Consider the following 54,237-nt stretch of genomic DNA (forward strand, 5'->3'; position numbering starts at 1 on the left):
TCTTGAGGCCAATTCCTTCCTTGGAGATGGATGTTGAGGCGAACTTCTTCTCCTTCCTCCCTCCCTCCGATCCTTGAGTCTTAACCCTAGACGGAGAGATGGTGGGCGACGATGGAATGGCGGAGATCCTCCAACTCTTCTGTGCGCGAAGCAATTTCCATCCGGATCTTCTCCTATCGAGGTATTTGTAAAGATCCCCAAAATTACAAGCCCTTGGATTCTTAACTCTTTCGCTTGTGATTTCTTTTGCTTCCGTTGTCACGACATTCGTTTGCAAGAATGTTGGCAAGATGTTGTTCTGCAAGAAAAGAAAATGGGGATCTCGAAGAGTATCTACTCGAACCGTCTTAAGGGCACTTAATTAAACTTTATAATCTATACCGATCCTTGAGTCTGACCCCTGAATGAATAAGTGACATAATATGGTGGAGAGGCAGAAGATCCTCTAGATTTCCTGCGTCGGCTATGGAGGACCCCAAGCTGAAGGAGATCGGTCCAATTCTCACTTTGGAGTGTATCTGATTCAAGTATTCTCCCATCGATGTATTGGTAAACATCTCCCAAAAGTAATCGTTCTTGTATTCTTTATTTTTTTTTTAAAATCTTGAATTGATACGTTTGATTGTTGAATTGGTTCCTTTTGGTATTACATAACGTGTCCAGATTGTTTGTGATTTCTTTTTTTTTTTGTTATTAAGAATCCTAACAACTTCACATGTCCTTTGCAAAGAAGTTGTTAGAATGTCCTTCGGCAAGAAAATGAGGATTGGGATGTGATTCATCATCCTAAAGGTTGATGAATTAGATTATAACCTTTACCAACTCACTTGATTCCTCTTTGTTTGTTGTTTGGACTTCTCTTGCAAGAAGCTTAGGTATGAAAGGTTAGTAATCGTCTGTCCCAGAAATTGATCATCTGATTCTTGTGGTTTTTATTTGTCATAAATTACCTTTTGTCTGGCACTTCTTAGTGCTGGCCTAAATGAAATAGGTTATTTTGTTAACTAAATGACACCATCGTATTTTCTGACCTTGGGATCCATTGGATCTTTAATTTGCTTGTTCCTATTCCTACCTTGGTCTCATCTTGGGGTCTTAAGACATGATGGTTCTTTCATGATCTCCTGGTCATGTTGCATGTTATGTTCACATCTGAGGATATAGAAGAAGATACAGTGTTATTCTATGTCTTACATATGAAGCTAGCACTGCTTGTGCTTCTTAATCTGATCCTAGTGTGATTATCATACTTTTATGCTACTTTTCTTTAATTATTATTCTTCACATGATGATCAAGATCATAAATAATGTCAGCCCTTTGAATTTACTTTGCATTTTGACATAAACAAATCTCTTCGATAAGTATGTTTTTGTTTTCATATGTGAGATTAGCGATGTTGATTGGGTTACTATATCTTGATCAAGATGATATCGTATCTCTTATATTAGAATATGATCTGTGAATCAAGGTCATGTTGATATCTATCTTTGATTCCATTATGTAATAATTAGATTTGATTCTATTAATTGGTTTAAAATTAAGTAGCTAAGGAATGAATTATTTATATTAGCCTTCATTTATAAAAAGCACGAACTTACCTTAAAACTCTAGTTCAATTAACTGATTATATATGTTATAGATACGATTGTGGATATATAAATACATTAGGACATTCTCGTTTAAATTGTACAGATTGAATATCCAGTCCAATTATAACTTGATTAAGCTTTTGCCTGATTTGGTTTCAATTTTAATTGACATGATCATAATAATTTGTAGTTATGCAAGCTAACGATGACACCTGAGTAAGTTTCCATTATAATCCTAAATAAATCAGGATATCCTCGTTTGAATTGTACAAATGCTATGTTTGGTCCAATTACAACTTAAGTCGGTAAGTCTAATTTGTTATAAGTCAATTTGAATTTTGAATGACTTGTGATCATAATGGTATTTAATTTGTGAACAGCATTTTTATTCCCCATGATAACATTCCAATTCAAAGATTTTTTTTAATAAAATATTAACATCTAATTCTAGTCCTATGGCCTTCATAATGATAAATTTGGTCATGATTGATATCGATTTCATTTAATTAGTAATTTTTTATCATGTCACATTCAATTATATTATCAGTTTTAATTTGTTGTATTTATGTAGTCATTTCATCCCATGTTCTGGATCAAATTACGTCGACATAGTTAAGATCAAGTAGATCAAAATTGATCATCCAAAGGTTTATTTAGCATCATTTAGCATCCATGAAATTCACAAATTTGACAAGTTAATATTAATATGTAATTAAATATTTCAGTTTCACTTAATTAAATCAAGTGATGCTTTCATTTTAATCCAAATTTTAGTATTTTGACCAAGTTGATGTTTCCACATGAAGTTGACCCTCCAAGGCCACATTTTTAATTATTTGATTTCTTGCTTATTTATTTTTCAGATTTTGTTTATCCATTTTTATAGATGACTTGTTTGCTAAACTTTGTATTCTGAGTTGATATTTTAAGGACTAAGAAATATTCTAAAATGGAATGCTAGAGTTAGGCATGCTTCTTGATTTGATCCAACCATATTATTATACTTTTACGGTGCCTTTTCATTAGTTATTCTACATAAGATGATCAAGATTGTAAATAATAATATACCTTTGAATTTATAATTGATTTTAAGAGGCAATAAAATTCAAGGACAGGGTTCCCCCGAAAATGTTTGTACGATTTCCATTGTAAAATATGTACCTCCAATTTGTTCTTTTCATATGGTGGAACCATTGGTGAGGTCAATTATACGAGTTTCAAGATGAAAAGCTTAGACATTGCTGTTGGATAAGAGGTATGCCAACTGAAAGGAAGTTGCTTATAACTGCTTTGCCGAATTCTGATGCAATTCTGTAACTCTTAAGTCTAATTCTAGTGCAACTCCTGCAAGCATTTGAAAAGCAAGATCTCTACTATCATATGCTTTGCAATCTAGACTTGATGATCACTTGCACCACAATTGTCTTAACCGTTTTGGGTTGCTCTAATTGAAGCATTTCTAACTTCTAAAGATGTGGCAATAAGCTTAAGGGGGAGCATCGGGGAAGACATTGACTTTGTTTGTTTATACATTGATTTTATTGCACTGGAAACAAATGGTTCGAGGGGGTGACCATATGATGTGGTTAAGGATATCCGGTGGTAGGGCATCTTTTTGTTGAAATCAGGATCAAATTAGATTTGACCATATTATTTCGCTTGGAATTAAGTAGTTAAGGTTTGACATATTTTGCTTAGTTTTATTCTTAAAGATTTTTTATCACATGTATATTTTTTTATCACATTTTTAGATAAAGCCGTGTGTGGCAGACATGTCACACATTGTTTAATTGTTCAAAGATTTGGTGGTTCGACATTTTGATTATTTTTTGTGTTCCGTGTAAAAGTTATTATTGTAAAAAAATGTTCATGTGACGATGACGTGTATATATATATATATTATGTATATATATATAATTACTTTAATTGCATAATATTACTGATTCTGTGGATTTTGGTCGTCTCGTTGGTGTCATTTTCTTCCGAAGTCAGCAAGTTGTCTAAGCGAAAGAACACATATCTTCTTTTCACCCTTAAGTGGACAACAGCAAAATAAATTAGATGCGTTTTGAAATAAATGTGTACCCCAGGGTATCAAATTTTAATTTTGATACAGGCGGAGAGAGAGAGAGAGAGAGAGAGAGAGACAGAGGGAGGGTGGGTTGAGGGAGAAGTTGAAGGAGAAACTGAGGCGGAGGAGGAGAGTGGGGCATGGGGAGGTGAGGGACGTGGGGTCCGGGAAGGGAGATGCGGAAAGAGGACGAGAGGGTGGAGCCGGAGTGAGGCAGAGTGGAGTGGGAAAGAAGGGGGAGGTGATGGAAGAGGGGAAGTGGGGGAAGAGGGAGAGGGAGGCGAAGTCGAGGGGAAGTGGATCATGGAGACAAAGAGGGCGTGCGGGTGCAGCAGGAAGAGGGGGTTTCCTCCATCACCTCTCCCTCCCCAGTCCCCTCCACCCCCTCACGTCACTTCTCACGTCCGTCTCCTTTCCATCTCACCTCCACCCTCTTAACTCCACCGCACTCTCGCCCCCTCCCCTCCCCTCCCCGCCCTGAAACTAACTATAGCTGTCACCCCTAATGTAAAATTCCAATCAGACATGATGCAGTGTGAATTCACTCTATATTCAACTCAGATTCGAAGATATATTCCTATCACCAAATGGTCTGGTGCAGGCATGACAAATGGTAGAACGAAATCATCGAGTTTAAAATCTGTTTCCACCATCTGATTAAGAAAGCAATGTGTTTCCCCAAGCAGCAGGACTGAAATTGTGTGACCCAGATTGGAAACGTGTCTGAGCTATCTAATAAAAAAGCACCTCAATCACAGGCTCACAAATATGTAATACTGCAGAAATCATAAATCTTGAGCACGTTTATCTTTGACATACATACCTTGACATACATAAATATCAACTCATGATGTGGGAAAGATAAATATCAACTCACAAATATGCCAGCAGTTCTGTTTATCTTGAGCACAACTAGTTCTAGAACTCGATGGCCATTCTTTCATGATCGGAACAAGAGAGAACCACACAAGTAGAAGAACTAAAACTACAACAAGTGCAAAATCCAGCAGTAAGTCACATTTTTACCAGAGCTGGAAACAAAGCAAATAATTTCAACATATCAACAACTATTTGGCAGCAAATTGAGTTCCTTTAAGAAAATCACCATGAACATTGGCAGACATACTACTAGCAAGTCAGTGGCTGGCAGACAAATAGACAAAGAAAAACACAAGAGCTAAGGGTACATTACCGCTGGGTCATTACCAGAGCAAAAACCAGGATACTGACACGGCTTTTTCCCAGCTGCAGCTGAGAAAACAAAAAAAATTGCAAACTGACCCAAGTTCCAATTGAGGATGAACCTTTACAATACGGAAACACAAAATCTAGAGTCAGGCCACTTGTATTGCGACAAGAGGAGTTATATTGCTTGTCTGATCTCACCAAACACAAAATCAACCTTTAGTTTGTCAGGCCACTTGTATTGCGACAAGACCCACAGTGACTGGAGGAAACTACAAATTGTGCAGAAAATCCTTGTCAACATGACTGAAAGTACATGGATAACTACAACAAATTTGTTGCAGATGGGAACAGGAGTAAAAAACCTTGTCAACATGAATCTTGTCTCAGCATAAAACTTGCAAGGATCACCTTCAAATTCATTTGCTTTTGCCTGTGCAACAACATATACTTGCGAAGATAAGGCTGATCAACCAGCTATAATTTCAACTAGAGATTCATTTTTCAGCATGCATGCAAGTTGAAATTCAACACTACTGGAAACCATTTTCTCCAATACTAACTTTCCACACTGGTCAATTCAACCACTGCAACATCTCCAATAACATCTAAGAGCATGTGGTTGGTCAGCAATCATCAATAACACAGAACACATTTGCCATATTACTAACAAATGTATTTGCTCTCTGCTATTTTGCCTAAGCATAAGAAAGAAGGGTGTAAAACACAAATATGCTGATTCCGTTCTTGGTCACCGTATGTGATGATTGTATATTGTAATAAAATAAGAAAAATAAAACCATTAGTTTTGACAAAAAAGACCATACACAAGTTCAATAGCTTCTTGTTTGCTAACCCGATCATAATACTCCTAACCCCACAGGAGAAAGGTTCTTCTCTTTTGAGAAGGTTGTGGATGAAGAGGGATTCAAACCCTTGATACTATGATTCATGGCGACATTGCACCTCCTAAAAAGCAACCAGCTTTAAGTTGTTTGGTTCAAACTTAAATAAATTTATGTTTAAGCACCTTATCCAACTGTCTTGTTTTGTGCAGCATCTTTAATCAATTAAATTAAATGGCATTTTGATTTTAGTTCAAACTTAAATAAATTTTGTAAGCTCCACTTATCATGCTGGCTTTTAGGTCCATATCCACCAAATCTCCCCTCTAGTAATCCAATGTTGGCACTGGACCGTGTCATGTTCTTATAGGTCAAGTAGTAGCATAAACCATATTAACCGCACTGTTGATATCTAATGCATCAACATGTACAAGCAAAATATTTACGCTCAGAAGCATTTTAACAAGGAAATAACTATTAAAATTAAATTTCTGTTTTAACAGTACGATTATCATCAAGATGATACCGTATTGTCATGCACTTAGCTGGTTTTGTCTAAGTCGTGCGATACCCTTACATATTCGTTCGCAAAAATCAACCTCCCCGAAACCTCCTATGGTCTCTTAGGACCTACAAAAGAGAAAACGAGTTAGAGAAAACGTCTCACTCAGGATCCACAAGCAATCATTTCAGCAAACACTTCATTTCCAATGCAAATTACAAATAGACTTCACAAGCTCTGAATGATCGAACAACAAAGGGTCCAAAATGGTCTACTATAGACCGAAATCCTCATAAGTGCCTACATGACACAACCTTTGTTTGCAAGCTTAGGATGACCACCAAAACCAAAGAAAATGAGACTGTTAAACCTACTATCAACCCTTTACATGCTGTGCAAAGCATGAACAAAACCAAAAGACACGAATATATATGAGCATTACATCAAACACCCCGTTTACAGTTTTGTCCGTGACAATATGGTATCCTAATCTCACTTCTCTGGGTTGGGGTAAGGACTTATGATTTAAAAGTTCTGATAAGGCAGGAAAATGGCAACTACCACAAATATCACATCTAAATATTCAAAATGATTCAAACATGCATATGCATCCAGAATAGATTTAACAATAACCTTGTGATGGTTGACCCAAGATGACAATGGGTTTCTGCAAATTTTTATTCAAGGACTTGCATCAAGAAATCACTTTAGTTTTCATTTCATATGCCAACTCAAATGTTGTTTCCAATGGAAAAATAAGGATCGAATTAGTAGACATGTTAATATATATAGCATCTTTGAGTGCCAAAGAAATCCAAGATTGCTATGCAACAAAAGTGACAGCATTAAACTCCAGAACTTGTATAGACGTCAGTAAGCGACAGTCATTAGAGCTATCTGAGCTATGATATACTAATATATATATTTGTATTGGCTGATTCAGGGGATGACCCATAAGAGATAGGAGATAAGACTTGCACCTCAGAGCTCAGACATGCTCATCAATTTTCAGCATGAAGAGAGTCGGAAGGTATTTGATAGAATAATAATCATGTTTTAAAAATTTTTGTGGACATCAAGGAAATAAATTAAACTTAAAAAAAAGCTAGGAGCAGGAATATAGTAGTAGTATCATTTGATAACAAACATGATAAGCTGAAACAAGCAAACTAATAAGACCAGTCATGTTATATTATTATACTGCATCTTAACTAATTGTAAGCAAAACTTGCAAATTTTGTCATGCAACTCTTGCTACAGACAGCCTATTCCAATTAAAATGCACTATTTTTCAAACATTCCTCTAATAGCAGCTAGAGAAAGACTTTTCCTAAAGCTTTTGTGCGTGTGCGTGTGTATACACACACACACACACACAAGTTCCATGGCTCACAAGACCAACTAAACACATTTAACAAGGCATGCATAGGTCAGATTTTTTGACATCTAATGTAGCAAATAGGTTATAACTACAGAACATAAAGAAGTTGAATAGCTTGGAAATATATGAACTTTACAAATCAAGTACTCGTACAGTCATATGCCGAAATCCAGCAGTATATCTATACAGCAAACGATATCTGTTAGTCGACAAGGAAACAGATACAACTATATCGGACCACCATGTCATATAAGAGAATAATGAACCCCTCGGCAGTTCGCTTAGTCTCAATCAACTGAGACCCATCAAGAATGGAACGTGTCAGTGACGAAATTTCTAGAGAATAAGACAAGAGACAAAAAAACCTTACAAAGCACAGCTGACCTCACCTTAGTCTCTGGACTCGATGTTCCACCAAAGAACATCATCCACTATCTCAATCTAGGCAGCATAAAAATGAATACCAGAATTTCTAGATTCTTCCCAGTGTTAAAAAATTGGTTATAAATGAAAAGAAAAAAAAATGATGTGAAACTCGGCGAGCCTTTGGTTGAGAGGCGTATTAGACAGTTAGGTTTCCGCAAAAGCAACAATGCGACACATCTTATACACCCACACATGATCTGGGTTGTTGTTCCCGGAAGGAACTGAATACAAGAAAACGATGACGACGAAGAAGAAAGAACTCCAAGAATACTAGCATGCTCGGCCAAATTTTGATGGTGGCAGTCTCCTAATCATCACATAATTCAAGAACTCGTTTCAGTATGAAAGGAAAGCAAGGAACAAAGATGATCGAGAACAAATTCATCCGGAAGGATCAAACCCTATCTATAGGTGCCGCCGCTTTGCAGCTCCCTGAAGCGATTCAATATCTCGCGATCATGGCTACCATCCTTGACGATCGACCTCAAACGCAATCTTCTGAGGGCGTCATTGAGATGATCGCTCAACTTTGGGGTTCGGGTTTTCGGATCGGGGAATTATAGAAGAATAAACAAGTACAACTCCAAGAAAAGTAGCACGCTCGACTAAATCATAGCAGTGTCATCCCAGATCTCATCAAATAATTCAAGAACTCGTCACTTCCGTCATTCAAGGTATCAAAGGAAGAAAAGCGAACAAACAAGATCAAGAAAAATTCACCTGAAAGGATCAACCTCATTCGGGTTCCTCTCCACCACCTTAGTGGAATCTTGAAACCCCGTTGCCCCGCCCCAGTCGAGGTGGCTATCGGTGATCTGCGGAAAGCCTCTGACGGACGAGGGAGGAAGAAGCGCTATCTTGAGACGATCAATGCTCTTGGGACTGGAGATTTCGGACAGGGAGACTGGGGGAGCGAGCGTTGGTAGGGATCTCAGGGAGGAAATGGGAGGATGGGGTGGCTATCAGTGGTCTGGGGAAAGCCTCTGTGGGACGACGGAGGAAGAAGCGGAATATTGAGTCGATCAATGCTCTTTGGGGTTGGAGATATCTGCCGGGAACGGTAGAAAGTCGGTGATTGCGAATTTATACTAGAGATATGCACGTGTTTCGCACATGCTGGAAAAGTAGGGAAGGGGGGAGACGTTGTCATGCCGCTTACGCGACTCATCAACCCACCACCGCAGCCACCCATCCTATCCATTCATGACATCGGACACAGATTGATATGGATTCGATGGTTCCGATGAATTCTGAGGGATTGGTATGCTAACTTGGTTCCCCCGGAGTTCCCATTGGGAGCTTCCAGATTATTCAGACCTCCGCTCCCAGACACCAAAGATGCTGATCGCCCAATTATTACATGCCACGCGCCCCGACACGTATTACCAGGTGGCGAAGTTAGACGTCCTCGATATAACACCAGCCGATAAATCAACAAGGGAGAGAAGACACAACGGCATCGTCGGCCTTCGGTTCGCCCCCGTCCATCGAAATCCACAGGTGTGTCCTTCGTTTCGTAGATGGATTCGCTCTTTTCTCTACCCTGATACTTGGAAACCTATTGATTGGTTACTTTATTTTTTCTTTTGGACTCGTCGCCATCGAAATTGATTCTAACTTGTTGGAATTCGATAGAAAACCCGACCTGGTGCGGTAAAGATCACGGGCTTCGGCTTGTTCTTCGAAGCAATTGGTGCGTTTCTTTGTTGAAGTGTGAAAATATTGTTTCGCTCGTGATGTTTGTCGAATCCATCATCGGCAGAGGAATAGATCGACGACTAAACAGAAGCCCTCGATCCCCTCGTGTTGGTAGGGAAGCCCTCATCGGTAGGAAAGAAGAGCGATGGCTTCCTCGGCACTGAAGGCGGTGGCGGAGAAGGTCGGCCCTGCCTCCCGCAAGCAGGCTCTGACGCTAACCGATGCTGCGGCTGCGAGGATACGCCACCTGCTCAACCTCCGTCAGAGGCTTTATCTTCGTCTTGGCGTCAAGGCCCGGGGTTGCAATGGTTTATCCTACAACCTCAACTATGCTGGTTTGCTCTCCTTTCCCCTCCAATTAACGTCTGCTGGCTTTTCTCCAAAAACGATTAAAAGATTCGATTTTTGTTATTTTGATTAATAGAGACTGCAAAATCCACCTTTATTATTTGACGGTGCTCCAATTTGTATTCTTCTCTCTGTCTCTGTCTCTGTCTCTGTCTTTGCCCTTTTGTGGACCGGTTATTTGCTATCTGCTTTGAGCTTTCTAATGGTGTTATTAATTTTTGGTTTTAGTTTCCTTAGAAATTCCTTTATGTAGAATCTTTTATTGGATTGTTTCTGTTGGTTTAGATATTTGTTTCAGTTTGCTGTGTTGCTTTTACCTCGTGTGTTGGATGATACAGCTTCCTTTGTCTTAACTGTTGTTGAAGACGCTCCATACAGATGTAGAACATTTTGGGCTTTATAATTGTCACAGGTATCTTTATTCCAAAGTCACGCATGTAGAATTATCAAAAGTAAACTTTCATTTTTATAGAGAACCTGAAACAATCATGGAGAGACTGCATACCTAAGTGAAGAAAACACAAATATTTTGTTGGATTATTAAGTTAAAAAGCAGTTTGCAAACCAACCAAAATCTACCATTCTTGACATGTATGGTAGAATATCAAGTATGAAACCAGCATGTCCTGACAATTGCAACTTTCACTTGGACTTGTCTTTTCTTGTTGATTTTAGTTCTTCTAAGGCTATATAAAAACCATCAAGCATCTGCTAGTAGGCTTTTAGATTAGCCTGTTGGTGGTTCTGTTATCATAAGAGCCTTGACGTAGTCGTTAATTGACTCTTTAGTTAGTAAATTCTAGATGTTTTCCTCCTTCCATTTATTTCCTCATAATGTTTACTTGTCTAAAATTATTTATCATGGAGTTCGTATATTAGTCTCCTAATACTTGAGTTACAATTAGAGCCTTAGTGTAGTCTTCTGTACTATCACAGAAGTTAAATTCTGTGTTTTTTTTACCCTTGCTACTATTAACAAGGACAAGGCTGTATTTGGTGGGAGATATCTGAGCTCTCATTTTAGATTATTTTGGTCATATTGCAGTGGAATATCCAAATAACGGTATTATATAGGCTTCATCTTCATAGCATACTCTATTTTACTGATTGGAAGTGTCTTTATTTGAATTGTGCTTGCTCAATGGTTGATGTGATACGTTCTGATTTGCAGATGAGAAAGGTAGATTTGATGAGCTCGTGGAGGATAAGGGTGTCAAGATACTCGTTGATCCAAAAGCTCTTATGCATGTGATTGGAACAAAGATGGATTTTGTTGATGACGCACTCAAGTAGGTTTTACTTGACAAAATCAGGACGCTTTTCATTTATAATTTGCATCAATTTACATGGTGACATTTTGAGATCTTAAATACTTGATTACTGCTTGCAGGTCAGAGTTCATATTTATCAATCCCAACTCGAAGGGGCAATGTGGTTGTGGTGAATCCTTCATGACAAGAAGCAGCAGTCCAAACGTTAAACCAGCTGATCTATAGCATTACAATGGGACATCCGAAGGTGGAACCTACCCTTCAGGAACCGATGTTGCAGTTATCGTCTGATTTGATTGAATATGCAATGACACGAGTATTGTTTGATGATTCAGCGGATAGCTGATGAAACCAGTCTGCAGCTGATTTCCGATACAAGTATGCCACGGTGTGGGATTCTTGCTGAGCAGTCATCTAATTACTTTTCCTGTTCTTGTTCTTTCAAAGAAGGAAAAAAGAATTGCTAGACATGATTCTAAGCATTTTTGATATGGTACACACTGATGTCCATGATACTGTAATTTGGTGCTTGGCACCGCAGGAGCCATCCAAATAAATATACTATCTGGTTTCCCAATGAAATAATTTGGTCCGTTGATTGGCATTCAGCTGAAGCTCGTTCACCTTCAAACCGATCTAAATGAAATCTTATGGCATGTCTGGCCCTGTGTTCCAAGCGATGCACGGGGAAGGTAAATCTTAATACCAAATCCGGTATTATAATTTAGCGTGCATCACTTATCAAGAGCAACGTAAAGAGTTCAGGTGAGGCTGCAGGCATTCGAGCACATATATTGTCGCGCTTGGAGAAATTTGCGGGCTATCGAATCGCTAATGATTTTACAGAGCCAACGACGTAGCAATTATCTCACGTATTTTGTCCTAAGCTTCGAAAATGAACTCTGAAACACATTTGTAGTAAACAACATTCTCATATATCAACTAAATGACCAAAATAAGAGTACAGTAGTGAAAGCAAGACTTGTTTCTGCTACAGTATCTCTTCAGTCCGACCAATAACCGTAGGGTGCAAGAATAAAGAGAGAGAGAGAGAGAGAGAGAGAGAGAGAGAGAGAGAGAGAGAGAGAGAGATGCAGACGGGACACCCAAGCTCCTCTTCAAGCTGACCTAACTCAATATCAGAATTGTCACCTCCAATCCGGAGCACAGGTTGCCGGAAGCTTTTTGCCAGTTGCAACCCAATAACCAACCATGCACGGGCATAAGCAATGTTCACAAGAAGCTCCCCTTGCTGACCAAATTACAATTAATCAGCCCCCCATTTCTACCTCTTATCTAATGCATATTGGATCGGTAGTTGTCTCTTAGCGTTCAATACCAATATTTCTGGTTTACACAGCATTGCTTGTGCGTGATATCCTTTGTGCCTCTTCCAGGTCTTTTAGGAACCTGCATTTTCCAAAAGACATTTTGTGGATCATTGTTTCTGTACAACATGAAGAAACATTGCTAAGCAAATTACTAATTCTGAATGGGTCATGTAAGTTGCTTGTGTTTTCTAGTGATGAAATTAGTAATGCAAGGTTTGTATAACTCCTAATTCATGCCATTTTCCGCTGCACTCATGGTTTAATCAGGCATAGTTTCATATCATTAGCATTCATGTTGTATACACCATAGCTATGATCAACACAAAAAATGGCATAATGTCTGACCATAAAATCTCCATATAAATACAAAATGGTAAACACATTATATGCATGATACTCCGTAAATCTATTCATGTTTGAGAAATTAACAGCTTGTGGCATGATAAGAAATGTCAACTAGCAAACAAACTCGAACAAACCAGAAGAAAGTACATAGTAAGAAAAAAATTCAGCTAGAAACCAATGCAATTAACTTACCGCTTAGAGTTGAGAACCACAGAGCCTCCAAGTATGAAACGTGTTCCAGAATTTGCAGCATTATGCAAAGCCACAGTCCGCGCCTCCTCATATGTTGTCCCTCCAACAATGAATATCACTACATCCTGAGGTCTGCATCACATAAGCAAAATAAATAATCCAATCTTTAAAAGAAAAGCAATCTTTAACAGTAGTTGGAAAAAACACTAATTTTCAGATATAGGTGCTCAATTCAGAAGTTGCATCAATTTAACTTGACGCAAGTACCAACGTGCTATTATAAAGGAAACCTGAAAAAAAGAGCAATTTTGTTTTGCTAGAAGTAACTCATGCAACAAGCATTTACCCAGTTCAAAGAGTAAAAAGGACCTACCAAGCTACAACTAAGGATTAAACTACTAAATTAACCAAATTTATTGCATAAAAAATAGAGAATATCGAGCCATGAAACCTCAGGTTAACAATCTTCTCATACATATATATAGTGGTGGGGGGAAGTTAATCTCATTACCCACTGAAATCATCATCCATTTAAACTACCTAAAAAGGCACTCAGAACTCACAAAAATTGTATCTTGATAGTTTATTATACTCATATTGGGAAGTCACTAATTAAACATTTAAAAAATAAGTTTGAAACAACGAGAAAAACAGGAAAGGATATCCTATTACTGCTAGAAGTTGGTGAGGAGGATTAGTCAATTATCTCGTTTCCTAAATTGATTAGGAAAGTATTGACAACCAGTTTTTTCAGTTCTATTCGATTAGGATTAAGCTGACCATATTTACACAGCTGCATAAATGTCCTTCAGCAAAACCACATATGAATACCCTTTCCTGAGGAATTTCTGCATCAAGCTAGGAATCACTCATAATGTGTAGACTTTGGGATAATTTTTGCCAGAGTGATGCATTCGAAGGCTGCAACAAGCTTGTCAAGCTAAATCATTCTCAGCCAAACCATATTTAGCCCTTTTAGAGGTAAAAGATAGCCAGGGTCAAATAGGCCTGGCTATGTACTGGACTGATTAGAGGTCTGGAATTAAGTCACATCATAACATAATTATAAACATTGCACATGGGATTTTAGTTTGTAATGTTATTGAATAGCTTCTAGAAATACCATGTCAATCCATCAACTGACAAAATACACAATAATTACATAAGTACCACAAACGAGAGATTTTGAGGATTTTACAAGTCACTACTCCAAAGGAATGGAAACCTACATAAAAGCTGGAGACCATCCACATCCATACATCCAAGAAGAGTGCAAACACAAGATGAGAGAACAAAGCAAAGGGAGAATCAAACAACACATCAAGTACCACAAACTTGAGATTTTGAGGATTTTAGAAGTCACTACTCCAAAGGAATGGAAGCCTACATAAAAAGCTGGCTTTAATTTAACAGTAGGCCTCAGTCAATGTATATATACCCTAAACTTGAGATTTTGAGGATTTTGCAAGTCACTACTCCAAAGGAATGGAAACCTACATAAAAAGCTGGCTTTAATTTAACAGTAGGCCTCAGTCAATCTGTAGGGTACATACATACATACATATATACATACATACATAAATATATATATATACATATATATATATATACATATATATATATATACATATATATACATATATACATATATATACATATATATATATATACATATATATATATATATATATATATATATAATTTTTAGTATGCCATTGTAATAACCCAGATATCTAAAATAATGACCATTATGGCCAAATGCCTAAGACATTTTAATCAATATTCTAGAGCTTTGTTGATTAAAATAAGATTAAGTAGTCATGATAGAGCTTTGGAAAGAAAGGTAAACATAGTTAATAGTCATGATAGAGCTTTGTTCTTGGAGAACTATATATCTTTCAAAAGAAAAAAAGTGTCCATGATAACAAACCTCCCCTGTTGAAAGTGATTTCCAATAAATGGATAGTCAACATCTCGTAGTCGCCCCTTGATGATGCTTTCCATTGTTTGAAACAGAAGTGGTTGGTGTTGGGTGTAGACGTTCTCAACACCCTGTCTCAACATAAATTCCATATTAAAATGTCCTAGATGTGGCAAGAGATAATGTTGCTGCATACCTTAAGTCCACGAGCCATATTACGAGCAATGTTCAAGAGATCACGATTGCCATATAGATCTCCAGTTCGTTTATCGATGCCTGCTTGCTTGAGGAGGAACTGGACAAGCTGTAGGCCATGATAATAAATAAGATTAATAAATCACAATTATGTCCATGATGGGCATAAAAAGCATATGTATTTCCATACTCAATATTAGTTGAAACTATAGAGAGACTAAAACACTTGCAGGCTGATTCAAATTCCAGAAGGATGCATGACCATCAAAGGCAGAGAATTAAGTAGGGAAAACAAAAGGATCCTCTTCCAGCTGCAGTCATGCAACTCAGCATCTAAAACAATCACACCTATACAGATGAGATCAGAGCACTAGTTTCAAAGAAGTGCTTAAGATTTGATCAGTACTCAAAATAGAACTATATTTTACTTGAGAAGATTTTGTTGCATGATATTTAAAAAAATAATGACAAAAAGCAATTGGCATGATCTGTCAGTGATACAAGAACCACATCTGTGTGAAAAGGATTTATCACTGACAATCAAACACAATACCGAAAACTTGACTTTGGTGAAAGAAAAACATCTATCTAATTAATGTACACAAACTTTCTTCTAAACCATTAATGACAACAAAGGAAAAATGAAGTGGCATTGGCAGGCTACAAGTAAAACCATGACAATTCATTCTGTAAGGACTGAGCGATACTGCAAAGTCAAAAGAAATACAATTTTTTAATTAAAAATAATACAAATTAAGAATAAAAATACAATGTAGGAAAGAGATGACTATTAAAGCCTAATGCAGAACAGGAAATTTGTTTGGTCAAGTTACCCCAGGCTTATACTTAGCAGAATGAGAAGCTAGTTTGTTAAAAAGCTGCATCAACTGAACCGGACTCTCCTTCTCATAGCGCAAGGCATATAGCATTACTAGCCGCAAACGATCAACATCAGAAATAGTTTCATCATTCAGAAGTTTGGTGACAGCCTGCAAAATGGTACAAACCACTATCTCAGATATTGAAGAAACAACAGCTAGACTGAAACTATTGTGTTGGGCCTGACAATCATAAACTAACATTAAGCAATATGATCCAATGGTAGCAGTATTTGGAAGAGTTATATGACAAACAATGCTTGCTCTTTTCTCCCAATATACTTCTGTAAACTATTTTCTATACCCTTTTTTGTACCGGTGCCACCTGGCATGATTTGGTCCTGTACAGGAGGAGGGGGAGGAACATACAATAAGATTGAATACAAAGTGCCAAGATGAAGGACTGAACCTTCTACCTCTTGAAATCCATCCAGATGATTATCATCCTGGTAAAAGCATGATGACATTTTACTAATTATTTTAAATCATATGATATCACAAAAGCATTAATGGGGCTAACGATGAGACTTAGCCAATAAAACTTCCCCCACACTCTCTCTCCCTCCACCCGCAAATGCGCTTTTCCGCATATTATTTGTATATCAATTAAAACAACAAAACAAAATTAGAGATGGGATCAAATAGGCTTAGGTACACACAACTTTAGAGATGAAGGATTGAAAATGTCTAAATAGGGCTAGGAGTTGGCCAGACCTATGATGACATGTTGGCATATCACTTAAAAATGCATCACATCTGAAATTTTAACTAATGAAACCTCTAGTCCTTAAAACTTCTTATGTGTATAATGTTAACACGTTATGCAAATAAATTTGCCGCCACATACAAAATGTCACAAAGATATCCTTAAGCAATTTTTTTTATCTTCTTTGAACAGAAAGCTGATCATCCAAATTATATACTTGATGAATTAGATGGATGCCATCTTACTAGTTATAGCGTCAAGGTATTAAAAGTGTATGGATATGTGACTTGTGGAATACCTCAAAAGCTGCCACTTGTCCACCATTACATGCAAGCTCTTGTTCTGTTTGTGAAACTATCATGAGCTTCCTCTCTTCAACAATTCTGCTCATTTCTGTAACCATTGTCACATGCTTTGAAACATTTCCTTGCATCTTTCTGTACTCAGGGTAGTTGTTCACAAATTTCATCATATCCTCTACAAGAGGAAATGTCCAAAAGTACAATTGGTAAGCTCTATTACTTGTCATGCTAATTAGAGATAGCAATAGCAAACCCCGGTCAGTACCTATCGTTTGGATGTTCTGATTACTATTCGTAATTTGTTGAAATTCATCCACCATTGTCTTGATATTCATTCCAAGATCTCCAAAATTCTCGTACATGTTAGATTTAAAGAAGCTATCTTGTTCTGATGACAGCACCACCTCCTGTGTCAGACCAACAGCACATGTAATAGATTTTGAAATATTGAGGTCAAATCAATGATAGCAAAATAGGTTATAAAATTACAGCAACCTGCTGATCTTTGGAAACTTTTGGAGTGTTTCTCAGATCTACTTTATTATCTTCAATTCCAATCAGCTCATGTACCATTGCCTGTTAAGTGTGTATAGAGAATTCTGATTTAATAATTTAGATAATAAGGATAGTAGCAGAAACTTGGGTTCCACTTATGTCAAATTTACTTGATAAGTCCATTGGTTTAGTAACGGTGTAACAGGATCATCCCTCCTATCAATCACAAGCAACAACGGGGAGAATTCTGTACGCCTGAAATCAAACAGACCACTTTCCTGCTCGTACATAAGCTTCTGCAGCATGACAATAGTAGGAGTTAAAAACAAGTTCCATGTGAACATGATAACATTAAATTATAGCTAACGTCAGAAGGCACTGGGGAAAAAGAGCAAAACTACCATGACAATAAAGAAGCCATATCATGCAAATTAATGTATGACTAATGGTATTTACTCACAGCAGTCTCTTGTGATATCCTTTTGGCAATATCTGAGGCCCGTTGATACCGAATAACAGGACGGCGTTTAAGTGCTAAGAAAACTGCAGCAATGCCATCAACTGCTCGATCACAAAAGCTATGTGAACTTGGAGGGTCCACCACCGCTGGGAGCATGTATATGTGATTCATTTGCATGTTTAAAGTGAAATGGTAAGGATCAATAGCACAAAAGTCAGCAAAAAACTCCTGTGAGGTCAAAATTAATACCATTATGACAGGAAAAGACTTCAGCATAAATTATAGGTATAAGTAGCTTGAACAAAAATAGAACAAAATTTTAATTAACTTGATGGCAAGTAAATGCAAATTACCTGCACTTGATGGACGACTTCTTGTTCATCTGAGTCAGCAAGTACTTGAATCTGGGTAATCTTCAGGATATTGGAAAAAACTACACAAAGACAAAGCTACTAACCTTTTGGAACACAGATTTAAATTAAGAAATTTATTAAAAAGTCCACAAAGCATACACAAGTGATATTCTCCAAATCGGGGATTAGCCAATTGACGCCGTAACTTTTGAATATTCTCTGATGTTGGGCGAAGAAAGTAAACAGCTTTTAGGTGGGTCATTGTTTCCTTTGACATGGAATCAACAAGTTCCACCAAAAAGACCTCCTTCTTAAGAAGTTCCGATTGACTGTAAGCAACACTCACAATGCTGACCTGCAAGTTATGCACCATAAATGTGGTTCTGAAACATTGCTATAAAAAAAAATACAACTTCTTAAATCCTGCAATTAATTTCAATGTGCCACTTTTCTCTAAGAGCAGGGGACAGAACAGCTCCAAATTCCGATCAGGTCAAAATATGAAACAGATGCAAACAGTCATATTTAGCTATGACTGATGGCTAGTGATCTGTACAATGTTCAGATTTCATGGAATAACTGAAGTCACTTCAACTACAAACAAATTTCTGGGATTGTTGCTCATGAAACTCTCACAAGAGATGGTACTGAATTTTGCCCTTAAACGGAGACACAACAAGCAAAATGTTCTATAAGCTTTTTTTGAACACTGCGTATCTGAAAAGATCAAGGAAAAACACTGAGTTTTGTGGAGAAAGCAGAAGAGCTTTCCCAACTACCAGCGTCTATATAGATCGCTATACGATCTGCCAATTTTTTTTAATAATAAACCTAAGAATCAGTGCCACCCTTAAGCTCTAACAATAGCGAGCTGGAATCCCTATTTGTCAATTTCTAAGCTGAATAACTTTGATTGGAGCGATTATGCAATATCCGACAAATTTTAGAAGATAGCTCGCCTAACAATTCCGCCATTTTCAGACATCAAATTTCAGGATATTGCGTCGATTAAAAAAACAAAACAAAACAAAACAAAATCAGTTGATGTAAACGAAGGTGCTGTGACGCCATGATCATGGATCCAGGGCGGCGCCAAAAACAGAGATCCGAACGATGAGTACCAGATCAACAATTTATCAAAGAACACGGGTCCGTAGAGATATGCTGCTCAAAGGATGCAATCAAGAAGGGGATAGCATCCAAGTAAGACGTACCGTGCTAGAATCGAGGATGAGGACCTTCATGCCAGGGATGTCCTGCAGCATCCGCCCTATGTAGTCGCGAACCAGGGTGATCAGCACCATTTCTTCGCCTCTTCTGGATGGAATCAAGGAATTAAGGTCTGAGGGCTGGTTATGCAGCGGCAGGGTTCGTGGATCCGGTGGTTTTGTCGACGTAGTTAGGGTTACGATGGGGTCTTCGACCGCGTAAGGGCTGCGGTGGCGGTCGTTGGCGGCGAGAGGACGAAGGAGGCGGAAGCGGAAGGACGAACGTGAGCAGTTCCACGGGTTGTGCTTTGTTTATGTATTTTGTTTCGCTTTGATCCCAAACCAGACCATTTAATATAGTTCAACAACGATTCGGCCTGGCCGCAGCGGAGTCGGAATGAACAGCCATTGATCCTGGTATCAAACGGCGTCAACTTGGGTATTTGTAAGGATAGCAAGCGCATCGTCGGCACCGTGCGATTCACGTGGCGGGGATATCTGTTTAGACGTCCGAGCGAAGCAAGGAAACCCACTCGAGGTCACGAGCGGGTCCCACCACATACGTAAACGGCCGGGGCGAGAGCCGCCATGCCCGGGACCGTGCCGCCGCCCGGATAACCGAACCTTACCGCTGCGGGAGGGATAAATTTGTGGTTCAGCAGAGTTTGACAGGACCACAAGGCATGGGATGGATAGCATTATTGCTACTTGATCCGTGATTCAATTCTTTACCGTGGCCACGAACGTGGTGTCTGTGTAACAGCAGTGCCGGAAAAGAAACGAACTTAGGCTAGCTGACGCAGAGACGTAGAGTAGAATTTTAGATGTAGCCCTCCGGTTACCAAATTACTGGACACATCGTGACGTTCATATGGATGCGCAGCGCAGCGTGAAGCTAAATAATAAGGTGTATCGGGTTCATGCTCCTCAAACCATGTTATCTTGTATCTCAGCAAAGGCCCTGCAACCCCCAAGAATAATAACATTACTTTTTCTTTTTTTACTTACTATTCACAGTCCTCTCTTTACTATTGATAATTCTTATATATATATATATATATATATATATATATATATATATAATCTCATTATTACTGATTTTGTTTTATTTTTCCCTAATTTTTTATTTCATTCTCGCTTGATATCGTTCAACCCCATTCGTCACCCTCTCGTTGTTATCCTCCAAGAAGGAAGAAGAAAAAAAAGAGATGACAAAAAAGGAAGAATAAAAGAATATTTACGTTTATTTATAAAAAAAAATTAAAATATTTGTTTTTTAAAAAATAATATTTTAAATAGTAAAAAGAAAATTACAAATAGCTTTTTTAATTTTTACATGCTGGGATCTCTTCTCATTCCCCCTGAGACATATTTCTTCTCATGCGCATGGCCAATTTCTCTTGAGCTCGAAACCAAACCAGAATGTGGCAGTTGCAATAGTTGTGTTAAATAGCCAAATTTTGCTGCAGAAAAAGTCGTAGGCTCACTGTGCTTTGTTTTTTCTCATGAAAGCACCATGCCAAAATTAATAAGCAAATGATAGATCATATATCGTGCAACGTTATTTATTTATCAGACTTATACTATCTGTCTCTAACAATTCAGGTAACCTCGATAATCATTTATCAGCTGCTGGTCCTCCGTACATGTAATACATGCCTTCACTAGATAAATCCCATGAACAGATAAAGACGCTGAACTGAATCCCTGCACGCTCTTCTTTCAAACGCAGAACATTTTCATCTGCAGAACTTTATAGAAAGAATTCCATAAGTCATTTCTCATAAGAAATGATAAAGCATAAAGTAACCTTTTGATAATTCCATTTGAGCCTAATCATCTTAACTAACCCTGAACTTAGCCTCCTCTTGCCGGTCGATGTATGCAAGAAGTTCCTCTTGCTTCATAAGAACTTCATGCAAAGCCTACATAGAGCAGACAAAAAGTCAGACTAGTGTTTAAAAAAAGAAACTTATTTCCACATGGATGTACAGAAATCAAACTTGCAAATTTATGGAACAAAACTATGAAGTATCTTAACATACGGAGCTCCATGTAAGGTGCTACCAAGGAAAACAGATACACGCACAATGAAGTGATATGACAAAATATCTATATGTCAATGGCGTGGATGAAGGTGGTCACTTAGACAAATTGATGTTTCACCAAGTATACCGCATTCGAGTTATGACAATAATCAAGCTGCATGGATCATTACTAGATGATAAGAAAATAGCACTGATCACAAATATCCTTTGTGCAACAGGATAGCAGACTTTATATGCATGTATTTTGCAAATAAGAAATTAGATCTGCTGTTAGCCTGTTCTTGAAGAGTTAACAAGATGCAAAACAAATACCTTTTTGGTCACAATCAGCTCAACTTCTAATGCATCGACACGATGAACAGCAGAATTAAGTAACTCCTCTTTCTCCAAAGGCATTTCAGATGGCCTTGATTGAAGAGCGTTCACCTTTTCTTCCAATTCACTGAGCCTTTTTAGAAGGCATGAAAAGTCAGATTCTGTAAAACCAGGAGCAGGTGGGGGGTGGAATTCCTCTTGAAGCAATGGTTCCACAGAAACTGAAGAATCATTTTGACTTGTCCCAGAAGTTTTCTCCTGGATTCTCCTCTTCACATGGCTGGTTAATGAACAAATAAGTGCAGCAAGGGTCATGAAGAATGTTATCAACACTGCTATTGTTTGAGCTCGGATTCCACTGGATGAGTTACGAGTTTCCAATGTAGAGTACTCCCCTGCATCTAAAATCACAAGAATTTACAGAACCCTTCCATCACCTTAGAGAACAAGGGAAAATTTTGGATCATAGATCAAGATTACATTGTGCATCAGGAACAATGGCAAAATACATTGTCCATTATGCCACTCAAGTAAAAAGAGCGCAAAAAAGACATCTACAAGTTAACTACAAGTCAAGTTGGAAGTAGTTTAAAGATATAGACATGAAATTGCAAGATTTGATCTTTCAAACCAGAAGGTTAGAAAACGTTGCAGATCAAACAGAAGATTAGTATTTGTGGGTTAGTTAAAATATGCAAACATGTAGCAGATAATCATATGGAGTGGATCTATTCACTAGGAACCAAATTGTCACCTCATAAATATTTGTCCAAATTTTCTAGATTGAAACCTTACCTATCATCAAAAGGGTTAAATTTTACTAAGAGCAAGAAAATGAGTATTAGCAATTCTTACAATAAGCCATAAGGTCCAAATGTCTAGGGTCTACTGCATGGATATTTTCCACTATTGAGATCCGTCAAAGGCAATCTCATTAAATTATGAGGCATCAAGTTGCCTCTAATTAGATCTAACAAAATTTTCTTTCTCTGCCTCACCAAAAATCACTCTATGTTAATTCACTCACCTCATTTGATATTTTATTTTCCCAACAGCTTTATAATTATGGTAATGCTCAGAAAATAAAAGAAAATGACGGCCAGAAAACAACAAAACTTGGCATAAGAAATTTCAGCATTGCCTTCAATTAGTTGGTTTAAATACATTTGTAGAAAATGGAAAAGTTGTCACATGAAATTGCTACAGCATATTCACAAACCATTTAATGCATCAAGGCTTTGATTATAGACTTCTCTATTCCATCCGGCATCCACGGTTTTATCTACCATGGGAATATGCTCATCACACTGTGGAAAGCCAGCAGAAAACCTGTCTGCTTTCACAATCTTTACCTGTAAGAGGAGAAAGAAAAAGCATAAATGTTGTTATCATGTTCTTACAATCACAGTGAGACTTCGTCTCATAATATACTGTTGTACAGCCACTGCTGATCGTTTGGTCAGATAGTTGCACACTTGCACATACAAACTTGGCCAAGATTCTTAGCACATATATGAGGGGATCAAAACTTATATATAAAACTATTCTTCCATTAGGCTTCACTTGAAGCAGCCCATAATCTAAAGATGCAACATTGTGGATAAACAAATGCCAATCTGCACATGTGGAGCATATGCGCCTCACAATCTCGTACCAAAGAGGGTCATGTCAGGCTGCTTTGGGCTGAACTGCACTTCTGCCCTGAGACGTAGCCAGACGCAAACCACCAGATGGGCGGCCACCACCGCAGGCTCCAGGTCGAACTAGCTGTGGACTAGGCCGACTGAGTCCAGTTGCATGCAGCTGGTCTGATCGAGTCCAGTTGGTAGTCTGACTCAGGTTAGACCCAACCCAACCAACACTTAAACCCCCAATTCAAATCAGTTTCGACCCCCCTTTTTTCCAAATAAAAGTTAAAATAACCAGTAATTGAAAGTATTTAAACTTAAACATGAAATTCTCATGAACATAATCATATCAAGTAACTAATTCAAGCAAATCAATTATCATGTCACAATAATTAAATTACTTTAAAAAATTATCATGGCATAAATTCATGATGCATAATAAATCATTTAAGATCGCATGTCACCATAATTAAAATAACTAAAATGAATAATGGCATAATTTCATTAAATAAAATAAGATGATTTAATCAACCCGATCATCAACTTACAATTACTAAATTAATTCAAGAAATCATTATCATGGCATAATCTCATAAAATCCAAAAAAACGATTAGTAAACTAAATAAGCAATAAGAACTTATACTATCCATTGTTTTTTTTAAATAGTAAATAAATAATAATAATTCAAAGAAAGGTGGAGGACCTACCTTTTTAAAGATGGAGGTCCCTCTCCCACAAATTGCTGTCAGGCTCCTCATGAACCCTAGTGAAGAACATAGGAGTCTGACCAGCTTTATATAGGAGAGGAGATTCCTCTTGTGGAAAGAAAAGAAAATTGATTTTTCAGATTAATTAATTTATTTATTTGTTAAATTCCTAACTTGCCCAAACTGTTAAAGAAATTGATTTAATTATTTTCTTAATCATATTATACAAAGAAGGAAATGGTTATTCCAAATAAAGCAAAACACTAATTACAGAAATTTTAATTTTGGAAAGAGGAGAAAAAACTTGGTGATTACAATCAATAATTCCACAACAGCTAGAATTAAGACTTCACCTTGTTATTAAACTGATGAAAGAGGAAGATATAAGGCCAACTACAGCTAAAACAAATACAAATATACCTCTTCATGTACGGGGGTCAAATGAGGATATGATAGATAACTCCTTGCTGCCTTTGGAGAAGCACCATCTTCAGCTTCTGAGCCAGACTCAGCAGTAGATGTATCACTACTCTTTATCTGGCTCACAAGATTAAATGACTAAGCCTTCTAAGAACATAAAAGATTATGTCTCAAGAAACGAATCATATAGAGAGGTCTTACTGCTGTATATTGTGGCTTGGCATGAGCAATAACTTTTCCCTCACCATTAGAAACAGTAACAACTTGCCGAGCACACTGTGCTTCGCCACCAAGAACCATCTGTATACCACCAACAACCATATAATCATAACAAGCAAAAAGAGAAATTACAGAAACAGGTAAAAGAGAAAAGAGATCACAATCAGAACCTTTAGTATGTTTGGATCCATCCATGAACCCTTTTCAGATTTAAGGCATCCACCCAGATCAGAACATATACAAGAACCACCAAGGAACTCTGGCAACTCGCTGGAGAGACCCCAGAATGTATGCCCCAAAAAGGTGAGACTCTTATGACCAAATCCCACAAGAAGCAAGAGGCAAAGAACATACCTAAGTTCAATTACTTCCAACAGCTTACTTTGGTATTTGCTTCCAAGAACCTGAAAGAAGTTCGGATAAAAATTTTGAATAAGATCTTATTGAATCTCATAAAGAAATGCTTTATAACACAGAGGAAATTGCTTACATAAATTTTTGAAGTAGTCTTTGGATCAAGAAAGGATTTTACTGTGTTCCATAGCAACCTAAAACCGGGGCCAGCATTGATGATAAACATCCGGAATAGTGTCTGCAAAAACATCATTTACCATAGAGGGGCAACATCAATCAGGTGAATATTCTTTGCCAATCTATAAAACACGACAAAAAGGAAATAACATAATAAGAATCCACATACCTCAGGGTAGTTATCATTGTCAATTTTCTGCAACCTTTGAATTAGTTCTCTGGCTGTCTTGCTGAAATTTTTTAAACTCTACAAAACAAATACAACATGACGATAAAAAAAAATGTATATTTTCTGGTTGAGTATTGTACTTTAAATAAAAGAAATATTAACATACCACACCCTGAACATCAAGAATTGTTGTACTTGAATCTATGTGCTTTTTTGCAGCAATTGAGCAAGCTGGGAACTTGATTAAGAAGCTCCTCTCAAACTCCCTTACATGGTATCTAATGTATCGGTCCATGGTTGTAACCTGCATAAGCTTGTTGGGATCAACTTTTCCTAACCTTTCAATGTAAACGGGTCTTCCATCCTTGTCCACACCATGATAACCATGAGGATAGTACTGAAGTACTTCATTTAACTCAGAAAACTCGAAGTCCTGACAGAAGATCTTATTCAGTTAGATAGGAATCGACTTTAGCGAAAATGCCGAACATGGAGGTAACATTCAGAGGTTTTGTGCAAGAGGAAAAGAGAACAATATCTACTGAAAAAAGCTTGTAGCTTAAGCTTAAAACAGAAGTTCACACATAATGCAGACCCATCACTAAAAAATAGAAAACACTAAATATACTCATAAGAATCTCTAAGATGAGTTTATAGAAGACCCTTTAAGATAAAATCAGAAAAGAATTGCTTGCTTACATCTAGAATAGTATCAGTGCCATATTCCTTTCTCCACTGGAGCATTTCTGCCCACATGTGCTTTGCTTTCTCAATATCAAACTTCCTTGCCTTCAGAAATCTGAAGTAATGTATAAACATTAGACATACAGATTTTTTTTTTTTGTAAAATGAATAAGGAAGCTAGAAGATTATAGCCTGCTAAGAGTAGTTGGGAATATTCAAAATGTAATAAAATAAAGAAGGATGAAGAAACTGCAATGACAAGATCATTATTATGGCATTGATATTGCAGCATTCTTCTAATTGTTACCAAGAATCAGTAAAGTGATGCAATCTACAATAATGAATGTAAATTGTCAGTTTACTGAAGAGATGCATAGCTATAAGATATTAATACTTTAAATTGGTTGTCGTATCCAAATCTGACGTCGAAACGTGGCGACGTCGCCCCGTGTGGGAGAAGGAAAAGGCGATGTCGCTTCACCGAAATATATATATATATATATATATATATATATATATATATATATACCGAGCGGTATACCGCTCGGTATACAATATCGTATCATACCAAGCGAACATCGAAACTCCGGTACGGTACGATATTTCAATCCTTGGTGAAAAGGTTATGGATGAAAGTTAATTAGTTGTCATTATTTTATCATAATACAACTATCATTTTCTAACACAATGAATAAATGTCAAGCTGTGTCGTACATACTATGCATTCAAAATATTTTCATGCCACATTCATGCTATATAGCATCCTATTTTTTTTAAAGATCAAGGCATAAGCACATCCACATTGTATCCTATCAGCATTCCGTATTTGGATCTGTGCTTCATATATATGTAGATAACAAAACAATGTTCCTTGCAACAAGCCACAAAACACATTTTTCTTTCAACTACCAGAAGAAAGCGGAACAAATGGATTGTTAATTGTCACTGTTCAAGGGTGTTATTTTCTGTTAACTGATAAATCCTATCACCAACATTGATAACTAAGCATAAGCCATCCATTGTGGATTTAGCATATAAAAGAAGTTCAATTTCCACGACAATATAAGGCGCCAACTGGTGACATGGATTCCAACTTCTGACATGAATTTCAGAAGAGAACAATCATAAAAAGGCCAAAATGTCAATTAGCAAAATATAACTCTCTTTAGGACTTATTCCCCAACATACCTAAGGCCCTAAACCCCCAACGTCATTATAATTCAAGCTTTTCATACCTTTTATAAGGTTATGTATTGACCAGAATGTGAAGTTGACAAGACTTCACAGGAAATAACTCAAAACTTCACAACAGATTGGCATCTTGATTAGATAGCTGGTACCTGCCGATGTCGAATTTAGATTAAATAAAATTAGAACATAAACTGGTAGTTGTCATTTGGTACATGATAGGACTGAACATTTGGTGGCAACTTTGGCTCCTACAGCAAAGAAGCAACTTCCATATTTCCCCAAACATGCAAAAAATTCCAAGAACAGGCGAAAGAGAAATTTGGCTAAGATTAATGTTCGTTAAAGAGGAATAAATTATGAATCAGCCACAAAAACGCCAATATTTATATCCAGATAAATACCCTGAAATATAGCATGTTGGACTTTCATGGATCTCTTCTTGGCCTTCCATCTTGACATACTAGAAAAAGGAGTTTAGACTTCAAGGCTACTCTGCAATATTGCTGGTTCTTTTAAAACACTTAGGTAGTTTAAAGCAAGAAATCATCAACTTCTTATACATTGTGAAGTATAATATTATAATTAGTCCTTCGAAAATAAACACAAATATAGTTATATTTTTGGCTTGCAAGAGGTTCCATAAAAAGCTAGTAAGTCACACATCCTCATGACTTGAATCCCCTCAAAACCATGACATGGAATGTATCATAATATGGCAAGAAAACGGGTCAAATTTATATCTCATGAGAAGCACATTAAACCATCAATAATAGTAGCACCTTTTCTGCTAGAATCTTCCCTGCACCTGGATGAAGAAAAAGAAAATAATAGGAGTCTTCCTTCATATGATGAAAGAAAATGTGTTTGGACCTAAGCATTCGATTGTTATATATGATCAGTTCAATTTTCATGCATGTCCTTTTCCGGTGTGTGTGATTCAGAAGAAACTCTTATATTGTCAAACTTACGATGATCAGCTTGTTGATTGGGACCCTTGAGCAGAGTCATAACAACATGGGAACAAGACAGAAATATAATAAAATCACTCACCTCAGCATCATGTGATAATCATCATGCTTTGCAGGCAGCAACTCCTCAAGAATTAGGGATTGTCGGAATGCATCGACATCCTGTAATTCCTCTATATCCCTAATATCCTCAATCGAAATGGAATTGACTCGAGTGTTGCTTTTCCTCCTGTTCTTTTTCCTTAGAGAATGCTTGAACTTAGTGGACGCATTTATTGCCTTTTTCTTCAAGGATGCAATTCTTGTCCTCCTTTCATCTTCTGAGTTCTCAAAATCTGACTTTCGTTCTTTATGATCCTCATGACTCGAAAGCCCCTCAAAACCTACAATACATTAAAGAAGTCACTAACGAACATTTAACACCTCAGACGTCATGATATCAGATATTGTGCAAGGGTCAACAAAGTGTAATGAATAAGAAGAAAATCCTTCAAAGAAGAGACAACTGTAGGACTTCTAAGTAGGCCGCTCATGCCTCAAAACTATCCCCAGTAGTTTCACTGTAGAATTTAGAGTTTGCAGATAAGACAAATTTACAATAATTCATGTATAACTTCACCAAGTCCTATGTAATTAATTTACCAGCATCTGAACCACTCATGACGATGTAAAGTCCAAATAAATGTTAACACTGGCGGTAGTGACCAAATAACGCCCTTTTTGAATGGAAAAAAGGACTTCTTTCACTGTGAGCTCCCAAGGTATCAGAACTAAAATACAGATAAATCCAGATATATAAACAGAATAAGTCATAACTAAAAGGAACTGAAAATAAACATCTGAACCTTATCAATCAATGAAATCAACCAAGAAAGCAAGTAAACCAGTTAACATTTTTAATGCAATGATATACTGACGGTTTGTCAATTGCTACAAAAACTTGAACCTTTTCTTGAAGATGAATCATGAGTGCAAAATTTTAAATAAAACAGTACCCAGGCCTCTTTAAGTGGGCTTTTAGTCACAAAATGCTAAAATACTGCCAAAAGTTTAACCCAAAGACTAATAAGCCGATGTTGGAGCAAAAGAATAATAGATCTTTAACAAACTTATCACTCAATAAAACTACTTATACCAAATGCAAACTGAGACAGAAAATGATGGAAGGAAAGAAGACACTGTCACAAACGGAAAAGAAATTTCCCGATCTTTCGCAGTTACAGTTTTACAGAACACTCAGGTTAATCAGATAGGATATTGATACTTGATAGATTTAAAGTTTGAGAAAATAAGATGTAGTTTCAGCTTTCTTAATCCAGTAATTGGTCAATGGACTAGATTAGAGTATCATAATCCATGTAGGAACTTAAGATGAAGAAGTTCGATAGTCTCATGTGTGTTTGCTTGTAATTAGATCTTTTATTTCCTGCAATTAAGAATGCAAACTAAAAGCATTGATTTAGTTATGGATAAATCAGATTTTATGCAGTCTATCATCTAGTTTGACCTGTTCACTGACAATGAACTGTAAGGGTAAGATAAGGAAATATGGAGTTCGTTACTCATAAAAAAGACAAAAACTGACACTTGGCCTTCCCTGTTTGCATCTATCTCATTACAACATTAATTCCTGCTCTGGAACTTTGGGAGTGTTGGGAAGAACTCTAATAAAACCTGCCCGAAAGATAAATTCACTTTATACTTTTGCATTGTGCATCTTCAAATAAAATAGAAAAGAAAACCTTTTGTTACCATATCGTAAAAGAAAGATTATCAATGACAGTGTGTTACTAGGTTAATGTATAAAATAACAGCCATTAACATGGATAAGATAATTTCAGTTGAAATCCCTTTATGTTTTCATTCTTTTTTCTATTCTATATGCTGTTATTGGATTCAGGAATATTTCATTTTCATGCATAAGTAAAGGAATTATGTCCAACAAATGCACATACATAATATCACTGTGGCTAAAAGATTGAGCTTCTGTTCTCTCTGTTTCAACCGTGCAATGGATTGAGAGATGTTGGACCCTTCATGCAAGAGGCCACTTTATTTCTGGGTAAAAGATGTCATTGTCATGCCTGACCAGCTTCAACCCCGGACTTGTTTGTTTATTTGAATCTGGTCAATAATAAATCATCATGCAGAGTCTTTTGTATTTTGGATTGATCGACATCAATATCTAATGACAATTTGTTCAGAAATATTATATATACATTATGTCCAGAAACATGGGTGAATCTAACATTGTTTAACCTGCAACTGACATGTTAAAGCTGCAACTGACACCGAGGATTAGTTTACACTGAACAGTCATCAGTTTTTAATATATACCATAGGATCAGAAACCACTTGCAGCCGCGCAAAACAGCAAACCACTGATTCACAGATTAAGAATTCTCCAATCGATCATCGATATACCGAACGGAACAAGAATACAAACCCATCATGTCATATGTTTTCAACAAATAGATGAGGATTAACATCGCGTCTTGATACGCCAAGTTCTCAGATCAGTCGCTGGTATATAGAATGGAACAAAATAAAAACTCAAAATGCCAATGCAAGAAACAAGATGTTGGTTCATCAAAAAGGAAAGACGAACGATCCAATATCTCACGCAAAAGCGAACGGGGGAAGAGTCCGTAGCGACTCACAGGGCCAAGCGAACCGATCGAAAGAGCCCGACATGGGATGCGCAATTTGATCGTCGGGATCGGGAGGACAAGCAAACACTGATGAGAATTGTCTGCTACCTGAAACCACATTCCCATCAGAAACCCTATAGAACCGTAGGAGAGCCCAGAAGCGACCAGATTCTGATCGAAGTACCTCGAATAGATGGGCTCCGCGAAATGGATCGACTGGGGAGGCAACGCGAGACAGATGAGCGTGTTTGGAGTGGAAGGATCGTCGAGTGAGCTGTAACGAGACTGCAAGCAAGCTGCGAAAGGGATGGAGGGTTTCGTGGATGAGGAGGAGGAGGAGGAGGCAATGTATCGCCGGTTCCACTCGATTCCTCGGCGGAGATAACGCGGAATGGAGAAGGAAAAGGATCCCCAATTTCTTACATTGCTGTTAACCGAACGAGTGGAGCGGGGGTCTGTTCGCAGAAACAAGAAACTCATTTCCAAGTAGAGAGAGAGAGAGAGAGAGAGAGAGAGAGAGAGACTGCGCTGTGAGGGTCCCAGGTCGCTTTTCTCTCATTCCCACGTGGCGATGCCGGCTATCGGTAGACAAAGTCTGGAGCGGCGGCTCCTGACGTCGTGACAAGCAGGGGGCCACGAGAGGTCCACGGTGGGACCTAGAAGCGCTGGGATGCCGCTCGGGAGGGTGCGTCGTCGTCGGAGTCCCACGTGACATGACGGGTCACCTGCAAGTCTCGGACGGGTGGCCCAAAAGTTGAAGCCCGTCAGAGAACTAGCCACTCACTCTCTGGTGGACTGGGATCCTCGAACACGTAGCAGCCCTTGGCACTTCGCAGAGCCTGCAATTTCCCCGGGTTGACCATGCATGATGGGATTAGTATATCGATTCAAGTCGGGCAAGCGGCTTGGGGAGTCGCAGAGTAATGTGTGACCTGGGAGCACCAGGTAGCCGACGCCATCTGTGTGTTGTGGGGATGCTGATGGGCCCATCTATTGGGCCGTGCGTTGGATTTTGGCATGGGAGTAGTTGGAATCTCCACTCGGGTCACAACGAACCCATCCGATGTGTCATTACATGACGAATGATACAATTATCATTATAGGACTGGCACTTCCGGATTGGTTCTTTAGGTGAGCCAGAGATCATTTGCGAGACCCATCACCAATTAACAAGTGCATTATTAGGTGGTAAAGAGCAATAACTACTCATTTACGGAAGTAATCAAATACCACTGACTGTCCCTTGTGTTTATTTAATGGTAAACTATCTTTCTCCTCTTCCGTAGCATGGCATACACCATTCGGAAAGCTTCCGGTCACGATTGGTAGCTAACTATGCATCGGAGTCCCGGCGAATGCCGGTTAAAATGCCCAAATAGATCGATCTCTGCGTCGTTATGCATCCTACCTACGTTATTATTGATTTCTAGCTCGTAAAGTGACTTGTTTCTGCTTTCTCAAAAAGACAAAGTGAATAATACGACACGACGATGGGAGAAGCTTGACCCGAGCGTGGGCCCTATAAAAGTGTTTGTCGTTCCATCAAAACCGGCAGCTGGATACGTCCCTCGATGTTCTACCACCAAACGTACGGTACACGCTGTGGAGGCTAGTATTAAATAGTGCATCCGAGGCTCGGTGGTGGATTCTCGTTCTCTCGGTAGGTATGTTTTGTTTGCTCTACTTTGTGATAGGGCAGCCAATACCGCGGTACTAATAAGATACTTTGAAGTGAAAGAAGGAGGACATGGGGCATAATTAAAGGCCTCCGAGTGGAATCGATGATGATAAGATGCGGCCTCATTTAAGAAAGCTTCCCTTTATCTCCTAACTCCGGCAGTCGATTATGGTGGATGTAGAAGAGCACATTCATTGATTAGGTCATGTGTATGCAATCCCGAAAAGCCAACACGGCTTTTAAAGCCACAAAGCATCGTGCTATACGGCTCTTGTTTATATTATGCCAGTGAAAATGGAGTTCTTGATGCTTGGATGAGTAGGTTTTGCGTCCAAAAACTCGTGGGCTGTTCGGGTGGGTGACATAGTTACGGCGGCAGATGCATGTAGGTGACGTGGTCCGACTATCTTTCCACTCGAAAGATGCCGTCCGGCAGATTCCCATGCCTCAGGTACCGGTGCACTAACAGGATAAATAAATGTACGAATCCTATCTCATCGATGAGCTTAAGTTTTTAGATGGAATGAGAATCTGCAGTGGAGTGCGCATTAATAAGATAGATTTGTAAGGATATATAGTGCTTAAATGTTTTTAATGGAAGGACAGCAGTCAGTCGTACCATAACAAATCACATTTAGATTATTATTCGCTAGATTCGATACTTACATTGACCGGTCACTAATTCTACTGGACGTGGCCCACGTACCACACGACACTAATGCTACCTTAATAGTTGAATGCAGAGGAGGAAACATGAAAAGCGTTGAACATTAAATACAGGAGCAACGCATTTCTTATCTATCAGAAAAATGACCACCGTCGCGACGAATCTAAGGGTTAAAATAATCTTTGTTAGTTTCTTTTGGATAGCTTGCCAATAACTTGAACTTTGCCATTCGTATATAGTAAGTAATCTACGACTAGCATCCTTAGAGCCTCTTTGATTCGAGAGAAAGATTAAAAAAAGTAAAGTCAAACTGCGACTCATTTTTGTTTGGAAATTAATATTTAGATGTTCCATAAATTTTAATTCGAAGCCCATATTATCCGACTAGAAATTGTTTTCCGAGACGAGACACCAAAGGTGGAAACCAAAGAGAGGACGATAAGGATAGGAGTCGATTAACTTGAGATGGATAGACACCGCTGATGACAGCAGATGATATAGAGTCGAAACATGTGGCAGTAGAAACTATCGCTGACGGTGGGAGGGAGTGGGAGGAAGGGCAAGAAGAAAAAGAAAAGAGAGGAGATCAGGTTGGAGCTGGAACGCGGATGCTGTCAGTCATGAAAACTAAATATAAACAAGAACGTGGACACAGTTTCTTCCTTGAGCATACGATTCATTCTTTCCGCAGGCATCGTGCAACACCTAAACACAGCTTACAAAAATCCAGCAAGAGAAGATGCCTGGGACACCCAAGGGAATATGAAGTAAGGCTCGGTTGTCTTTAAGATCAAGTAAAGCTGGATAAGCAACCATGAAAACGGAGAGAAAACAAGGGAAAAGCATCAGCAATTAGTGGCTCCCCTGAGATAGAAAATCCTCTACTTCAAATCTCATTTACTCAGAATAGCATGCTAGTTCAACCAGATCAGTTTATTATGATATTTAATCCTTCTCTACATAACATCCAAGGGATGATCGGTCATCCTAGAATTTCAACTTGATGAACAGGGGACAAAGGTATCGACCGCAACATGCATACACAACAGGGTCAAGTTGTGGAACGACCGAATTCTGAAACCAAGAGCGGGGAAGAACGACACGACAAAAAAGTGCACATACGTAGCACACCGCATTAATTAATTCAGCTATGCGTAGCCTCTTCCTCCGTCCTCCTTAATCCCATTCTCCTCCTCATCATCCAAATCTTTCGTGCAATAGTGCTGAAACCGATCTGCGACCGCTTGTGGGATCGACATTAGGACAGTGAAAGCCTGTAAATCGCCGATAACTGGCAGGAACAGACAATAGATCTCGCTCGCCAGAGGACCCATGTGAAGTGGCCTTCCTTCCCCGAAATCCAAGTCCTCCAACCCCAGCTTCGTCCATGGAGAGATGACCAAGCTTGATGACAGTTCCGGTTTCACCTTCCTCACGTCCAGCAGATGAATCATGGACCTCACGTAGTCGTCGTTCAAGCGTTCCTTGGCCTCCTGCACCAATTTGACGGAATAATGTGGGTTCGACGCAATCAACTCCTCCGCAGAGGTCTCCGCGCATGCTAGAACAAAGCCGTTGCCATAGTAGCCGCTGGGGAGCTCCGGCTTTAACCTCTGACGCATGTTCATGGAAAAGAGGAGCTTGATATGGAGGGAGGCTGGAGGATCCAGTGACTTGATCCAGGCACGCCATACATGCGAAGCCAAGACTTCGAAGGAGGTGCATTTGAGCGAGGGAACACATTGCTGCTTGAGATGAAGGATGTGGGAGGTGGTGAAGGTCAGGGAAACAGGGACCAACGGCTGCGACAGAAGGATCTGCGTGATGTAGTCGCTGTCAGGACCAACCTGGGGCAGAGGACGGCTGAACTCAGGATGGGAGAATGCAATCTGGGGTGGATCTCGAGGCTTCAAAATGTGGCGGCCGTGAAAGGGATTCGTGGGAAGGTTGGCATTAGGCTTGGACGTGATGAGGGCCCACGCATGGAGGAACTGTGCTGTCCCGATACCGTCGCAAAGGCAGTGGTTTATTGCAGTGCAGAGGATCATACCGCCACAGCTAAGATGAGTCATCTGACCACATCCATAGATAAACCAGTCAGTGATATAGATATAGTAGCTGCTACGCCCTCCTCCTGTCTAGCACCGACAGCTAAAATGTTAATTGAATATTGCGATTTTGAAACCAAAATCCATGAGCCAACAAATTAAGAACGCTGCGCTTTGAGAAAGGAAGATGCAACGATCGAGTCGTAAGAGGCAAATTTCTGTCTCAGTTCTTCGGAAAGCAACCGAAAACATTGCGGAAGGGGAAGACTAGAAGATAATTAGCACAGGAGAGGTGGATTCTCGACATCTTGTTCTTGATGAAGTCAACAGGATCTTTTGGTAAATCTCTCTCTCTCTCTCTCTCTCTCTCTCACACACACACACACACACGCACACATTCGTGAGCCTGAAACAAAAAGAAAGGAGAAATAATTGTAGTAAGAAAGAACCAGAGCATGATACTTGATGTAGCTGGTCGGAGTGGAGAAGATGTTATGGCAGAGCATAAACAGGGCCCAAAAGAGTGGGAAGGGAAGTCTAAGAGACAGGAATATGGCGGTCTCTGAAAAAGGAACTTGGTACAAGGTTCCATAACCCAATCCAACGCGAATCCTTGGCCACTTTAAGAGAGCATATTGACGATCGGGGTAGCAGTTGAGACAAACAGCCGACAATATAGAGAAAATAGAAGCGGAATAAAGAGAAAAGAGAAGCGCTGGTACACCACTTTTGCCCATAACAATATACTTTGGAGGGAAAATTAAGAAACGTCTCCAACAATATCACATGTTAATTTATTAGATTGCCATTACTCTTCGAGCTCCACCCGCAACTACGGTCTCACACCTCCTTAGCGGATCATCCACGCATTGCAAGGGTACACGACCGCCGCTGACGGCCAAGTTGCTGTATCAACAACCCTTTTAACTCACATTCGATCGACAGGGACTGGAAAAAGTTACTCTAAGTACTTATTTACCCTAAAATTGTACTTGTGACAAAACTTGCTGGTCTTGATTGTGTACATGGGACACATAATATCATGTTTGAACTGATCAGTCCCATAGATTTTGTGTGTTTAACCATGGCCAGCTCTCACACCAGAAACCTAACCGAGAAAAAGATGTAAAAGAGCAAGCGACCCAAAAGAAAAGCAAATTAGTCCAAAAACCAAACAAGACTCGAAGACCTAAGAATTCACCTCCGGTGAAGCAAAAGGAAAAGAAGAGAAGTGGTCGGGGCACGCCGGAACACTCACCTGAACGATAAGTGGAGGAACAGCCACGAAGCTCTGTGCTTCGACCTTGTACAAGAGCTTCCTCCAGGACCTGTTGGGCCTTCTAGACCCTTCCAGAAACTTCTCCACCGTGAGATCCACATAGCCCTCGGCCAGAAGTGCCCCCTCCCCGTTGCAGTCCACTTCCAGCTTCTCCCCATCCTCCGCGCTGGTCCTCACCCTCCCTGCGAGAGGGTAGTAATCCACGAGAACCTTTGAGAGAGAGGTCCTCAGGGCCTCCCACCCCACTGCTTTCTTGTACACATAGAGGTACTTAATGGAGAACCTCAGGAACTTCTGGTCGTCAAGGTTGGAGAGGTAGAGGGTGTGCCTCGGCGTGCTGCTGCTTGGACACACCAAGCTGGGCTCTTTTGGGTAGTAGCAATCTGGGATTTCTATGGATTTGGTCATGGCTTGCACTTGTGTGACGCTACAAGCCTCCCCGACGAGGATGATAGCAGCGCATAGAGATAGAGGTATCGGAAATAGCAGGGAGTAGGAGAGGTAAGGGAGATGCGAAAGGGACCGGTGGGAAATAGGAAGCAGAAGCGGATGGCATTTGTAGGTGAAAAAGGGTTTAAGAAGCAAGGGAGAGAAAGGTAAGTGGGTCATAGCAGCACTGAACAGTTGTCGGAGATAGATGCACCGGTGGATTGGGAAAAAGAAAGAAAAAGTCGGTCAGCACACTCGCAGTTTTTATACCCGAGTGCAGTGTGAGTGGGGGCATAATCGGTTGATTGTAGCGGCTGGAGGACAAAGCAGCATGTAACTCCATCGCTTAAGCTGGACGGGCCCCACCTTGCTAGCAAATCAGGGCCAGATTTGATCGATTTTAGCTGAAGAACATCACAAAGTCAGGACATGCTTACTTGTTGATAAAATAAATAAAAAAGAAATAAAAATCGATTATAACAACAAGAATAATATCTCCCTCTCGACGAATGTAAGGGTCCAGACTCCGGAACGAGAAATCAGCTGGATATTGCACGTGAATCAACGGCCCCTTTCACCAACTTAGTGGCGTAATGGATTAGAGAGGATGGTCCCTCTTCTCGAGTTGGCAGGAGATCTTGTGACACGGATGATAGACGCTTCATGTGATCGTCAGAATCTCAGCGCCGATGGAGACTGGTCCTATAGATTGCGCTCGCACTGTCAACATATATGCTGCTCCATGAGAATTGCGTCCTTTCTTGGTTCATGTGTTCGTCGCGCCCCCCCCGCGTACATGCTTGCTTACTAGGAGGACATGCAGAATGGTGCAGGCTATGCCGAGTGAATAAGAAGAGACGTGGCAGAATAAGTTGGTAAATCCGGAATACCTTCTGTAACATTGATGGCCCAATTAATATGTGAAGGAAATCACAAGAAGCACATTGCACATCTGGTTCTATAGTGCAGAAAGAGATAAGTGGGACGGGATAGGACGAGCGGCGTGACCAGTTTCAGAAAGAAGGAAAGAAAGAAAAGCAAAAGTAGAAAGCATCCTTTGAGAAACGTGCTCGACGAGTCATCCAACTTTTGGCTCGGCGGGCGTCACCGGGCACTGTGATGCAATGCTGATGGATTACCGTCCCAGGTCCCAGCGTCGATCCATCATCACACCCATGTCTGCCGATGCCATGCATGCGTTGTATTCGGCGTCGCTTGCTCGACCGACACCACCGATGGCACCATTAGCAGTGAGTCGATGTGATGGTCGAGCCACGCGGCATGCGATGTGATGCCACTGTTTCTCTGGAGAAGATAGATAAGAAAAACAAACTAATAAATGAAGAGAGATCGAGAGAGAGAGAGATGGCCGTGTACCTTTCGGCAAGCGCCGCCTTGTTCATTTGGCATGTAATTAGTTATAATCCAGATCGATTCGGATTAAATAGAACATCATCGATCATCCCATCGTTGCAGACACACCACAAAGTAATAAGGCTTTTCAACTCGTTAGGGAAAAAAAAAGAAAAGAAAAGGAAGGATGGATGGATGGGTGGATGGTTCACACGATCATTCTCTACCGATCATTAGCTCCTGTCCCTGTTTGATGCTTCAAAACTATTAAATCCGACAAATCCCATCAGCCGACGCTGGGATGACGGTACAAATCTTTTCTTCCTACGAGCAGGCAGCGCTCGCATGTATTGTCTTCATTATCCAGCATGCCCCGTCCGAATGCATCGTTCGTTTTCTCTTCCATCCTTGCTGATGGGAACGCGCGCCTAGCCACAATCCCATAGATTTCATTTTCTATAGCTGTCATGGCAATAGATCCACCACCCTAGCATGTCCCGTTCTCGTACTTCCATCCAGATGAAGTTGACTGAAACAAGGATGAATTGTTATGGCGGCCGTTCCAAACTCTTTTTTCTTATTTATATGAAGATGTTGATGTGTTGGAAAATATATATTCACACACATTCAAAGCACCTCACGACTCTCTTTCGATCGAACATATAGACCTGGCTATTGGCTTGTCTTTAATCGAGATGTCAAATCGGTCACGGAATCAAATGTTGGAATCATTCACGACATCGGTACGTGTACCTCTTGACTCTGGCAATTAATGTGCCGACACAGAAATAACTTGGAAGAAGGGTAATTAGTGAGCCTGCTGGTCCGCGCTGTCTATACATATACGTACGTGAAAGCCATCCAGGGTTTTTTTTTTTTTTTTTTTTTTTAAGGCTCGGACGGCGCTGCTGAAACCACAATATTGCGCTGTTACCTAAGCTGTGTTGTAAGTATAAAAATTATTATTATATTTTTTTATTATATAAAAAAAATTAATATTAGATACTAAAATTAAATAAATAATAAATTAAGTATACGAATTGTGCAATAACTTACAAAGTCTTATCTGATTTACAGACATACTGTTATCCGATCAGAAAGTTATAAACATGTAAAGAGAATTAAACATGTATTCTCTTCGGTTTCCATCCATTAAAGGATCGCTATGAATAATGAATTAGAAATGAAAGGAAAAAAATATGAAAGAAAATCTATAATATCTCAATAACTACACCAAAGATAAAAAATATATATAATCTCTTAATAATAAAATGTTGCATCACGAATTCACGTTAAGTCCTAGAATAAATAAATAAATTAAAAAATATTTAAAAATAATTTTACTTAATTATATTTTGAAACATAAAAAATATTTTACACATGCATATAAATTTTATAAAATAGACCAATAAATCTAATAAATATAATAATATCATATTAAGTTTGATTATCAATGTAAGTCATAGTGATTATATCTCATCAATGTCATAATTTCTTCTATGTATCGTAATTCTGTTAGCCCTCTCTAATGAAATTAAAAATAACTCATGTAATTTATTTTGTCAAGATAATCCTATTATCATATTCAATTATAATATGTATAGATATAAACATAAATAGGCTAGTAGTAATAAATAACTTTAATTCTGTAAATAAGAATTTCAATTATAATGTTCACTCAAACATATATTATTATCATATCTTTTATGATTTACTCATAAACCCAATCATAATTTTATTTTTTTCAAGCACTTTAGACTATAAGTCTTAAATTAAAGGATCAACAATCAATACAATATAATTCAAATTCTTAATTGACATTAATTATTTTTAATCTTTTTCTCTGACTATTAAGTATTTTATATGATAATACATATAGCTACTAGAGTATTTACTATTCTTAGTGAAAAAATTTACTGTGATATGTCACAATGTATTTTCAATAATCAAGTCTATAACTTGATTAATGACCTCAAATCATACCACAAAATTAACTTCTACTATTTATAATATAATTTATATCACATTATTATTGTAAATTGTCCCTTTAACTAATATAGATATAAATTGTAAAGTGTATTTTCTATTATCAAAATAATTTACAGAATCAACATATAAAAATACAATCATTTCAAGCTGATTTAATTTTATATACGTAAGTATGTAATCATTCATTCTATCTAGATATCTTAGTACATTTTTTTATCATTTTAGTGTTTAATTCCTAGGTAACTCTAATATCTATCAAATATTCTAATTATAAAACTGATATATGATATAGTATAAGCTCAAACATATAATATATTTCTAACTGTGCATTCATAAGAAATATTTTTATTTAATTATTTTCTAAGTCATTTAAAAAAATACTTGCTTTACCAAAAAAATTTACTTCTATTTGCTAAACAAAGCTGTATACTAAATTTCTTCAAGACTCCATCAATATATTTTTCAAAGAGAGAGCTAGTAATCCTTAAGATCTATTCATAAATATCTCAATACCAATAATATAATATATTTCATTTATATCAATCTTCTTAAAATTCTTGATGGAAAAATTCTTGATTTGATACAATAAACCAATATCATTAATGGTACGTAAAATATTATTCATATATAGACTAAAATAATAAAGTAGCTTCAATTGACATTCAAATGTAAATATTAATATAGGTAAAAAATTCAAATTTCTAAAATTATAGGAAAATAGTATTCATCCCCAAGATTAATCAAATAAATAATAGTACTAACTACAAATACTTTCGCTTTAAGATGATTTCTAATAATAATAAATATTTAATTCTCTTTTGATTCTCATATTAAAATGAATCTTTATTATTAGTAAACTATGTTGAAGCACTTAAATCAGTCTATCAATTATTAGAAAATTATTTCTGATTGATTCAAAATATACGAATGTCAGACTTTCATATTTCTTTTTCAAACCAAAACCCTATATTCTTTCTTCACATTACATATCCTTGTCATAGAAGTAGTATTTTACTGTGAAGACTTTTTATTTTATAAGTTTATATATTATTTAAAAATTCTAATGATTTATGTTTTAATTCTTCTTAAACACGTATACTAATCAATTCATTTAAGTTTCATTTTTTTTATTTTAATATAGTAAATTTTAAATAAATAAAACTAAGAAGAAATGGGTGACTTGACTATATTCATACTCAATTTTCCTAAACTTATAGTTCTATCTGTCATATTAAAGATATAATCTTATGTTCTTTATATATCATCATATTAAATTTTAGTTGGTCTTTTTCTCAAAACGTCAACTAATTATTTGATAACAAATTTAAAGTTATTTTAAAATATTCTAGTGTGATAATTATAGACTGTAATAAAGTTTAAATATTATTAGTAATTATTATAAAAGTGAGTATAAATATTAATACTTTAAGTTTTTAATAAATAATTAACTATTAATATCATTTATATTTCACCTTTGGGTAAAATATTGATGTATTTAGTATTTACTCAAAATTATTTATGGAAAACTGATATCATTCGTATGAAATAATGTTGCTACTTTTGAGTATACAATCATAAACTACAATGATATTTAAAATAGTATCATCCTACTATATTACATAATTATTCGAATTAGATTCTTTTTTAGGATTATCTAAATATCATATTTATATATGTCATTATGGATATTATTTTTTAATATTATTTATAGCTATTTTTTAATATAATTTAATAAGTTATTGATATAGATCACTTTGGTGGCACTAATATAATAATATATAATATAATTTAAAAAACACGTTATAAATGATGAAATATTTATTATAATTCATATCTCATAACTCTATCATCCAACTCAGAAATATGACTTACAAATAATATTCACTAAATTTCTTCAATATACTTTATGTCAAAATAGTATAATAAGAATCATAATAATTATTGAATATTAATTACATAAATAAAAACTCATATGATAACTATAGCTATGATAAAACATAAATCATATTTTTATATGAAAAATAAATATTATTTTATAATTTCAAACATATGCATGTGAATAATCAAATAAATATTTAAGAATGATAATTTAATTTTTATTTACCACATCTAAAATTTTATCAATATATCATATGAGAAATTTATAATTTATATTTTTTAATTCTACATGAAACTATTAGAATAATCAATCGTATTTAATTGGACGGGTCAAGAATTAGGTTAAAATTTTAACTTTTTTTAATTAAGTCAGTAAAAAACTAAAGTTAATCAAAAATCAAATTTTGATCAAAATTTAATTTTTTCTAAATTTAATAAAAACTTGATTGATCGAACCTAAATTCAATCAAATAGTCAAACTACAGTAATAATCAGGTCTACTCAAAATATTTGATCAACTTAGTCAATTTTATAATTAATAACATAAGCTAAAAAAAATTAATTTTTAAAGGGGAAAGCTATAATTTTTCTTGGGATATATAATAGAAATATTTGATTTTTGAAGAGCATAACTATCAAAGTTAAATTAAAGGATACTGATTATAATTTTTAAATTTTTGAGGGATAAAAATATCATTTCAAAAAATTAATTCTTTCGCAACCATTGCCATTGCGTTCTACCTTACTCACTCCCATGGGTCTTGTTGATGGTGCATCGATCATTCACCTACACACCCACGATGGCACAATTGTTCTTAAGCAGTTGATCATTGAGCTCACCATCGCCACATCGTGTTGTTGCTCGCACATGCGACTATATATTGACTAGTGACTATATCATCACCACTCTATGCTATGTTATTATGCCCATATGTGATTGTGCATATATCGCCAAGCGACCCCACGATCACCATAATGCATAATTGTGCCCACGCTTAATCCTATGCAATTGTTGCCCTTCAGCATCTAGTTGACACTGATTGTAGCTAGTAAATGTTATAGTGACATTGTTGCAGTCGTCATAGGCAACAGCATCACTACTACTATCGTAGTCGCCTACAATCAAAGCAAACTGATTGTGGTGAAGCTAATGAATATAAATAGTCATGCATGTGACTGTTATTAGCTATCATACCCTATGAAGTTTCTTCTTTGTATGTGGTCATTATCCGTGACTAGGCTAGCAACCACTAGAGGTCATTGCCCTCAACAACATTATTATCGATAACAAACTATCGATGGTGGTATATTGATCAAAAGGAACATCGCATTTCCTGTAAATGGACAATAAGATGAATGAGATAAGAAAGCATACCGAAAACATAAACAGATCTATTATATTTTTTAAATCAAAACTAAATAATACTTTTTCACACGTGAAGGGTACTAATAAATAGATCTAAATATAAAATAGATCTGAAATATGTTTACGGTCTAAATTACTAAATTTTTAAATATGTCTATGATATTAATTATAAGCATAAAAATCATGATTATGCTTTTGTTATCTAAAAAAAATTAAAGTCAAAAATAAAATCAAATAACAATTGATTAGATATACAATATGTATATTTTGATATTACTTATTTGATTTACAGATATACCATCATTAAATCCAAAAACTACAACGATACTGATTGGCAACGAGAACTATACTCAGTTTTATATATTTATATATAATCTTTAAATAATTTCAAATAACGGAGAAGAGATGAGAGAAATATGTAATCTCTCGATAACGTCTACTCACGTATCTATAGTGAGTTCTTGAAATGTATTATCTATTTATATATTTTACTTAATTATATAAAATTATATAATATAAAATATGTATTGATAAATGGTACCTAAATTATAAATTTCATTTTTCACTGGTCCATACTCTGATAAAAGATTTGTGGATTCTCGAGAAAAGAGGAGCCGTTGTAGTCCCTCCGAATTTTTGGGATCCCACATGAATAGAAAGTTAGATCTACATTAGATCTCACCTGAATCGTCTCACCTATCCTTATGAAGTGAAGTTTGGTTTCAAACTCCGAGGAATTATACAGAGTAAAAAATCTGAGCGTCCCAATTTTATCCCTAACTTGACTGGTTATTACTCCATTGCTAAAGGTCACATCTAAAAGAAATTTCGACTTCATGATCGGTTGCAGGCTATGACTCGAGAGCCGTAGCTTCAGTCCAGTCAGCAAAGTTTGGGGGAAATTTGGACTTTCAATCGTCGGGTGCGAACAGCATAAGTTGTTAAAGAGCTTATCAAAGTCATCCTCGAGCAACACACCCCGCCATGATTCCAGATGGGCCTATGTTGTAGCTTCCTCGAGTTACTACTGTATTCGTTGACTTTTAACACCGAAGAATCACATTCTCGTCCAAACAACACTGCTTTTGGCCGCCTTGTACGACAGGCGCTCGGCACCTCAGTTGAGATCATAAACCTTCGGTGGTGGCGTGTTGATGCCCCTCACCAGTCTAATAGTAGGAGGTATCTAGGTGAGTAGAAAAAGAAGAAAACAAAAGAAGCCATTTCGTCTCATTCATTGTGAGCCGAAGTTCCAGGGTTAGCTGGTCGAAATTGGTGACGGGTCACGAGTTAGAGTAGCGATCGGGTTTTCTGGAACGCTGCAGATGTGGATATATAGGCCAGGCTTCTATTAGCTAGAAGGGCACAAGGTGGGATGGTTCTCTCACCAAAAGGGAGGGGAGATGCTTGGGTTCTCGTCATGCTGTTCCTCTGGAAGATTTCCAGAGGTGGTGCGGGGAGCCCACAAAAGAGGAACTCCCATCGTGCAATCACTCTGGACTTGATCGGGGCCGGCAGTTCGATCTCCTGTTGGCCCATGCATGCATCTGTTTCCAAAAAGACTCGTTCCAGTCCATGCATGGGCACCGATGGAGTTGGATTTGCCGCTCGTAATACAAATAAAACACATCCACCAAATCAACATCAAAGTTAGAAGAGGAGAAAACCAGAAAGATGGGAAAACTTGAATACTTCCACGATGCCATATTCTACCGTCAAGTGAAACGAGCCATGCCAACCGACAAAACCTCGTGCCCGTTTTCTGTCCATTTATACATACGTGTGTGTGTGTGTGAAATGCATAGAACTCGTGATGTTCTAGTCTTGAATGACCTCTGTTCCTGGAACGGATGGGGCCAATCCTCCCGTGTAATCATCTTTCGTTCTGCTTTGTCCGGATTCCAATTAAGAGATTTAATTGAGACACAAATATCGCTCGAATATTTACTTGGAAACGTACGAAATGTACGTGTAAACAGCAGTTTGGTCGGCATGGAGATGGGGAAAGTAGAGCAGCCGATCATGCGATGGGAGGGAAGGAGCGTGAGTTGGTGTCGTCGCACGCAAGCACCAAATTAACTCTTGCGCTGCCTTCCTCCCATCGGTACGCTGTCCACACAATCGCACCGCGTGCTCGGTGGGATCTTTCCTTTTGGATATATATATATATATATATATATATATATATATATATATATATATATATATATATATATATATATCGTGATCTTAAACCAAATCAGCACCTTATTTTGCATTAATCCTAGTGCAGTTAGATGATGTTACTTATCATCATTCATTTACACAATTCATAAGCAATTACGTCAACATCCGAAACATACGGACGTACGGACTTAAGCTTGCCATCGCCTTCAAAGCAAAAGACAGCATCAACACATGAATTTATCTATTTTTGAAGAGATTTTACTTACCCCCACCTCTTCAAACTACAAAAGCCATACATCAGAAGCAGAGGTGAATGGCTTGTGTACCGATCAAGACTTGCTCTCCTGATAGGTGGCATAGTCGAGGAGGAAGTTTCCTGTGTTGACTCAACACTGCAATGGAGTCGACAATTCCACCGTCTAAGCTGTGGAGTGGTTCTTGAGATGAGGCTTTCGAGTGCCACTGGAGACACGTCCGACCTCTCTGTATAGCTTCTGCTTGTTTTTCTGGTTAGAGTTGGCCAATTGGTTCCTCGGAAACTGCGATCAAAGAGAAGAGGCAAAACTTATCGACCATACGTTCGTTATATGAGAAGTGAATACATATCAAGTGGTCAGTAGGGAGAAATAGGCCACGGGTCTAAAGCTGCATGCGTAGATTCCCCAGCTGGTGAACGCACCTTTTGCCCATGCTTTCCTGCAAGAAATGTCAGTACTTGCGATCGGCAAGTAAGGCAGTAGGTCACATGAAGGCTTCTCGTTATTGTCGTTGTTTGAAGTTGGAGATCCGACACCATGTGGTTCTATGCAGAACGATGCGTCCAATATCGAGGAGGGAATCTAACTGGGCCACCTTGGTCTACTTGGTCTTTTTACCAGCGTACGGGAACCGGAGTACGATGCAGGAGAGTTAAGTACCAGTGCATTCCTTGACCACACCGACTCTCGTCAATGGCGTCTCATAGGGAGAAAATATCAACTCATCTACAAATGGAAGATGATCATAATGCATATTATGAGCTTTATTGTATGTATACTCTTGCAGTCGAGGAATCGTGATGACGTTGTGTCACTATTTTTACTTGACTAACATTTTTATATTTTGGTCAGACTTTTTGTTCGTCGTGTATGCCAAACACGTCACAAACACATGTTTGATAGTCCCGACGATTTATAATCTTTAATTAGAAAAAGCTTTGTACTTTCGAATATGGATTTTTAGCAGCTCCGTGGTTTTCCGAATAATCATCGTAACCTAAGTAGGCATTAGAGGTAAGACTTGACATGAAACATTTTTCTAAAGATGACAATTATTATCTAAAAATTAAATTTACTACAAAAAATGAAATGCGAAAAAATTGAAGGAAGGGGTCCCATCTGAAGTAGGAAACATCTTTATAACAGAGTTGATTGCAAAATATACTATACAAAATATTTATATTGACTAATAGTTATAACCACAGTTCTTTCGTCCTTTCGGTGCATCATTCGTATGCATGACCCCCACCCACCAAAAAAAAAACAAAAAAGAAGGGGGAGGTCCTACAGGAGTCGAGTCCTTTTTAGTGTAAATGTTTTGCATGGGCATCTGATGCTTATGTTGACCAAGATCATCAAAGAGGAGATATTGTTTCCAGAGAATGGTGTGCATGCATCACTCATCTATACGTGAAAAAGCATGACTAGAATACATCGCATGGTGGGACAGAATTCAAACCTTTCCTCGCTTTGGAGCCGGCTGGGAAATCTAAAAGCATCACTCATCTCTTCCACAGCCATCCAATGACCTAAATTTCCACAAATTCGTTTGCCGTGTTATACTTTTGGTTGGTAGATCTGATTAGTTCGTCCCCGTCGGTATATTACGATCTATGCTTGACCACAATGTGGATGGGGCTTTCAAAAATGAATGCCAAGAATCTATGATGATGGATAGTGGCTAAGATGCCAATCAAATCCAAAGACTATATATGTAGGCCTGTTTGCCTCCACCAATTATTATTTATTATTATTATTATTGTTATTTACCAATTGTTGTTATTGCTGTTGTTTTTGTTGCGGAGAGAGAGATTGCAGCCTCTCCCTCCAGGCATAAAAGTTGGAATGATGTGGCTAAGATTGCAATCTATGGTCATCGATATAGTGCTAAAGACAAGGTTCTATTCCGATAACACATGCATTTTACTCGGACAGGGGTGCAGATGCGGGGACGGGGGTGGTTTCACGTTGATTCGCCAGCACTGAACTTGGATATGCCCTAAAAAATTAGCATATCCTGCAAAAAAAAGGTTAGAGACCGCGTGAATACGTCCATGAAGCTGGCCTCTTTTTTTTCTTTCATCCTGTGGATTAGAAGGATGGTTTGTACCTATAGCACAAGGGTCACTTGGAGTCCGGATGCGTGCATGGCACCTCCAACAGTAGCTGCTTTAGCGTTCGATGCAATGCATGCGAACCTTATTATTCTTGCTTAGATATTTTATGTTACCATCACAGAACATATCACTCCTGCACTATAGATTCTCACGGTTTGCTTTTCCAAACACATTACAGAAACACAGCCTTCTAAATATACAAGGGGTGCACGTTCGTCGTTGCTCTTAACCGGATGGTGCTTTACTTTTTCTTATTTATTTACAGCATCTGTATCTGCTTCGTGACCTTTGGAATTAAGAAATGCAGAAGCTGATTTTGCACCACAATGATGACGAGGCCAAATTCCAAACTCCTACCTATTAATTTCGATCCAAACTCCTCTCATTGGCCGGGAGGAGGAGGAGGAGGAGGATTCGCGGACGGTGGTCTCACGACGGAAAAATGAAATAGATTTGTTCCGGTGGCCCATCGAAGCGCAGGATGTTGTGACCCATAAACTTTCTCTTCTGCCACCAGCACGCCAGGGAAAGGGAAAACGCTGAAAAGTTGTCTGGGCACACCCTTTCATGATCCTCACGTGTGACAGTTGCGGATGCATTCCAAAAGAAAAAAGGGAAGGGGTTAACTTTCATGAGAATAGGTCAAGAAGATGCACGGTAATCTGTGAATGAGATTTTCACCTTCTTCCATATGTGCAGTCTTTTCTCTCCCTAATCTGTCCGTCTTTCTTTCTTTCTTTCTGTATATCTCCTTCCGATGAACAAGGTGAGAGAGCTCATCCACATGCATTCAGATAATTTAACATACGTCGAAGGGAATGCAGCATGTTTTGAGTGATGGTACTAGGATGAAAAATGAGCAAGCTACGAAGGCCGGAGTCCAATAACTTCTCCACGTAGTCTGGTCTGACGATGAAAAATATCGGGAGAACGTAGATGGAGTGGCCTTCTTCTTACAAGTTTCCAGAAAAGCGCATGACATTTTTTTTCCTTTATTCGATGAAAAATCATCAGATAGATAATTGCAAGAGATGGAAAAAAAAAGAAAGGGAAGGGAGAGAGAGAGAGAGAGAGAGAGGAAGGAGACGCTGTTAAAACCTGTGCGCTCAGACGATGGTGGTAAGATTATGACTTCTGCAATTACCGATGGATTGCGTGTTCGGTCCAATAAATGAGAGGAAAAGGGCGCCCGCCGTCTGTCTGTCTGTCGAAAAATACCAATATATTATTATTATGAGAATAAAATAATTGTTTGTTATTAATTGAGAATAAAATAGTTGGAAGTTTAATTGCTCTGGGCTGTGCTGTCCAGCTGGAATTGGATTCTTGTGGGAGAGCCCATTTCCACCCAACATGCCCCAACAACAACCTCTCTCTCCCTCTCTCTCTTCATCAACATTTTAGATCTCCGTTCTCCCAGATTCTGCTTCTATAAATCCCACTCTCTTGGACAACCAATGCCTCTTCCCCTCGCCTTTCTTGCTTCTCATTTTCCACCTCCCATTTCTCTGTTTCCATCTTCTTAAATACTCAGCTTCTGCTGCTCTCTTCCCTGTTCTCTCTTCTCTTCCACCTCCTCTGGTTTCCTCCTCCTGTCTTCGACGTAGGAAACTGCCTTCCGTCCCACCACCTATTCCCCTGGAGCTTGGATTATTTGCTCTCTAAATCTAAACTCCCTCCTGACAAATCTAACTTCTTCGTGGCTGCTCCTGCCAATATTCTCATCTTTCTTTCTGCCAAGATTCATCACAAAATCTGATTTCTTTTTGCCACATCTTTCGGCTTCCGGAGTTCGGCCTACCTCCTCAGAAAACGTTTTCCTCTGTCGACACATGCAGAACAGGCTGCTCTTGATGTTTCTGATAGATGTCGCCTATCCTAAGTGAGATCCTCCTTTCGGGGTTTATGATAAATTCCACACTCAGGCGCCGGACGCATTTGGTTCAGTCCTTCTCAGTGGTGTTCCTTTACTGGTTCTACGTTTTCTCATAAACTTGTTTTCAGATCATACCACCTATATCTCTATATATTTTCCTATTACCTACTTACCGTCTACATACAATCTCGATCGCAATAATAATCCTCTGCTCAATATCTTTTGGGGTGTTGCATTTCCATTGATAATAATTAAGAAAACTAGTGTATATATAGTTCTGTTAGGTCTCATGGCCTCTCCTAGTGCTACTTCTTCCGGTTCGAGCCGGATTGGGCAGTCCCAGTCCGAGGAGGACCTGCAGGCTTTGATGAACCAGAGGAAGCAGAAGCGAATGCTGTCGAACCGGGAGTCAGCGCGCCGCTCCAGAATGAGGAAACAGAAGCATTTGGATGATCTAACGGCGCAGGTGAGCCAGCTGAGGAAGGAGAACGGCCAGATCCTGACCGCCCTCAGCGTCACCACGCAGCACTACGTCGGCGTGGAAGCCGAGAACTCCGTGCTCAGGGCCCAAACGATGGAACTCACCGCAACGCTGCAGTCACTGAGTCAGATCCTTCACTACATGCGTGGTATCGGCAGCGCCATCGGTGACTTGGTTCAGCCGTCGGATAGCTTCGTGAGGCCATGGAACTTGATGGGTGCGAACCAGCCCATGATGATGGCCTCCGCAGACACGTCTCAGCTGTACTGTTAGACCGCTATCACGGGGGCCTCAGGAGGGACCCTTTCTTTTTTGGACTGATCTTTTTGGTGGTGTAATTCGTGATGCATCATGGTCCTATGCTACCGTGATGTTCACTATCTCGGGGTGTGATCGAGGGATGGGCAGAAGAAGAACATCTCGAACCCTAAGAATCTCTTTGGTGTGGACCAGTGAGTGAAGATAAAAAAGAAGAAGAAATTAAAGACGGAAGGAAAACCACGGAGGTGGAGAAGTGACCTTAACAGGGAACTGTGCACCCAAGTTTTTATTCTGGTCTCCATGTCATGTGGGTTACTATCCAAAGCAGCCGAGTGTAATCCTTCTCTTTGTTTTCTATCTAATACTGGCTTATAGTGTATTGCTCTCTCTCTTTCTCACAAGTAATTCCCGAGGTGAGATGCAAAAAGGTGCTTTGTTTGAAAACATCAAGATTGCGTATATGCATGGATTATACCATCCAAGGAGTACTGCTTGGATGGTTGACATTCAAAATGCTTCTTTCCACCGTCAGATCCTCAGACAAATTGTTCTCTCTCTTTCTCTATATATAAATATTCATTTACGAACGTGAAAAATAGATGCAGAAGGTAGTCGATCTTAAGTGGACAGAAGTGCTTAATGGGTGGTTCCTTTAGAAGTGCTCTTGATCATGATATTAATGTTGGTTGCATCGTTTGGTCCATGTACTTACTTAGCTGAGAGCTACGTAAATAATAATAAATATTTATTTATTTATTTTAAAGATATTAACTAGTTTAATCGGTAAAAAAATAATAATATATTACAAAATTATGAGCCGGAATTTCATCTTCATTATTTATTCTTATAATAATAATAATAATATTATTATTATTATTATTTTTATTTTTCCGTCTTGGGACATGATAACTTGTTGTCCTTGTCATGTTTGGCGTGGCGAGCGGGTGGACCACTGAATGCTGATGGCCCTGCTTTAAGTACGATGGTGTCGACCCATATAGCTTTCCTTTGGTCCACCTTACCAATATTATATCATATACATCTAACATCTGGAAGCGAACTCGATAGAAAAATAGCTGAACCCTCGCCCAATCTTTTTACCTATCAGCAGAGATATGGCCAAAACCTCTCCTCGTTTGTCTCAAAACAGAAATCTAAGATCAACAGCTTTCTCGAAGCACAGGTATTTGATATTGCTTATTTAATGCATTTAGGTATGCGTAAGTTTAATGTATGCAATTTGATCGCCTTCCCTTTCGGCCACTGTTGCCTGCCCCTCCATCCGTCGATTAAATTAGATAGATTTAGCACATCAACGTCGACAAAGGCTGTCACGTTCAAATTCATACGAGACGGGAAGTTGTCAGACTTCTTTAGAATACAAGAAGCACTGCGAGCCTTCTTCAACATCGAGAAAGCTATTAACCGAGCGATGCATCGAGTTAAACACAAAGTTGGGTATTTTAAGGTATTAATCGGTAATCTTCTCTCGCCTTTATTATGATTCTGAAAGAGTTCTCCATGTTACAACTTTTTTATTCAATTAAAAGAAAAAAGAGACTTCTTTTTTCCATAAACGTATTGGCATCTTCATGCTACTATCTGTAATCTAGACGAACCTTGGATGAACGTGTGTTCAGAAGTTGACGAAATTTCTGCAGCCCACATCGAGCTCCACGGACGGTGGGCTGCACTCTGGTGGAACTTGTGATCTACACACTAGTACCGCCGACGCATGTCACGATGACGAAGTGACTTTGGTCGCATTGCTGGTTCAGATCGATGGCCTCGAGGCCAGTTGAGGCGAGAAGGAATCAGAAGGCCACCGCCTCGTGTAGTGGCTTTGTATTCCTGCGAGCTTTTTGCTTGTGGAAACTCGTACGACTCTGCACCACCAAAAGAGCGAGCCTCGACCGTTTGGTGGCCATGGCGTGATGAGCAGTTGGGAGGAAGGTGAAGTGAGGCCGAGAAAAGCTGATGGTGGTGGGTGGATAAGTGCTCACGCAACCACTGTGCGCAGAGCCTTCTTAGGACAGACACACGGAGAGGGCTCGGGACCGCTGTGTCACGCAATCCTATTTGAAGTGGCCCAACCACTAGGTCAGAACCAGTCGGCAGGAAAGATGAACGTTCGAGTGTTACAGCCACAGAGATGGTGGAAGTGGTAGCGACGCCATGAGAAACAAAACGACCCTTCCCGTCCTTGCTCTTTCGCTTCGACCGCTTTTTCTGATAACGACCACTTGAGGAGTCCTTCGTTTGTGTTCGATGATGATGCGGAAACGAAAAGAAATCCTGTTTATGCATGGTTGGTGCGGGCTGACCAACGCATGAGAATTCTATCTCTCATGCTCGTCGACATGAGAATTCTATCCGGACAGAACATTGTTCATTCTATCCCATGGATCATTTTTCAGAACAAGCTCATCCCATATAAACATGAAGGCACGTTCAACTTTCTGCCCCGGCCCGTAAAACTCTAGCCCACATTCCTACGTTCCCACTCTGGACTTGTACAAAGGCTCTTCTTAACAGGTATATGGTCTCCGTTCATGAAAAAGCTGCTAGCAGCGAGACAAATGCCCAGTCAACGGATGTGCTGTCTGAGACACGGGTGAGATAGATTAACGCAGATGTTGCATAGAAAGAAAAAGGCCGAATAGAGTGAGGGACGGGATGCAGCTTGTTATCTGCAACTGCTGCAAGTCCTCTCGAGAGATACAGTAACTATCGAGAAATCTAGGCTTTTAGAGTTTGTGGATCACGATCTGACTGGTCGAATCATGTCATGTTGCATCAGAAGCCTGGGGTCAATCAAGCTCGGTCTGTGAGTTGCTGGAATCTCAGCGTTTCGATGGGTCGTGCACGGCTCACCCTACGTTACTGCTGCGCAAGAGAAGGGGAACTTTGGTCGCATGTTCTTGCACATGTGCTACAGCACGATATATAGTGTCTCTAGAAAAAGATTCCAAGCTACTTTAAACTGTAGAAATTTTTTTTAATATATATATATTATATTCTAATTTCTGTGGGTTAAAACTGAGTGAGCCTTCATATTCATGTGAAAAACGAGTCTAAATAATTTGAAAAGGGAAATTGCTTTTATTACCTCCTCCAAAATGTGAGTGTCTCCCCCAAATCGCTTTCCATTTATAGA

General features: G+C 38.5%; 5 protein-coding genes and 1 long non-coding RNA gene across 12 annotated transcripts; 2 read left to right on the plus strand and 4 right to left on the minus strand.

Moving 5' to 3' along the window:
• Positions 1 to 4,695: 4,695 nt before the first annotated feature.
• Positions 4,696 to 9,260, minus strand: LOC135595984 (uncharacterized). Its single transcript, XR_010480732.1, has 3 exons — positions 8,721 to 9,260; positions 5,212 to 6,321; positions 4,696 to 5,118 (listed from the first exon to the last, which is right to left on the minus strand). It is a non-coding gene; the product is annotated as an uncharacterized LOC135595984 (long non-coding RNA).
• Positions 9,261 to 9,407: 147 nt separating this feature from the next.
• LOC135586043 (iron-sulfur assembly protein IscA-like 1, mitochondrial) lies at positions 9,408 to 11,931 on the plus strand. 5 transcript variants are annotated; one of them, XM_065087575.1, is made up of 6 exons: positions 9,408 to 9,500; positions 9,636 to 9,693; positions 9,814 to 10,033; positions 11,218 to 11,335; positions 11,437 to 11,564; positions 11,653 to 11,931. In XM_065087575.1, the coding sequence occupies exons 3-5, from the start codon at positions 9,844 to 9,846 to the stop codon at positions 11,540 to 11,542; spliced, it is 414 nt and encodes a 137-aa protein (XP_064943647.1). In that variant the 5' UTR covers positions 9,408 to 9,500; positions 9,636 to 9,693; positions 9,814 to 9,843; the 3' UTR covers positions 11,543 to 11,564; positions 11,653 to 11,931. The 5 variants fall into 5 exon arrangements, with proteins under 5 accessions (XP_064943647.1, XP_064943646.1, XP_064943649.1 ...); XM_065087577.1 differs by having other exon boundaries at positions 9,410 to 9,500; positions 9,763 to 10,033; XM_065087574.1 differs by having other exon boundaries at positions 11,437 to 11,931.
• A 298-nt stretch (positions 11,932 to 12,229) lies between these two features.
• Positions 12,230 to 20,213, minus strand: LOC103968794 (vacuolar protein sorting-associated protein 45 homolog). The gene is made up of 13 exons (XM_009382108.3): positions 19,710 to 20,213; positions 18,655 to 18,850; positions 18,496 to 18,575; positions 18,143 to 18,370; positions 17,853 to 17,978; positions 17,683 to 17,763; positions 17,453 to 17,594; positions 17,184 to 17,362; positions 16,135 to 16,290; positions 15,303 to 15,410; positions 15,116 to 15,237; positions 13,186 to 13,317; positions 12,230 to 12,727 (listed from the first exon to the last, which is right to left on the minus strand). The coding sequence occupies exons 1-13, from the start codon at positions 19,797 to 19,799 to the stop codon at positions 12,670 to 12,672; spliced, it is 1,698 nt and encodes a 565-aa protein (XP_009380383.2). The 5' UTR covers positions 19,800 to 20,213; the 3' UTR covers positions 12,230 to 12,669.
• A 1,032-nt stretch (positions 20,214 to 21,245) lies between these two features.
• LOC103968795 (phosphatidylinositol/phosphatidylcholine transfer protein SFH6) lies at positions 21,246 to 31,703 on the minus strand. Of its 3 annotated transcripts, none has more exons than XM_009382109.3 (15): positions 31,420 to 31,703; positions 31,245 to 31,343; positions 28,667 to 28,967; positions 26,441 to 26,540; positions 25,908 to 26,174; positions 25,742 to 25,819; positions 25,532 to 25,633; positions 25,396 to 25,445; positions 25,212 to 25,311; positions 25,024 to 25,122; positions 24,823 to 24,939; positions 23,286 to 23,418; positions 22,064 to 22,467; positions 21,554 to 21,628; positions 21,246 to 21,446 (listed from the first exon to the last, which is right to left on the minus strand). In XM_009382109.3, the coding sequence occupies exons 2-15, from the start codon at positions 31,276 to 31,278 to the stop codon at positions 21,426 to 21,428; spliced, it is 1,881 nt and encodes a 626-aa protein (XP_009380384.2). In that variant the 5' UTR covers positions 31,279 to 31,343; positions 31,420 to 31,703; the 3' UTR covers positions 21,246 to 21,425. The 3 variants fall into 3 exon arrangements, with proteins under 3 accessions (XP_009380384.2, XP_009380385.2, XP_064943651.1); XM_009382110.3 differs by having other exon boundaries at positions 21,246 to 21,454; XM_065087579.1 differs by having other exon boundaries at positions 31,208 to 31,343; positions 31,420 to 31,664.
• Positions 31,704 to 34,492: 2,789 nt separating this feature from the next.
• LOC103968796 (alcohol acyltransferase 9) lies at positions 34,493 to 37,534 on the minus strand. Its single transcript, XM_009382113.3, has 2 exons — positions 36,887 to 37,534; positions 34,493 to 35,652 (listed from the first exon to the last, which is right to left on the minus strand). The coding sequence occupies exons 1-2, from the start codon at positions 37,514 to 37,516 to the stop codon at positions 34,729 to 34,731; spliced, it is 1,554 nt and encodes a 517-aa protein (XP_009380388.3). The 5' UTR covers positions 37,517 to 37,534; the 3' UTR covers positions 34,493 to 34,728.
• Positions 37,535 to 49,886: 12,352 nt separating this feature from the next.
• LOC135595985 (bZIP transcription factor 44-like) lies at positions 49,887 to 51,459 on the plus strand. Its single transcript, XM_065087580.1, has one exon. The coding sequence runs from the start codon at positions 50,628 to 50,630 to the stop codon at positions 51,090 to 51,092; it is 465 nt and encodes a 154-aa protein (XP_064943652.1). The 5' UTR covers positions 49,887 to 50,627; the 3' UTR covers positions 51,093 to 51,459.
• The last annotated feature ends 2,778 nt before the right edge of the window (positions 51,460 to 54,237 follow it).

This window comes from Musa acuminata, chromosome BXJ1-10 (assembly GCF_036884655.1).
Source record: "Musa acuminata AAA Group cultivar baxijiao chromosome BXJ1-10, Cavendish_Baxijiao_AAA, whole genome shotgun sequence".
In the NCBI taxonomy this organism is placed as follows: domain Eukaryota; kingdom Viridiplantae; phylum Streptophyta; class Magnoliopsida; order Zingiberales; family Musaceae; genus Musa; species Musa acuminata.

Excerpts from the sequence above, each read along its gene's own strand:
- LOC103968795 (XM_009382109.3), bottom strand. The coding sequence starts at position 31,278 with ATGTCGGGCTCTTTCGATCGGTTCGCTTGGCCCT. Across the intron at positions 25,820-25,907 it reads TTCTTGATGTTCAGGGTGTG|AGTTTAAAAAATTTCAGCAA; the intron begins GTATGTTAATAT and ends TTTGTTTTGTAG. Across the intron at positions 22,468-23,285 it reads AAGCCTTGATGCATTAAATG|ATGCAGGGGAGTACTCTACA; the intron begins GTTTGTGAATAT and ends TTGTGATTTTAG.
- LOC135595985 (XM_065087580.1), top strand. The coding sequence starts at position 50,628 with ATGGCCTCTCCTAGTGCTACTTCTTCCGGTTCGAGCCGGATTGGGCAG.
- LOC135586043 (XM_065087574.1), top strand. The coding sequence starts at position 9,844 with ATGGCTTCCTCGGCACTGAAGGCGGTGGCGGAGAAGGTCGGCCCTGCC. Across the intron at positions 10,034-11,217 it reads CTACAACCTCAACTATGCTG|ATGAGAAAGGTAGATTTGAT; the intron begins GTTTGCTCTCCT and ends TCTGATTTGCAG. Across the intron at positions 11,336-11,436 it reads TTTGTTGATGACGCACTCAA|GTCAGAGTTCATATTTATCA; the intron begins GTAGGTTTTACT and ends TACTGCTTGCAG.
- LOC103968796 (XM_009382113.3), bottom strand. The coding sequence starts at position 37,516 with ATGACCCACTTACCTTTCTCTCCCTTGCTTCTTAAACCCTTTTTCACC. Across the intron at positions 35,653-36,886 it reads TTCCTCCACTTATCGTTCAG|ATGACTCATCTTAGCTGTGG; the intron begins GTGAGTGTTCCG and ends GGATGTGGTCAG.
- LOC103968794 (XM_009382108.3), bottom strand. The coding sequence starts at position 19,799 with ATGGTGCTGATCACCCTGGTTCGCGACTACATAGGGCGGATGCTGCAG. Across the intron at positions 18,851-19,709 it reads TCATCCTCGATTCTAGCACG|GTCAGCATTGTGAGTGTTGC; the intron begins GTACGTCTTACT and ends CATAACTTGCAG. Across the intron at positions 17,764-17,852 it reads TAAACCAATGGACTTATCAA|GCAATGGTACATGAGCTGAT; the intron begins GTAAATTTGACA and ends CACACTTAACAG.